This window comes from Leptodactylus fuscus, chromosome 1 (genome assembly GCF_031893055.1).
Source record: "Leptodactylus fuscus isolate aLepFus1 chromosome 1, aLepFus1.hap2, whole genome shotgun sequence".
In the NCBI taxonomy this organism is placed as follows: domain Eukaryota; kingdom Metazoa; phylum Chordata; class Amphibia; order Anura; family Leptodactylidae; genus Leptodactylus; species Leptodactylus fuscus.
The window spans coordinates 276,146,730-276,213,602 of NC_134265.1; the positions used below are offsets into that span (position 1 = coordinate 276,146,730).

The 66,873-nt window shown below is 41.5% G+C and overlaps 1 protein-coding gene across 1 annotated transcript; it reads right to left on the minus strand.

Annotated features, from left to right (window-relative positions):
* Positions 1 to 567: 567 nt before the first annotated feature.
* MGARP (mitochondria localized glutamic acid rich protein) lies at positions 568 to 34,112 on the minus strand. Its single transcript, XM_075257962.1, has 8 exons — positions 33,914 to 34,112; positions 30,488 to 30,588; positions 23,159 to 23,249; positions 21,375 to 21,383; positions 15,158 to 15,370; positions 6,781 to 6,978; positions 5,390 to 5,448; positions 568 to 1,858 (listed from the first exon to the last, which is right to left on the minus strand). The coding sequence occupies exons 1-7, from the start codon at positions 33,987 to 33,989 to the stop codon at positions 5,402 to 5,404; spliced, it is 735 nt and encodes a 244-aa protein (XP_075114063.1). The 5' UTR covers positions 33,990 to 34,112; the 3' UTR covers positions 568 to 1,858; positions 5,390 to 5,401.
* Positions 34,113 to 66,873: the final 32,761 nt, after the last annotated feature.

The following is a 66,873-nucleotide window of genomic DNA, read 5'->3' on the forward strand; positions in this document are numbered from 1 at the left end:
GTAAACGGACACAAGATAAAATTCCATTGAAATGAATGGAAACAGTTTTCTGACAGTTCAGCTAGTGTCCATTTGTAAAATCTTGCAACGGACAATAGCTACGAACACTGCTGACAGTCACCAACGGTAGTGTGAATGCCCCCTAAGGGTCCATTCACATGGAGGAAAATGGTGAGGAATTTGGTGTGGAATTTCAGCGTTGAAAAAAAAGCCTCCCATTGACTAGCAGAAAAAGGAACCCATTGAAGTCAATGGGAGGCTTTTTTTTTCAGAGCTGAAATTCCACACCAAATTCATCACCATTTTCCTCCGCGTGAATGGACCCTAAGGCCCCACATTACAGAAATGAAGCAGAAAAAAAAACACTTTGTTTTATTCTAGCAAAGTGAATGAGATTTAGTTTAATCTAATCCAGACAGTTTTTGAAAATGCAACATTTTAATTTTATCTTGTGAATCGCAAGTGTTTTTCCCTATATATTTAATACTGGAAGAAAAAAACATGGAAAAACACAGCAAAAATGTAACTTTAATTTTAACGCTGTAGAAAAAATGCAACGTGTTTTGCTGCATTTAACTCCGCGTTCTCTAGCTGCGTTCCTCTATCTGGGGGCCTTAGCCTACAAGTGTTTTCTACCTTCAGTTTTGTAAGCAGTTCTCGTTCCATAATTCCTTATTTTGTCAACCGATAATACTAGGAACTAAAATCAACCAGCGCATGAAATAAATACTGGTTAGATATAAATAACCAGTTACGTTGTAGAAAGAGAATAAATCTCTTAAAGATTATTCATATTTATGTGATAAAATCTCAGTAATCCTTGTAAACTTGTGTTTTTTCACCTTTATATTATTATATTACTTCATATGTACATAAATGTATCTATATCTTTTTATATATTGTTCCCAGAGCCTTAAGAGTTGCATATTATATTTAGCTTATTCTGATGGCTTACAGTCCTCAGTTGCTATAAAATAAAAGCTTACAGAATCTCCCACCATTATACAGTAGATTTGGCGGGTTTTCTTTTTATGTTTTTAAAGAGGAAAATAGCGCAGAATGGTCCAGGAAAAGAAGAAATCCAAGTGTGTACATGGGGATATTAAGAATATTTAGTCACAGGTATTTTTTTTTAGTAAGTATAATGTTATTTTATAAGGTGCATTACATTGGGACCTAGTGCACTATTTACCCTACAAATACCCAGTTAAGCTGAACAAACATAGGTATGAGCAAAGCTTTTCCTCTTTACAGATTGTCAAGCAATAGCAGCATATTTTAGAGCTGGTATGTTTCAGTACAATATTCCCTTGCATGAGCTTCGTCGCCATAAATAAACTACCTGGTATGTGATATATTAGATATTTGCAGACATAATACTTGTACTATACTGCAGAATCAATGATTTTCAGTAAAACTAGATAATAAATCAATCTAGGAAATTTGGAGTTGCTTCAATATATAACAAATCCCTAACTCTAAGTAAACAGCATGTGGAGGTCACAGTATTGTAGCTAATGATGGGGAGACATTTATGAAAACCCGTACAAAAATGTCCAGAGACATAAGACGTTCGATCTCATAAGTATCTCCCCAATATCCTATGTCCCAGCCTGTAGTGAACACCTTGCCACTGAAATATATAGATGAAAACGTACATCTCTTTCCACCTTCCAGTTATAAGGAGTGATATAGAACAGATATATTATCTATTACACACGGTATAAATGAGTTGTGATACTGTGCAGTTACAAGTGAGCACTGTTTGGTTGCATTAACAGGAGCGGGGTTTTCTGGGATCTGGGTATTGCTGAATGTCAGAAATTCTAATGCTTGTGTAGGAAGATTCCAAACACGTCTTTTATCTGTAAAAAAAGAAAAAAAAATTGGAATGAAATAAAGCATGAAGCATTTTTAATATGTGTCAGGCTGTGAGACCATTTCACTCATTCATGGACAACTTGAGATTGTAGACATATAGTAATTTATTAATCTTGTAATGACATACATATACTGCTAAATATACATATACTGCTTTATTAGCGGACATTCAAGAGACTTCTTCCTATGTGTCAACTTTCCAAGGCCTCGCTTCAGAAAAAGACTGTAGTGCTAAATAGACAGCAATCTTGAAGCCAAGCTGACAGCCTGAGCCATCGGGGCACTGACTGCAGATAAATAAATTTGGTCCCTCACTCTAATTATTTTTTTACCATGCTCACAAGTAACTAAAGCATCTAAATTTATTTATCTGCACTGCATCAGCATTCTGTCGCAGCTAGCCACATGGTATGTTCACACATGGAATCCATTTTCCGCTGTAATACCGCTGTATGGAAGACCAGTGGAGGGGCCACTGGAATACTGTTGTGATGTCATTTGCACCCGGTGCAGGGGCTTTCACTAACCACCCATACTATATGTAAGGCAGACCAGTATCCTGTGCGGGCATTAAAGTGTTGGGGAAATTAGGGGTATATTAAAGGAGTTGTCCCACTCAAAATTAAGTTTTGATACTGATGACCTGTCCACAGGATAAGTCATCAGTATGTGATCTGTTGGGGTAGGACACCTGGACCACACAAAGCTAAAAAAACCAAACCAAACAAAAAAAAGCATACTCACCTGTCTCCACCTTCACCACCAGTGTTCACTCAGACTTGTGCCAGAACATCATTGCTGGAAGTCCTGAGCCTAACCTGAGCACTGACATCAGTGGCTTCAAGGGTTGCTGGAGAGGGACTGTGACATCAGTCATATCACCATTGGTCGCTAATTGGTCTCAGTGGTTACATGAGGGACAAGACTTCCAGCAATGAGGACACTGGTGGTGAACAACGGAGTACTAGGGACATGTGAATATTTCTAGACAAACAATAGAAAGGGTTTATCCACTTTTCTAATATTGATGGCCTATTCTTAGGTTAGGCTATCAATATTACATCTACAGGGGTCCAGCAGGCAGGGTCCCTGCAGATCTGCTTTTTCAGGACAGCTCGGCTACTGGTAACATTAACAGTTGCGGGAGCCATGCTGCTAACTCGCCGTATAATGTACAGTGGTGGGTTTAGGTACTGCAGTGGTGCACATTGTATGAGGGGTGAGCAGCACAGTTACTGACATGTTTTTACCAGGAGCTGCGCTGTCCCGTCCAGCTGATCTGCTGGGATTCTGGCTGTCAGATCCTATATATGTAACATTGATGGCCTACCCTAACTTTATTAGAAAGGTGGATAAACCCTTTTAAGTATATTAGGCGGATATATACATGAAGGTGGATAACCAATCTAACATAATCCGTCTCTAATGCGCAGGCGTGTGAGCAGCTCCCACACCTGCACAGTACAGGTGGATTGTTGGCTGAAGAGCACAGAGCAGCGCTGGGACTACTGCGTGCGATGGCAGTCAGAAAAGAGGGAGGAGCCGTCCCGCAAGAGGAAGCCTGGAGGGAAGAGGGGTAAGTATAATGGGGTCGGGGGTGGATTCAGTTAGTCGATAAAGGCTAGTAGTGGGCGGGATAGCTAAAGAGACAGGGAGGAGGTGTTTACGAGGAAGGGAGAGCGGATGGGGGGGGGGATTGAGGTGAGAGGGACCTAGTGTGGTAATTACATAGCAGGAATCTGCACCATGTAAACAAATGCAGGAGATACTAGGAGCTCCCAGAGATGCCTAGAAATGGGTGCATTTATTAACCAATACCTAGCAATAACAGACCTTTTAAAAAAAAACAAAAAAACAACAACATTTTTTGCCCAGAAAACACCTTAAACATTAGAGGTAAAAGAGGCACTGGGGGGGGGGGGACTCCATAAGGCCAGGTTTACACGATGTATTTTGGCACGTAGACGGCGCGGGAGCTTTTGTGGGCCGTATATTTTCCCATTGTTTTCAATGGGAGCCGGTACCGTATACGTGGCGCTATTTTGCGGTATACGGTACCGGCTCCCATTCAAAACAATGGGAGCATATACGGCCCGCAAAAGCTCCCGCGCTGTCTACGTGCCACATTACGTGCCAAAATACATCATGTGAACCCGGCCTTTAAGGTGGCGTGGTTTCATGGTAAAGGGATGTGGCTTAAAGATTTTCATGGCCTTATGCCCTATAAAAAAATTGCAGGCTGTACTAAAAAAAATCCAACCCAGAGTGTGAAAAAACATGTTGTGGTAATTGAAATATTGTGACATAAAAGGCAATCTTTTCATACAATATGATGTATTATAGGAAATGTGCCACTATACCTTATAATACTCTGACATTTAATAATTTTCTAGGGACTTCTTTGTAGCAGTCATTAGCAGCATAATTTAGGATTATAATAGAAGACAATACAGGTAGGAGATAATATAGGTAACACCACTGACTAGAGATGAGCGAACACTATTCGAAATAGCCATTTTGAATAGCATGCTCCTATAGAAATGAATGGACGTAGCCGGCACGCGGGGGGTTAAGCGACTGGCCGCTGGCAAAGTCAGCGTGCCCGCCGCTTCCATTCATTTCTTATGGGAGCGTGCTATTCAAAACGGCTGTTCCGAATAGTGTTCACTCATCTCTACCACTGACCCATCACTGCATCCACTACTGACAACAGATGGTTATAATAAAACAAAAACACAGATATATTTCCAACTTATACTTACTGACACTGAACAGTGAAAAAAATAAAAGAAACACAATTACATTGACCGAAAAATAAAGAAAATAATATCTCTCGATTTGTGTCATTAAATAAAAACAAAAAAAAAATCCTTAGGGTAGGTTCAGACAGAGTTTTTTGGTGTGGATTTTGAGGCCGTATCCGCCTCCAAATCCTGACCAAAAAGATGGCTCCCATTGAAATGAATGGGAGCCATTCAGGTCTTTTTTCCGGGAGCTGTTTCTTCCGACTCCTGGAAAAAAAAAGTGAGGTGCTCATTCTTCAGGCTGTTTCACCTCACGATTCGGCCTGAAGAAACTCCCTCCTCTGGACTAGCCCATTCATTGGGTCTAATCTGGAGTGGAGTGCACGGCTGGATGCTGGTGCAGTGCACCAGCTTTCAGTTGCGGCTACCTCCGCCTCAGGTCCCGGACCAAAAAAACTCTGTGTGAACTTACCCTTAGTCTACAGCACAAGTAGTCTTAGGGCGGGTTCAGGCCTGCGCCCGGTCTCCACTTTGTGAGTTTCCATCTTCTGCCCGAGAAACTGGACAGGAGACGGAAACCCGTCAGTCAGTGTCTGCCTGTGAGCGTCTTGTGCCTGTAATAGTTCTGTATACACGCTATTCCATGGACACTGCTATCGCCTTTTCTTAATAACATAATGCTTAATGTTATTTCTGACAATATAATGAAGTAGTAAAAAATAAGGAGATTTGCTTTAAATAAGCCTCTAATCCAATCCTTACACAGATACGTACCTTTAGGAGCTTGCAGATGCTTGTTCAGTTTCCACAGACTCTTCACTCTCTAAAATAAAGGACAAACTCAAATTATTGCTTCCTTTAATAAATATAAAGTTTTCGGCCAGGGCCTCACGCGGCGTAAACACTGCAGCATTTTACAATCACAGTAAAGTGGATGGGATTCTAGCAAATCACATCCCCAATTTGCAGTAAAATATGTGCAGTTTTGGAAATCCCAGCATGTCAGTTATACCTACAATGCCGGTAAACTTTCTGTGCAGAGTGCAGCAGGAAGAACCACCATGCGTTACTGCCGTGGTTTTTTTTTTGCTTTTTTGCTGCAAAACACTACATGGAGCCTTAGCCTTATTCCGAATCACCTAAAAAGGGCCTGCGATATCTTCTGATATTTCTGCTTTAGTATTCCGAGTAAGATTACAACTGTAGAGCATCTTCTCTCATAACTGTGCATTGTGCTGTTCCTCTCTTGTTCCTACTGAAAATTCATGAATAAATTGACAAGTGGGTGTGCCACTGCACTTTATAAATGGATCTGTCCTGGCACCTTCTGACACTGACAGCAGTGACTGGAGAGTGTCAGATTGTATAGAAACATAACTCATATGACAAGGGGAACAATAACACCCAGTTGTCAATGTATTCATACATATTTCTGTGTTTGGATATTACTATTGTGCCCCCTGGTGTGCTCAGGCTTTCCTCTCAGAACATTGTAATGTATATGATGGCAGATGTCAGGAAGATGAGGATCAGGCAACTGGATTTCAATCACTGAATCTTTTTTTTTTTTCTGTAGAAGACATGCCACTACCAGATGAGTTTGGCAATGGCTTTCGGCCTGGCTGAGCAAGCACATGTATAGTGAAGGCAGGCAAGACAGCTATTGCCCAAATAAGCATTTCCCGACACCTATCTAATATTGTAAGGCTGGCTCTAAGGACTAGTTCACATGGGCAAAATGGTCAGGATTTTGACGTGGAATCCGCATCAAAATCCTGCCACCTCCTATTGAAATCAATGGGAGCCGGTTATTTCCTTTTTCCGCGAGCGGTTTGTTCCCACTCACAGAAAAAAGAAGTGAGCTGCCCTTTCTTCAGGCGGATTCCACGGCTGATTCAGCCTCGGCGTCCGCCTCGCGACACCACCCTCCAGACTAGGCCCATTCAGTTGGGCCTAATCCGGAGCGGAAATCCACGACAGGATGCCAGTGCACTGCACCGGTATCTTGTCGCAGCAGCTGCAACAGAATGTGTTCATGCAGAACCTCATGTGAACTAGCCCTAATGCTGATGAGGGAAAAGAAAAAATTCTGTGATCCACCAATGATTCATACATAGGGCACTCACAAGAGAACTGAGAGAATCCCAATACACACCTTCAGGTGCAGGTGCAGTCTCTTCCGCAGTCTCTTCCACAGTCTTCTCTGCAGTCTCCTCCGGTTTCCTAGCTGTAAGTTCAGACCAGTCTTCTGCAGCTGATGCCAGCTCTTCAGTGATATTCTCTGAACTGGCTTCGAGCACAGGAGATGTCTCTTCCAAAGTTTCTCCAACAGATTCAGATTGCTCTGGTTCTACTGGACAGACAAGAGAATATACATTGAATATGAATTACCCATGTTTCTAGTAAAAACTAACAGAATAATGCTGCCGTGGCAGAGGAACAGCTGGGTATTTCTGCTTTTATTTCCCTCTCTAGTGCATCTGAATACAAAAAATAAAAAATCTATGTACAGCTCCTCTTCAGATCTTACTCTTGTCTGCAGTCTGCACATATGGAGAAACAAATACAGTCATAAAAACTGTGGTGCAAAAAACAATAGAATAGAATATATACAGTATATATTTATTTTGTTTTTGGTTTTTTTTTTTTAAACATTTTTGTAATATGTATTATTAACCTATCTTATCTCCTTTGAGTAGAAAACAGGATACAAAGTTCTCCCTAACAACGTTCTAAGCATTGTCAGGGCGAGTCCAGCCCATAAACCAGTAGATATTGTCCAGAAATATTTGGAGAGTGACACAATCTTCATGATTTGGGCTATTCATTCACCACGTTGGATTTGAAGTGAAACAACTGAGATGCAATTGAAGTGTAGACTTTCAGGTTTAACGCAAGGAATTGAACAAAAATGTTAAGGAATTGCAACCATTTTTGTACAAAGTCTCCTCATTTCAAGGGCTCAAAAGTAATTAAATAAATTTACATTATCATAAATAAAATATATTTTTTTTTATAGTGTATGGAGAATCCTTTGCAAGCAATGAGTGCCTGAAGTATGGAACCAATGGATGTCACCAAATTTTGGATTTCCTCCTGTGAGAAGCTTTGCCAGGCCTTTACTGCAGCTGAAGCAGAAAATATATCCTTGTACACTTCTTCTGCTTCTGTCTTATTATCAATAAACAATAGTGACCCAGTGCCATTAGAAGCCATGCATGCCAATGCCATCATACTGTCTCCACTAACCATGTTTTACAGAGGATGCGGTGTGCTTTTTCCTATCATTTTGGTACAGGTTGGTCTTAGTTTCATCTGTCCAAGGACTGTTGTTCCAGAATTGGGCTGGCTTCTTTAGATGGTTTTCTTGGCAAAGTCTAATCTAGCCTAGTTTTGAAGCTCACTATGGCTTGTCCTCTGTACTTGCTCTTAGGGTAAGTTCACATGGGGTTTTTTGGTCAGGATTTTGAGGCCGTATCTGCCTCAAAATCCTGACCAAAAAGACGGCTCCCATTGAAATCAATGGGAGCCGGTCAGTTCTTTTTTCCAGGAGCTGTTCCAGCTCCCGGAAAAAGAAGCGAGACGCTCATTCTTTCAGGCGGATTCACATTGCAACATCCGCCTGAAGACTCTCCCTCCCAACTAGGCCCATTCATTTGGGCCTAATCCAGAGCGGAGTTCGCAACTGGATGCTGGTACACTGCACCGGCATCTAGTCGCAGCTACCTGCATTTTGGTCCGGAACCTGAGGCGAATGTACCAAACTGGTGGTTTTTCATCCTAATGCTGGGCTATTTCACTTCCATTGAGAGCTCTTTTGACAGCATGTTGTGGGTTTACCGCAATAGCTTCCCAATGAAAATGTTACACATGGAATAAACTCCAGAACTTTTACCTGCACAACTGATGATGGAGAATAGCTCATGTAGCCCAATGTATAGCCTTTGAGAAAATTGTCCAATTACTTTTGGTCTCTTGAGGCAGGTACATATTACAGAGCTGCAATTCCTAAACCCTTTCTCCACTTAGGGGGAGTTCTTTTCAGACCCCAGAGTATAATGATAAGAGGGCCAAAAAGGTGAGGGAACATTAAAAAAAACAGTGTTACTTACCTCTCCTGCGCTCCAGCAGTCTTCCGGTCTATTTGATGACATCCCAGACAGCACATGGGCCAGGCCAGCATCATTATGCATTGCAACGCCAGCCTGGCTCACATGACATCTGTATCAACATTGAAGAGGGCCAAAAGTAGCAGGGAGTGTGCCAGAGCCTGGGAGAGGTAAGATTGGTTTTTATGTTTGTATCCTCCCCAGAGTCTTTGATAATTACATTTTGGTATCTGAAAAGATAATAATTGTTCATGGATGGTCCACTATGGGGTATAATAGTGTGTGAAGGGGCCACGGTGAAACATTATACTGTGTGGAGAGACCACTATGGCATATTATATTGTCTGGAGGTCACTTTGGGACATTATAGTGGGTGTAAATGGGGTGTTATACTGTCTGAGGGCCAAGAAAGGGTTCGCTATGCCATCAGGGGCCCAGTCTTTGCTAGTTATGCCACTGGACGAAAAATTAGCTTGACAAAGGAGCAGGGCTTAGATGGGAATGTGAGTAGCTAAGTAAGAAGGGTTTAACTCAAAATGCAACTAATATGTGGTGTGAACTTAGAATATACAGTCTGAAGATGTTCTAGATTTATCATCTAGCATGAGCTACTGTGATAAATTTTATTTATTTGTGCATTTTAATACTGACAAGTCTAAGTTTACATTGTTTATATTATAGACAGAATTAGTAAATTTGCCCCAACGTACAAATGCTCTTAAGTTTAGCGATTATGATCCACTCCCAACTCCAATTCTGATATTTTATGGAAAACATCACAGCCACAATGAGGTGGTTTGAATGGAGAAATTGTGAAATGCGTCCTGCCACTCTATTCAGTATCTATAGGGCTAATGAAGGCAGCAAAGTGTAGGCAGGATAGAAGATAAATGTTTTTAACCATTTGTAATGCCACAGCATGAAAGATATAGAAAAACTGTTTACACATTTTTAGTTAAATAATAAGGGGGCGTTTTACATTTTCTTCCACTAGAGCTTCTTAGTTAAAGGGATTGTCCATGATATTTTAGTATTGTAGCGGGAGGCTGGGGAAGGTGGAAAAAATAAAAATAAATAATTACCTATATTTGCTGCTCTGGTGTCCCAGTCCATTGTCCGGTCCACATGGCTTTTCTGGCGTAAGTTCCTGCTGCACATGACCGCTGAGGCCAATCATCAGCCTAAGGAAAGGACATGGGACATCACTCGTAGACATCACAGGTGACGTCCTTGTTCCTTTCCTTAGGCCGCTAATTGACCTCAGCATTCACATACAGCGGTGGATCTTAGGCCATATTTCCAAAAGACTACAGTGCGATGGCCATGGCTTTCTGAGGTCCAGCTGATCATTTATACCAGATTCTGATAGATTTTTGTATAAATATAGATTTGACTTTAAACACATCTATAAATAAATTTATTAAGATGTTTGTGCATTTTAATAAACTGCTAAAATCATATTCCAATGCAATTTCAGTGGTTTGGGGGATGTTGCCTATGCACTACATGGAAAACCTTGTAAATCTGTACTGGTGCACCAAGCTTAGTCCATCAGTCTGCTGTTTGTTGGGCTACATCCTTACAAAATGGGAGGCACACGTCTATGCAAGAGCACAGAGGAGGTATGCTTTTTATAATCTTTCTACACAGGGCATTTACATCTATTGCAATTTCATAGGTACTGACTGTTTTTTTTTTATGGATGCACAGCAGCTGCTATTGTTATGGCAGGTACAAATTTAATATTGAAATATATGACTGCAATTTCACATCACTTACCCCAGCAGGTATTGCTGGTAGATGGATCTCAATAATCTGCACTAAACTATATCTTCATAAATCTGAAGTATATTTATATATTCTTTACTACATTCTTATAACGTTAAAATCAGGAACTGGAGAACGTACAAGAACAAATTCTGTAGACGTCATCTGTGAATGACTATGAAGAGTAATTAGTGGAATGGTACTGGAGGATTCATGCTAGAGATCATGGCACACACCAATTCCCAAAGACAATGGACTCGAAACTGTCGGGCTGCCAGGAGCAGAACTTTAACTAATGCATATTGTCATGTCCAAAAGCTGACACAGGAAAGCTAAATGAAGCGGACATAACGTAATATGTTCTGTAATTCCAGTGGAATTTTCCTGCACTGCATTTGTCAAGCTACATTCTGAAAACTGCCTCCAGTATATTGTATCAATGTCTACTAATATGGGTACAAGCCGCTTACACAAAAAGTTACCTTTGACACCAGTATCAAGCTAATTTATAAAGACTTTTTTTTCCCCACTAGGCAGTTTTCAGATAGAGAATGCAGCTATTCCAAACACGTGTAACCAATGGGTAGACCCTTAGTCTTAGGCCTGATTCACATCTGCGTTTGGTATTCTATTCGGAAGTCCACATGGGAACCCCCTAAACGGAATACCGAACGCATTGACAAGCAGTGAGCACTGAAAGCACACAGACCCCATAGACTATAATGGGGTCAGTGCATTTTCCGCATGGCCTCCACACGGATCATGTGGAGAGAAAAGTAGTTCATGAAGTTCTTTCTTCTCCGCATGACTCGTGTGGAGACCACGCGGAAAACACACAGACCCCATTATAGTCTATGGGGTCTGTGTGTTTTCATAAGCTCACCGCTTGTCAATGCATTCGGTATTCTGTTTAGGGGGTCCCCGGAACAGAATACTAAACGCAGATGTGAACCAGGCCTCACCTAAACACTTGGGCTTTGGGAACTGGTGAACTTAGTGTTCATCTCTGCATTTTTAACATAAAGCAGAAGCAGAGATTACAGAGAGCACATTGATAGTTGTAGGTTTTAGTGTCTTCACTTTTTATTTATTTTTTTTTCACCCCAGTTCCGGCTGCAAAAAGTAAAGTGTGAAACTAGACCTTGTAGTGTGAGCCCTTGTTTAAAGGTGAGACTGTACAGATTCAAAGCCCATTGCAGTCACTATTGATTCTGATCCCCACCCAGTCATACCTCAAACTACTTTGGATACTATATGTAAAGAACTAGATTTAGGCATGGTTGTAATATAAAGTTTTGTTTCAACTTCTATACATTCCCACCAATGATGTCAGAGGAAAGAGGGATCAAGTCCGCGCAATCCTTTTGTTTTCTGGAACAAAAAAAAAAAAAAAAAGCTATAGGAGCTGTTTGGCAGCAGCTTAATCCCTCTCCATATTCATAAGACATGCATACTCGGCCAAGCTGAGCATGTATGCATGTATTTGACAGATTAGGAGAAATAGTTCTGTGGATTGAAAGAGGACAGATGGTCTTGGTTGGATTTGCCTATATGTGATTCTCTCCCTTGGAGCGCACACTCAACCTGAATATTTTAGGGTTCCTGAACCTCTGAAAACTTTGACACTGAAATACTTCCATTTCCACTAACACGAGATTTGACTCAACTCCCTTAGGAGTTCGGTAATCTGTTCGGGGAGTCTACATGGGGACCCTCCAGACTACCAAACGCATTGTTAAAGGGATCCTATCATTCAGACACTTTTTTTTTCTAGCTACCACGTCGGAATAGCCTTTAGAAAGGTTATTCGTCTCCTACCTTTCCTTTTCCGTGCCACTGTTCACCTACAATCCCGTTTCTTGTCGGTATGTAAATGAGATCTACCGCAGCACTGGGAGCGTCCCCAATGCTGCCAGAGAGCTCTCCAGCGCCACCTCCATCTGCAACGTCCTCTTCACCGTGTCTTCTTCCGGCGGCGTCTTACTTCTAGGCCTCGGGCAAGCCGACTGCGCATGCCCGCCCGCCACGAGAAAATGGCCGCTTACAATACTATGGAAGTGGCCATTTTTCTTGTGGCCGTGGACATGCACAGTCGACAGGCTCATTTACATACCAACAAGAACAGAGATTGTAGGCGAACGGCAGCACGGATAAGAAAAGGAAAGGTAGGAGACGAATAGCCTTTCTAAAGGCTATTCCGATGTGGTAGCTAGAAAAAAAAATAGTGTCTGAATGATAGGATCCCTTTAAGCGGTGTGCAGTGAAAGCACACGGACCCCATAAATTATAATGGTGTCCGTAGATAACACGCAGACAAAAAAGTATTTCACGATCTACTTTCCTGTCTGCATGACTTGTGTGGACACTGCATGGAAAACACATAGACCCCATTATAGTCTATGGGTTCCATGTACTTTCACTGCACACTGCCTGCCAATGTTTTTGGTAATCTGTTCGGAGGATCCCCATGTGGACTCCCCGAACGGAATACCGAACGCAGATGTGAACCAGGCCTTAGACTTCAACAAATTAGCTGTTCATGACAATATAGGAGAAATAGCTGCCTTTGCCTCATTTATTTTTTCCTGATCGTTCAAGAGATTACAGTCTTGAATTTTATTTTATGTTATCACTGGGTGTTAATCCAGTTAACATGTATGTTTGTTTTGTTTTATGAAAAGATGTTACCTATTCCAAGTCAGTTTATGAATGAGCTTCTCTCTTGTACATTATATGTAAAAGTTGTAAAAAAAAAAAATAATAAAAAAAAAGATTTACAACCCCCCCCCCCAAAAAAAAAAAACAAAAAAAACATTGTGTAAAGAACCACATAAAAATCTATATTAGCATGTGGAAAAAAAAATAGCTGCCAGCTGAACAAGGTTTTTAAAGGGAGCCTGTGAGTAGGAAAATCAGTATCAAACTAATGACAGCACCTTGTAGGGTGTCCTCTAAACTTTACAAGGATGCCTTTCTTATTCTGCATTGCAGCTCTATCTTTATGTAAATCAGTGTGTTTAATCTTATTCCAATTAGCTGAAATGGTTAAGAATAAAATTCTGATTTTCATGAAAATGGAGAGGCACTTCAGAATTCTGAAATTTCTTTGAAAAGCATAGAAACAGCCCCAAACTGTCATTAGTGCTATACAGAATTTCCTGCTAACAGGATCCCTTTAAGCCAAAACATGAAAATATCCACAAATATCAGTAAATCTGAAGTTACAGTTTCAAGCATCTGACAGTTATGAATATTTTACTAACACATCTTCTGCTAATATATATATATATATATAAAAAAAAAAAGGAACCATATTGGTTCCCACTTTTAATTTAGCATTTTAGATCCTGCAGTTTTGTGATCAGCTGTTGAGAACACAAAATAGGTGGTGGTTAAATCGGAATTACCGAACTTTGGCTTTGACTTCTAATATGTGGAAATTTTCTTTTAAGTGGACCACTTACCTTTGCATGTGCTTCTAAGGTATGGCAAACCAGATATGTAAGCATTGAGCTGGAGTGACACCTAAAATCTGGAACAGTTATCGATGTAATGCTCAGGTTCCATGTGAAGTAGGATTATTCTAGTGTTGTAGGTTGTGGGACAGGTAATCATTGTAAAGTGAGAACTCTGTAATAACATATTTTGGCATAATTTCCACTTTTTCATTTGTTTATTACACAAGTCTCTTACTTTCTATGCACTTGCCATTTAAGGGGGTGTTCCAGTTTCTATTTTTAACCCCTGCATAGGGATTAAAACAACAAATACGGGATACTCACCTCTCCGCTCAGCCGGTGATTCAGCCGAGTTTCTGTTCCGAGTCCCCACTCTTTGTTGATATTCCGCTTACACTATTGTGTAAGCCTAGCATTGGCTGAGAAGTAATACTCTGCTCACTATTCAGCTAGAGACTGGCTGTATTGCTCAAGTGCATGTCAAAAGTCAGGAACCCAATCTGAAAAACCCCACTAGATTCCCAACAAAATGGACAGGTGAGGATACAGTTTGTGTTATTTTAAGCCTTGGCAGTGTTTAAAAATCATACAATATTCATTTGAGCAGCACTCTCCTTAGCTTGCATATGGGTGCATTTATTCCACCGGTGGCTGACCAGAACTCAATTTAAATAGAAACTTGTTTTAAAGTATGGACAGCACTCCAGGTACTTGAGCTTGCTTGTAGGTTTTATTTTATTCCATGTTAGACCAGTATATCATATACAGGGTGTAGATAGTGTAAGAGCAAAGAGCTGAGAGCAACGTTTCGGGCTGCGAGAGCCCTTCCTCAGGCATTTAGAATCTGAATAAGAAGGCGTAATGGCTACCGCATATCTAGCACAAATATATTTCTCATGGGGTCCAGGAGAATTGATCCTGGTAATGAACCCAGAGATGGAGGAGATATAAGTCTTCCCTTAGCAAGCTCTGGACAGCAGGGCTTAAAAATAGGACATGGAACAACCCTTTAGGCTATAAATCAAGTCGCTGGAAGATCAGATTTGGTCAGAAGCTTATACAATTTAGGTATAAATTATATTCATGAAAAGTGCAGACTATATTTAAAAAGTAATACACATCCAAACTACATAGTTGAAGCAGTTTTCATACATAAATGCAACTAATGTAACATTAGTATATGTAGGTTTGCTTTAACCTTGCTCTGAAGCAGCCTCTGTGCTTGGTGCTGGCTCCTGCTCTGTAGGTTCTGATACAACTTCATCTCCTGCCACAGTTTGCTCCTGCTCCAGAGTTGCGCTCGGCGCTGCCTCCTCCTGCTCAGTGACCTCTTCTGCTGCAGCTTCCTCGATGGTTGCTTCTACACTCTCTTCAATGGTCTCAGACACTGTGCTGGCTTCGGCGTTATTACCTTTTAAAGGAGGCGAGTAAAGATGATACGGCTCCAAGAGCAGACAACTTATATACTTTAGGAGCACTCAAGGGCACTTATGCAAAATGAAGAGATGATAAGCATACCATTGTTTGGATATGTATGAATGTATAGGGGCTTACAGATGGTTTACCCAGATTAGATCATGTTGTAGTTCCAAATATAATACAGAAACATCCTTCATAATGACGAACATCTATGTGCCACTTTTTGATATAAATTTTAACACTACAGATCCAATACTCACCGATCGAGGCTTCATTCACACAAGGACATTAAAATCTGATGAGAGCTGTACGAGTCTTAGCCCCCATTGTTATAATGGGGATAATCTTCTGTATCACCATCCAAAATAAGTAGCATGCCATTTTCATGGCACCAGCAAAAATCTGTCTGGAAAATTTCCATGGTCTGTGAATATTGTCGCAGAAACCTCATTCACATGCATGGAATACGGACAGATTTTTTTTTTTTTTTTTTTTATAGATTTTGGGACAGAATCTAGGAGGATTCTGTCCCAAAAGGAATTTCCATAATTTTGTTACCAAAACAATATTTTCACTGTATAGATTTTACTTAAACATCTCCATAAATACAGGTCAGAACCTTTTTTTTCTTTTACTATAACAAACACTTCTCAGTACCTTCATACTTAATGGTGTAACTTTTGACAGTGACTAACAGCAGGGGAGAGTACATTAAAAAAAAAAAAAAAAAAAATTATGTACAGTCCTATGAAAAAGTTTGGGCACCCCTATTAATCTTAATCATTTTTAGTTCTAAATATTTTGGTGTTTGCAACAGCCATTTCAGTTTGATATATCTAATAACTGATGGACACAGTAATATTTCAGGATTGAAATGAGGTTTATTGTACTAACAGAAAATGTGCAATATGCATTAAACCAAAATTTGACCGGTGCAAAAGTATGGGCACCTCAACAGAAAAGTGACATTAATATTTAGTAGATCCTCCTTTTACAAAGATAACAGCCTCTAGTCGCTTCCTGTAGCTTTTAATCAGTTCCTGGATCCTGGATGAAGGTATTTTGGACCATTCCTCTTTACAAAACAATTCAAGTTCAGTTAAGTTAGATGGTCGCCGAGCATGGACAGCCCACTTCAAATCATCCCACAGATGTTCAATGATATTCAGGTCTGGGGACTGGGATGGCCATTCCAGAACATTGTAATTGTTCCTCTGCATGAATGCCTGAGTCGATTTGGAGCGGTGTTTTGGATCATTGTCTTGCTGAAATATCCATCCCCGGCGTAACTTCAACTTCGTCACTGATTCTTGAACATTATTCTCAAGAATCTGCGGATGCTGAGTGGAATCCATGCGACCCTCAACTTTAACAAGATTCCCGGTGTCAGCATTGGCCACACAGCCCCAAAGCATGATGGAACCTCCACCAAATTTTACAGTGGGTAGCAAGTGTTTTTCTTGGAATGCTGTTTTTTTGGACGCCATGCATATCGCCTTTTTGTATGACCAAACAACTCAATCTTTGTTTCATCAGTCCACAGGACCTTCATCCAAAATGAAGCTGGCTTGTCCAAATGTGCTTTTTCATACCTCAGGCAACTCTATTTGTGGCGTACGTGCAGAAACGGCTTCTTTCTCATCACTCTCCCATACAGCTTCTATTTGTGCAAAGTGCGCTGTATTGTTGACCGATGCAGTGACACCATCTGCAGCAAGATGAGGCTGCAGCTCTTTGGAGGTGGTCTGTGGATTGTCCTTGACTCTTCTCACCATTCTTCTTCTCTGCCTTTCTGATATTTTTCTTGGCCTGCCACTTCTGGGCTTAACAAGAACTGTCCCTGTGATCTTCCATTTCCTTACTATGTTCCTCACAGTGGAAACTGACAGGTTAAATCTCTGAGACAACTTTTTGTATCCTTCCCTTGAACAACTATGTTGAACAATCTTTGTTTTCAGATCATTTGAGAGTTGTTTTGAGTAGCCCATGATGCCACTCTTCAGAGGAGATTCAAATAGGAGATCAACTTGCAATTGGCCACCTTAAATACCTTTTCTTATGATTGGATACATCTGGTTATGAAGTTCAAAGCTCACTGAGGTTAAAAAACCAATTTTGTGCTTCAGTAAGTCAGTAAAAAGTAGTTAGGGGAATTCAAATCAATAAAATGATAAGGGTGCCCATACTTTTGCACCGGTCAAATTTTGGTTTAATGCATATTGCACATTTTCTGTTAGTACAATAAACCTTATTTCAATCCTGAAATATTACTGTGTCCATCAGTTATTAGATATATCAAACTGAAATGGCTGTTGCAAACACCAAAATATTTAGAACAAAAAATTATTAAGATTAATAGGGGTGCCCAAACTTTTTCATAGGACTGTATATATATATATATATATATATATATATATATATATATATAAATAATAAAAATATATACTTCTCTCACTCCTTGCCTCCCATACTTGCACTCCGGTCACTGTTGCACTCTGTATATACAGAGAATGCACTGCAACAAGACATCAACAGTAGCGCTGCAGCCTACCAATGGCCTCAGCAGCGTTTGTCCAAGGCCAGTGACAAGCTACAGCTGTACGGTTGACGTGCCATTACTGCTCCACTCTGTATACTAACAGAAAGTAGAAGTTACTGGAGCGGAGATGCGAGATGACTGCAGGTACAGAAGCATCTGGAGAAGCTTGTCTCTCTTCCATTTTCCTTTGATCACTAACCAAATATAATCAGACATTCTTATACATAACATAAAAGAGTAAAGGGATATTCTGGTTATTTAATGTTACCCGATGATCTTAGCACAGGGAATAACTTGCTAATTGGTTGGGGTCCCACAACTGGGACCTCAGTCCCAAAAACGGGGTCGCTGTTGCCCAGTCTGAATGGAGCAGGTCAAGCAAGAGTACTGCTGCTCCATTCATTCACTATGGCCAAATTCTGTCAGTCAGTCACTCTTCTTTTGGGGTATAAAAGACCCTCGATCTTGCGGTAGTTTGTTATCCCAGCAGTCAAATACTCACCGATCAGCAAGTTATACCTTATAAAGTGAATAGGAAGCAACTAAATGACCAGAATACCCCTTTAAATGAATTACCACAACAAAAGTAGATTAGTTGAAAAAGTAAACTAGTATAATCATCATATTAAAGTATGCAGTTTTCAGATTTTACCAGACTCTTATGGTTAGACTGCCCTATCCATTGATGGATAGTAAGTGGTTTTAACATCTTCCAATCCCATTAATTCAATTCACCCATGTGATTCTATGGACTGATCTATCAGATGAAATAATTCACTCATATTCCTGGACTAGGACGAGCCAGAAGATTGCCCAGTGATGGGGCAAAAACTTCCTTTTTATTGAGATGTGATGTCTATAAAGTAATATAACTAAGCAGCAACAAGTGTTAGTTTTATTATCACAAATGGCTCTGATATACCTATATACGTCATTTTGCATAAGTGCATTAATATACTTGCAACAAACTGCAAAGGGTGAACAGAAGACGGGTGAGAAACAGGGTGCAGAACAGCAGGTAGTAAGACAGCATTCTGGTTGAGACCCTTGACAGTGCACGGTGTAAAACAGTATGACTCGTCTATACTGCACTATATAGGTAGTTAAACCTAGGCAGCCAACAGCGGTGATTATCAGCCTGGAAATCAATATCATGCGGTCAGTGGTGATTCAGGTAATATTCAGCATGCACAAGTGTTTAAGAACATGGTCTTGGAGACATCTGGTGAATGTCATCATGGGTTTGTCAGAAAGGCCAAACTGACAAATAATCCTGTTATGTAAGAAATGACCTCAAACACTCCTGACAGAACTTACTCTAATGTTATTGTGCTGGCAGACTGCAGTGGAAAACCACTGCAAAAAGCAGCTCTGGCTCTTAAAGATCTGTAGCATTACATAGATGCCCACTGATACACATGATCAGACAAAGAGCTGATCGCTAGTGCTCCCTGCAAATCGGCTAGTACTGCAAGTTCATAGTGGACATCCCACAACGGACCTACCAGTGGCAAAATCAGAAGAAATTAGCCGGCTTGTGCTGCGGGTTTCAACATTGGGATTGTCACAATAACTGACATGGTCAAAACCTGCAGCATAAGACACTGCGTTGTGATTTCTCCCCCTGCAGGGTGTGAATAGGATTTGTTTAAATTTCATCCACTATACTTGTACAGCAGGTTATACTTGTACTATAACTGTACTGTACTGTACAGAAGATTTACCACCAGCGATTCAACTACAACTAACCACCTTAGGCTAGTACTATACATGAATGCAGATGTCAAATTAAATTATGGCGTGTGGTCTGAATATTTGTAATTTTTGCTAGCAATGTTTGATCCTCAAATAGAAAAAAACTGGACTTCTAAAAATCAACTGTGCTGCCCAGTCTGAACTTATGTACCTCCAAACCAAGGGAAAAAGTAGGAAATGGGACATAAAACCAGAATGCGATGAAAGCATTCAGAATATAGGTTTTATTCTTCATAATAAAGAGCATCTTGTAGCAAAAATGTATGTATAAAAATTAGCAGGAGTGTGTCCCAGAGATGGGAGCTGCTTCTATCCTGCACATATACCACAAATATCAAAGATGGGAATACTACTTGAAATAATCGATGTGGCTATCCACCATACTATAGGCCATGAACTGAATAAATCTTGCATGATATAAGAAAACACAAGATCAGTAAAGCATAAACACTTCAATGATCTAGGAACGTGGAGGTGCTACAAAACGCTCTTATCCAAAATGCACAACTTGTGATTTGCTTTAAACTATACTAAATCTACAAAGATCAAGCCTTGTGCATTAAGGTAGGCAAGTGAAGCAAACACATTAGTGACATAAAACACGCAAACCCCACACTTTCCAAGTTAGTTTAATTTTAGGAAATGTTTAGTCACCTCAACGAAACTTAAGGAAAATACTACCCCAAAATCCCAGACATAGAAAAAAATAAAAGGACAGTCAGTCAAACGCGACATTCAGTATGGTCTTTTTATTGGACAGTCATTAACAGAAATTATCAGAGCAGATCAGCCATAACCTATTCAAATGGACGGGTCTCACAAGCAGATTTTGTACAGAATCATAACTGGTTCCAACCCCTCATTTACCAAAGGTGCTCTCTACATACAGTATTAAACATGAGATTTGATAAAAAATTAAACATTAAAGAGTTGGTGATTTTAAAGGGCCGGTGTGACACTACAATCATCACTAGTTAGGCTGCACGGCAAGATGGACTGTCCCTTTTTTTTTTGCTCCTATAGCTTCAAGTTTGGGCAGATATCCCCATGGACTTTATTCTGGAAATTGTAAGAAGCAAAAGTGACAATTAGAAAAAAAAAATAAAGTCACATGAGCCAAAAATAAATCTTATTATGCTCATGCAATTAAAAAAAATATATATATATTTATTTATTTATTTTTTTTTTTTACAGTGAAGCTTTATTTTCACAAACTATCCAGAATTTGCAGACGCCACAAAAACTTTCATACACGGTCACAGAAAAACAGGGACACACACCACATGCTCTATTGTGAACAAGGTTATACTGATCAATTTCTGAGCAAAGCTTCTGAATTTATATAGGAGATCATTTGCAGAGGTTTACTCTTATTATTGGTGAAAATATTCATTTATTGAATAAACGGTAAGGCTAGGGACATTTGACTACCACAAAAAGAAAAATATAAGTAAATCCTTGTTCATAAGAGAGACACTACTCATTGTCATATATACTGCGTGGCCTAGATTCCCACAATATACAAGTGGCTGAATAACAATAAACCCCTATAACCAGAGATTCCACCAAATTTGTGAGAAGCTGTACCGATGAATCAGTGAAACTTATCTGGCCAAGCAATATATTATGCAACAATCAGGAACAAATAATAGGGAAAGCACATATAAAGGGTAGACAGAATTGGGAATAAAGATCCACTTACTTTTGCTCTCTAGAAGAAGGGAAAAACAAACAAACAAAAAAAAACCAGTTAATACATTTATCACACTTCAATAGGAGAAAAATGAATGCAATAGAAACAGACAAAATAAAACATTTCAGTAGCGTGGGTCATACCAGTGTGGAGCAACGGAGACCCCCTCACTGCAACAGACTGCTCATTTGCATATTGCGAAATAAATTAAGTAATACATTTTCACTGGGAAAAAAGCAGTACAGTCAGGTGAGCCTGACCTTACTTTGTTTTACTGATTTCAGTTATCATGGTGACAGACTCCCTTTAAAAGAGACCACAAGTCCCAAGTCCCCTGTATCCATGGTGCAGTGGTGTGTATACACAACTACTACTTGTTAACTTCCACAGGACTAGAGCGCTGTACTGTGCCAGCACCGCCAATCCTATAAAGCTGGGGTTACAGAAATTTTGTACGAGTAGTTTGCCATGGTCAAAAGTGCAGTACAGACCCTGCCTAAAACTGAATGGTGTGCTGCTCATACATGTGCACGGCCAACTCCATTCACACTTCAAGCTGCCATTATGTTTTCATTTTGTTTTTTTGTTTTTTTTCTAATTGCTCGCATATTCTTGTAGGATCCTTAAGACTTTATTTTTTTTAAAAAAAGAGAAAAAAGCCCACCCCTGCTCGCTCCCACAGATGCAGCCACTCCACTACAGCACCTCCCCTTTAGCATAAAGGAGAGAAGAGGGCACAGTGCCATTGCCACACAAAGTGTTTAGCCAGAGTGTCAGTAAGTTTAAGACCCACTGACCCTGCAACATCAATTGTGAATGTAAGATCCCGTCTTATTTTTGGAGAAACACAGTACTTTCTATATCTAGTCCTCAGTTTTATTAATCTGTGCTTGTTGTCATTCATTGTTCATTTCCAACGGATAAAAATCGGCAGAGTCATGTGGCACAGAGTCATGTGGCACAGAGTCATGTGGCACAGAGTCATGTGGCACAGAGTCATGTGGCACAGAGTCATGTGGCACAGAGTCATGTGGCACAGAGTCATGTGGCAGACACACAGGTGCACAGCTCGTTACCAGGCAAATGTCCAATTACTGTACTGTGACTAGCTGTGTACCTGTGTGTCCATCACATGACCATAGACTGTCCATCACATGACCATGGACTCATTTGTATCCACTGGTAGTAAATAAAGAATGACAACAAGCAGAGCTCTAGAAGAGGGAGGAAACTATACAAAAAGTATATTGGAAAATTGTACAACTTTTCAGTAACTAAACATCTGTTTGCTGGAACTCGACAACATTTAAAATGCTCAACTCAATGTTATGGGCAGGGGGAGGGGCTGTTGCCAAGGTGCACTAGTGACCACATACATGATACTGGCATGGCATGATCACTTCACACGCTGTCTGCTTTGAACTCCGTGCACAGTGAATATCCAGCTAACACAGCAGCTAATTGGTGGGAGGTATTAGATGTTGGACAACCTCCTTTAAAAGGATTCTACCCCCTCCACCAAGCATCTTCTAATTCTACCACCCAGAAGTCTATAAAAATATGATATTTATGACTGTAATGTGCTCTGTAATACGGTGGTGACAATGGAGTATGCTTGACGGAAGAAATAGACTCCCTTTAAGTCATGTCATTTGTGTAAAAAGTAAAGCAGATACAGATGCCGCTTTTTCACAATCTATATTCAAATGAAAAGTTACATTTTGGCTAAAGTCATTCTTCTGCCAATGTCAAACAGGAAATTGTACCACTTTATAATGAATGAATAATCTTACCGTATTCCTCAAATGCAGGTTTCAGTTGGTTATTGATGTAGTCATGGCGTTCATGAAAACGCTTCTTATCCCTGTTCACTGTATGGTAAGCCTGCAACAACATGAGGAAATCAGAAAGTCTACGCATGGAATCAAAAACCACCATCATGTACCCAAGCAAAGCCTAAAGCAAGAAAACACAGGGAAGGGTTCATAGAATGGCATAAATTATGAGGTATAGTATGTCCTCATTGTGGCCACTCTTCGGAAAAGGTCAAAAGTGTCGTAAAAACACAAGTGTCAATTTCTGTTGCAAGTGGCATTTAAAAGAATAAATAAAATAAAAAAAACATAAAATAAAAAAAAGGTCACCAACCTTAGGTATGTGACTTATTCTATGCCAGTAAACCTCAAGGCTTCATAAATCTGCCCGACTTCCTCTATATTAAGATCTTATGCTGCATAAAATATTGGAAACCAAGGACAATTCTCTTGCCATTGCCTTCTCAGGAAATGAAATCTTCTGGCTGCAGGATATTTATCAGAGCACAAACTACAGACAGCACTCCATGTCCACAATAAACACAAGGATGGCCCAAAGCCAATGTTCCCTCTAAACCTTGGCAGCTGCTGAGCCAAGTGGTCAAGGAGCTGAGAGATCTAAGGCTGGGAACACACAAGACAATCTTACAACAGGTTAGCCGCCATGAACTCGCCAGTGACTAACCTGCGGAAACGAATAGTCACAGCATAGAGGAAGATTTATCCAAAGCTCAACCACCAGCAGCGACAAACATACAACCTAAACCAATCTGCACTGCATGTTTTATGGCTTCTAATCTTTGTTATGCAATGGGTCAAAGCTGCTGAAATCCTACAGACATTTCACAGCAAAAACTTGACAATTTTGGGTGTATTTTGCCACAGTGGCTTTCAAAGAAAAGTTCTTGTTTTTTTCTTTAAATAAACCAAGAACTTTATAGATTTGGTGTTGTCATGATTGCACTAACCGTCAGAACCACATGAACATGTCATATTTTTTTTGCAAAATGAATGTAGTAAAACCAAGATCCAAGAAATATTAACACAATAGTGTTTTTCCCCTATCACACCCAAAATAATGGTGTTCCTGAATACATTATGGGGCACAATAACTCTGCCTTTAAAAAGTTAGAACACAAAAATAAAAATATTGCTCCTGGAAAACAACCAATGTCTGACTGATAAACAGAAAACAAGAAATCTGTTCAACGCTAATGGTCTCCATAGACCACCATTGTTTGGAGGTGGATTTTGAGGCGAAATCCGCCTCCTTGCCCCCGTGTGAACTAGCCCCACCCCCAATACAACTCCTGGAGCACCTCAGGCTTTCAATTCTATACATCTTGGACCAGTATCTCTGCAATATCACTCGCTGTAGCACAGCAGAGCCTCATGAATTCTATAATAGAACTCCTACCTAAAGCATACCTCCAATTATAAATAACTTTCCATAAATGAATAGGATATGTGAAAATAAGAAACTTTGTAATACATCTTATAACAAATGCTTTCTTCTTCACTTTCAAAGCAGTTACTTTTTCCATATTAGTCTATGAAGAGAGGAGGGGGATTAGAAGAGAAACTAAATTGTTGCTGTTACACTCTGCTCATGATAGAGCCCCACATATGCATGCATAACCTTTAACCCCTTCCCGACCCATGTGGTACTATTACCACATGGATGTCTAGTGCTTCACGACCGATGTGGTAATAGTACGTCATGGATGTAAACAATCCCCGCAGCGCAGTGCGGGCGTTCTTGGAGCAGGTGTTAGTTGTATCTGACACCTAACAGCCTGCTCCATCCCCCTCCATCAGACATGAGTGCTGATTTTGGGTTTTAACCCGTTGATTGCCGTGATCAAACATGATCACGGCAAACAACGGGTTGCCCGATCTTGTAGGGATCCCCGGCACCCCCCGCTGCGAGATCGGGGGGTGCTGGTATCCCTACCATGTAGCCAGGGGTCTGATTAGTCACCCCTGGCAGTCCTGAGTCCCACTTACCTTTCTTATCCTGTGCGGGATCTCCTGAAGATAAGCTGTCCCATCCGTCTGCACAAGCCGAGCCTCACTTCCTGTTTACAGAGTGATAACGTGCAGGCTCTTACTGAAGCCTGTGACTCACTCTGTAAACAGGATCAGTGATGCAAGCTTCACTCATGCAAGTGTCCCATAGGGACACATGAAAAAGTTAAAAAAAAAAAAAGTGGAAAAAAAAAAAAAAAAAGTGTTTTGAAACAATTAATAAAGTTATCAAGCCCCAAAAACCCTTTTTTTCTATAGAAAATGAATTATATAAAAAAAAACTAAAAATTAATAAAAACAATACATATTTGGTATCGCTGTGTCCGTAACAATCTGTACAATAAAACTGAAACAATATTTAATGTACACGGTGAATGACGGAAAAAAAAAACGGAAAAAACCCGCCGGAAGTAGTGATTTTTCGCCATCTCACCTTACAGAATGTGCTCTAAAAAGTGATCAAAAAGTCAAATGCACCTCACAACAGTACCAATAAAAAGCACACATTGTCCCGCAAAAAATAAGCCCCCAACCAACACTGTCAACCAAAAAATAAAAATGTTACGCCTCTCAGAAGATGGCGATGCAAAAAACATTGATTTATGTCTCCAAATGTGTTTTTGTTCTGCAGAATTAGTTACGCATAAAAAAATAATATAAATGAGGTATCGCCGTAACCGTACCGACCCACAGAATAAAGATAATATGTTACTTATACTGTACGCTGCATGGCGAAAAATTTACAAGGTAAAACGCAATACCGGAATTGATTTTTTTTATTTAAATCCAGCAAAAAAAAGAGTTAATAAAATGTATTCAGTAAGTTGTAGGCACCCAAAAATGGTGTCATTACAAAATACATCTCATCCCGCAAACAACAAGCCCTTATATGGCTGCGTCACCAGAAAAGTAAAGAAAATATAGCATCTAGTAATGCAAGAATAAAAACCCGCAAAAATCGCCAAATCATTAGAATACAACTGGCGGCGTCAGGAAGGGAATATATAAGCTGTGCGAGCGAATATCAGGGGACACCCCAGATTTAGAGCTTACGAGGGAAAATATACCAGAAGTGACCCCAAAGTGACCCCCAGAGTGACTCCCCCAATTATAGGAGCTACTGGGACATAGTAGGAAATTCGGTGTTTGCAATGTCCTCCGCACAGCTTATATATTCACTCTTCGCCATCCGCTGTGCAGTCACGTCTGGGATACTAATACTCACTACACCCCCTGATAAATTCTTTGAGGGGTGCAGTTTTCAAACTGGGATCACACCTTTGGGGAATCCACTTTTCTGGTACCCTACAGGCTCTACAAACATGACATGGCGTCCAGATACCAAACATCTGAATCTGCGCTCCAAAAGCCGCATCGCGCTCCTTCCCTTCTGCGCCCTGCTATGCGCCCAAACTACAGTTTATGGCACATATATGACACATGTATGATACTGGTGTACCCCGGATAATGCACGTAATGTCATATGTGGGTATAAATTGATATTAGGGCACAGCCAGACACAGAAGGGAAGAAGGGTTATTGGGTTTTTGTAGCACAGACTTAGACGGTTTGTTTGTTTTTTTTTGGATGCCATGACACTTTTGCAGAGACCCTAAAATTGCCCTTACAGAATGGGGTCACTTCTTGGGGAATTCCAGTTCACTGGCACCTCCAGGGCTCTGCAAAAACATCATGGCACCCAGAAAGTCCCTCTAAATCTGTACCCCAAAAGCTAAAAAGCGCAGTGCTCCTTCCCTTCTGAGCCCTGCTATGTGCCCAAGCAGCAGTTTATACCTACATATATAATTTTTTGCCCCTCAGGATGGCCCACTTAATAGTTTTAGGAGTGCAGGTCTCTGACAACACGAAGTGGGTGCAACGTATTGGGCACCGAAATGGCAGATTTCTTTAAAAATTAAAATTTTCATTTTGTACATTAATTTTTGGGAAGCATTTTTAGGCTCAAAATGATAATACCCCTTTATTCATTCCTTGACAGGTGTAGTTTCTAAAATGGGGTCACTTTTGAGGGGTTTCCATTGTATTGGTACTTTAGGGGCTCAGCAAATGCGACATGGCACCAGAAAACTGCCCTCAAAAGCCAAATAGCCCTCTTTCCATTCTGAGCCCCGCCATGTTCCCATACAGCAGATTATGGCCACATATGGGGTATTGCCGTGTTCAGGAGACATTGTGTGACAAACTGGGGGGCTTTTAATTCTCTAACTACTTGCAAAAATTAAAAATATGGCGCTAAATGGACGATTTATTGGAAAAAAGTAATTTTTCATTTTCACATCTCAATGGTAAAAAAAAAATCTGTGAAACACCTGTAGGGTCCAAGTGCTCACTAAACCACTTGATAAATTCTTTGAGGGGTCTAGTTTTCAAAATGGGGTCATTTGGGGAGGGGGGTTTCCACTGTTCTAGCACTTCAGGGGCTCTCCAAATGCAACATGGTGCCTGAAACAGATTTCAGCTAAATTTGCCCTCTAAAATCCCAATAGCGATCCTTCAGCTCTGGACCTTACAGTGTGCCCATACATCACTTTACATCCACATAAGGGGCATTTCTGTAGTTGGGAGAAAATGCTTGACAATTTTTGGAGTGCATTTTCTTTTTTAACCACTTGTGGAAATGCAAAATTTGGGGTTAAAGCAACATTTTATAGCAAAAAATGTCACTTTTCCTTTTGTTGGGCCAATTCTGTTACACTCCTGTAGGGTCAAAGTGCTCACTATACCCCTTAGTAAATTCTTTGAGGGGTATAGTTTCCAAAATGGGGTCAGATGTGGGGGTTTCCACTGTTTTGGCACCTTGGGAGCTCTGCAAACGGGACATGGTGCCTGAAAAGTATTCTAGTAAAATCTGGCCTACAAAATCCAATTAGCGCTCCATCCGCTCTGAGAGCGACCGTGTGCCCGTACATTAGGGTACCAGCACATATTGGGTATTGTCGTGTTCGGGAGAAATTTTGTAACAAAATGTGGGGTGCAATTTTTCCTTAACCCCTTGTGAAGATGAAAAATTTGGGGCTACAGTGACATTTTATTATAAAAAAAAGTAATTTTTCATTTTCACATCTCAATGGTAAAAAAATCTGTGAAACACCTGTAGGGTCCAAGGGCTCACTATACCCCTTGATAAATTCCTTGAGGGGTCTAGTTTCCAAAATGGGGTGACATTTTGGGGTTTTCCACTGTTTTGGCACCTTGGGGGCTTTGCAAACGGGACATGGCGCCTGAAAAGTATTGTAGCAAAATCTGGCCTACAAAATCCAATTAGCGCTCCATCCGTTCTGAGAGCGATCGTGTGCCCGTACATTAGGGTACCAGCACATATGGGGTATTATCGTGTTCGGGAGAAATTGTGTAACAAAATGTGGGGTGCAGTTTCTCCTTTAACCCTTAGTAAATGTGTAAATTCTAGGGCTAAATGAATATATTAGTGACAGAAATTGAAAAATGTAAATTTGACCTCCATTTTGTTGTAATTGTTGTGAAATGCTGAAAGGGTTAAGAAACTTTCTAACTGCTGTTTTGGATTCTTTCAAGAGTGCAGTTTTTAGAATGGAGTGATTTTCGGGGGGTTTTATTAGAGAGGCCTTTCAAGTACCCTTCAGAACTGAACTGGTCCCTTGAAAAATGTGTTTTGGAAATTTTCTTGAAAATTTGGAAAATTACTGCTTGACTTGTAAGCCTTATAATATCTGAAAAAAATGAAAGGGTGATTAAAATTTGATTGCTACATAAATCAGAGACATGGTTAATTATATTTATGAAAAAATTTGGGTAGTATGGATTTCTATTTGAAAGGCTTGCAATTTCAAAGTTTGAAAACTGCATTTTTTTCAAAATTTTCACCAAATTTCCTATTTTTTCATAATGAAAGAAAACATATTGACAAAAATTTACTACTGACATGAAGTACAATGTGTTACGAAAAAACAATCTCAGAATCACTTGTGTAAGTTAAAGCGTCTCAAAGTTATTGCCATTTAAAGTGACACATGTCAGTTTTGAAAAAAGAGGCCTGGTCCTCAAGTCACTTTTGAGCTGTGTCTCTATAGGGTTAAAAAGGCTATTCAGGCACCGTAAAAGTTATATTAAACTACCCCCCCGTTTTAAAATAATAACCTAAAAAAGAATGTGATCTACTTACCGAACGTGCATGTTGGGCGGGCATTCAGGGTGTGTCTTCATCTTCCTCCACGCCTCTTCTTCCTCCGATGTCCTCGGGTCCCGTCCTCCTCCGGCACTCATGAACGGACGTTGATAAAAAAAAAAAAAATAGCCTGGGCGCATGCGCAGTAGCCGTAGTAAAAGCCGCATGCTACTGCGCATGCGCCCAGGCAATTTTTTTTATCAATGTCCGTTCGCGAACGCCGTAGGAGGACGGGACCCGAGGACATCGGAGGAAGAAGAGGCATGGAGGAAGATGAAGACACACCCTGAATGCCCACCCAACGTGCACGTTCGGTAAGTAGATCACATTCTTTTTTAGGTTATTATTTTAAAACGGGGGGTAGTTTAATATAACTTTTACGGTGCCTGAATAGCCTTTTTAAAGGCTATGCATGCATATGTGGGGCTCTATCATGAGCAGAGTGTAACAGCAACAATTTAGTTTCTCTTCTAATCCCCCTCCTCTCTTCATAGACTAATATGGAAAAAGTAACTGCTTTGAAAGTGGAGAAGAAAGCATTTGTTATAAGATGTATTACAAAGTTTCTTATTTTCACATAGCCTATTCATTTATGGAAAGTTATTTATAATTGGAGGTATGCTTTATGTTTAATATAACATTTACGGTGCCTGAATAGCCTTTTTAAAGGCTATGCACGCATATGTGGGGCTCTATCAGCATGATTTTGCTGATAGAGCCCCTTTAACACTGCTAAATTATAGATAATACACAGAATGAGGCAGCAGAAGAATCCTACCCCCTCCCTTCTCCATAGAGCTCTGTGTATGAGGCTGAATATGGGGAAAATAGAACGCAAACAAAGCAGTCAGACTGAATATAAGGAGCAGAAGAACATCTTCATTAGTGAAGAAGGAAACAGAAATCCTTCAGATATATTACATTTCCTATATTTAAAAGCAAGATCCATTTATGAAACGTTGTTTATAACTGGAGGTACACTTTAAGGATAACTAGAGATAAGAGAACCAAGTGCACATTCCCTTATCTCTATGCAGCCAGCTGTATATCTGTACTAGATAATATAATGTTAAAATTGCTTTGATATGGAAGATGAAAAGGAGTTCAATACTTACATAATATCCACCACCAGTCAAAGTGACAGCAACAAACACGTAATAAGGCAGAGCTTCTCCAGAAGAGCCTGGTACGCTGGATGACATCTGACGGACAGGAGCTACAAAGAGAAAGAACATATAATAACTATAAAGCCCTAGTTATCAAAAGCAGCACAATAGAAAACCAGCGGACATCGAACAGATCGTCACTTTCACACTGAAGTAGAAAACAACCAATGTCTGACTGATAAACAGAAAACAAGAAATCTGCTGAAGTAGCATTTAACAATTTCTAGTGGCTTATCTCCTTTGGGAAGAGAAGGATCGAGCATGCTGAAATTCAACAACGCAACCCTTTTTTCCCCTAAGACTACTGTCAGGAATCCTACATAATGTCAGATGGTTTTGCCAGTCCCACTGTGTTATGTGGGTATAGCTGACATACATCTGATAGGTTTCACATAATGTCACTAAGGGCTCATTCACTAGTGAAAATAGATTTTGCTGCACACACTGTTTTGTGATCAAAGGAATATAGAGATTTATTTTACAATATAGTTAACGCCTTTTGACACAATGCAAAATATTGGCATAGAAAGACAGGCTAGATCAATTGGATATGACGTTTCGGTCCTTAGACCTTCATCAGACGCGATCTAGTGTGGTAGCAGGATCAGTATAAGTGTCAAGGCATGCCTTGACACTTATACTGATCCTGCTACCACACTAGATCGCGTCTGATGAAGGTCTAAGGACCGAAACGTCATATCCAATTGATCTAGCCTGTCTTTCTATGCCAATATTTTGCATTGTGTCAAAAGGCGTTAACTATATTGTAAAATAAATCTCTATATTCCTTTGATCACAAAACAGTGTGTGCAGCAAAATCTATTTTCACTAGTATATTTGGGTCGAAGGACCTTTTTTCGCTAGCACCACATATAATTTTAGAGTGTGCGGTACCATTGACTTTTTTGCTAAGGGCTCATTCACATCTGCGCCCGATCTCCGTTCATACAGGTTTCCGTTTCCTGCACAAAACAGAGGCAGGAGACGGAAACCTGCAGGACTCTTTCATACCATTCATTTGAATGGGTTTGAAAGATGTCCGGCCGTGTGCGCCGGTGAGCGTTTTATGCTCTCCGCCGCGAAACAGTATTTTTAAAATCGGACACAGAGTCGGACATGCAGTACTCGGTGTCCAGTTTTACAAAAAAAAAAAAAAAAACGGTTTTGCGGCGGAGAGCATAAAACGCTCACCGGCGCACACGGCCGGACTCGGTCTGACAGCTTTCCTTCTTCTGCATGCAGAAGACAAAGCTCAGAATGGACTCCGGGCGCTAGTGTAAACCTAGTGTAAGGCTAGGTTCACACCTGTGCCTGCTCTCCACTGGGGGATTACATTCCTCATCCCGCCTTAAACGCAGAGAGAAAACCACAGCAAGCAGCACTTTTGTCTCCACATTTTCTGCTATATTTGGGTGGAAACCGGGCGGACCCCATTATAGTCTAAGGGGTCCGTCTGTTTCCGATAGTAACTGCTTTTTTAAGCGGATTAGGTTTCTGAATCTAAGTGGAGAACGGAGGGCAGGTATGAACCAAGCATCAATAGTCATGGATGTTTTTAGAATAAAAAAAACAATGAATAAATTGTGACACTAACACATGCCGTATTACTGAGGCACTCTACTCCAGAGGCAATGTCTCATTCAGACCTACAAACAGATGTTTTTTCTTTACTAAGATAGCGACATTATCACTATAAACACTTAGGAAATAACAAGTCTGCTGCTTGCGATGGAGATCAGAAGTCATCTCCTGTTTAGCTAGGGAGTAAACAAGCGCCACCACAGCGTATGAATGAATGGTCTTCATGACAGATGGCTGGCCTCCACCGTAAAGCAGATTTCCATGCAAACGTCTGTCAAATTACGCAAAAGGACAACAGGGTCACAGCTCACAATTGCCAAAATAAATCGATATACAGTCGGCAAATTTGATCCAATATTCAATCACTCATTCAGGAACCCAGGAAAGCTGGGTGCTCATTGGCTTGAGGGAAATCTGCAGCAATCAAACTGGAGCCATATTAAAGGGGTATTCTGTAACAAGAAGTTACCCCTAGTCAGAGGATAAAGGGTGAGAATCCCATCACTAGAACTCTCACCAAGAGAACCGGGGTGTTTTGCACCCAATCTGAATGGAGCATTTTCAGCTCGATACTCCTTTCAAGCTGGGGTTCAGATCCCCTTGTTCTTGTGACTGCTAAAGGTCACTGGTTGGGCCCCCTGCTGATCAGCAAGCTACCATTCAGATAGAGGAATAGTCCTTTAAGCCATATATTAAAGCTATTTCTGCTCTTTTATAGTGGTTTGTACGGTTGTCTTGGCGCACTGGAGTCCGCAGTTCTGATGAGACAAACAATATTTTCATGCTCTCCTTACAAGCCTGTACACACTCCAGAAATATACTAATAGGATAACATGACGTTTAGATTGTTAGCCCCAATGGAGAAGCGATTGATCAGCGTGAAGACAATCTAACCCCAGAGTTGTGAATTATACAAGTTCTACATGAAAAGAGTAAAATACAATATACATCTTTCCAAGCCCCAAGCAAGACATTAGCTACTAGCTCATGTGCACTGCGAATGATCTGAGATGACTGCACATAAGCGAGGCAGAAACATATTACATACATACAGTGCACACAATCTAGTTATACCATCCATACCAGAAAGGCGATGAGGTGTAAATTAAATCAGACTGGCGGGACCTACAATGTCAGCAGTCAGGAGACAGACCAGACGCAGTATGCTTGTACTGGAGATACATGCTTCAGCTACATGAGACAACATACACGTACAGAAAAGCGTAAATGGTGGACGCTAATAAGTAACCATGTAACAGACGCTACACCAGCGACTTCCTTAGTAGCCCGCACTGGACAGGACGGCTACATGACACATCTACAATCCCCACTTGAATCATGTGACCTTCAGCTCTCCTCTCTTAGGTCATAAACTACCTTCCTTAGTGTACAGTGACACAATGGTGTATCCGCCTGTATACAGTAACAAACACATGGTATATACTTTCATTCACTCGGCCACTAGAAACCTTCCATACAGACGTTGGGTCTATAAGATTGAAAGAAAACCTTGGTCAATGAGCCTCAGCATGGAGGATCCCTCCACATCCCCACTGCATGACCTCTAAACCAAGAGCACAAGGCCCAGAGGACAGCATGACTTATCAGCTCTCACTGCTCAAAATGGCAGGCACATGTACCACTGACCAAGTGAGTAAGAGCACCTCCCAGGCCTCAGTGATGGCAGCACACGTACTGGATTACCCTCATGTCCTTATAAGACACAATGGCGACTTGCACGAACAGGAAGGCAGCAGTAATGATACAGAGTAGGGGCATGTAGCTGAAGCTCACCATTGCGGAGAAGAGCGGCTGCTCCCCGGTGTGTCAGGGGGGCCAGCTTCTGCCACGCGTTCCGGCACAGATACATCGCAGCGACTACCGGAGAGAAGTACCCGGAGAGGACGACTGAGCGAAGAACGTCTGACAAGGTGGGAGGAGCCGAGTGCTTGCAAGGACAGGTGATGTCACGGGGCGTGTCCTACGTCATTCCTCCGCCCGAGGTTAACGCTCTGTGATATTCCATTGGCTAGTCGCCAGCACCAGGTGTGCGCATGCGTGTTCCGTTCTTTAAAGAATGGCGCTAACGTGTACGGCGGACGCTGCTACAAAATTAGCAAGTGCGACAACGTAACAAGGGGAATGGTTATTATAGGAACTCTTCAGTAGTATTGTAGTGTGGTGTATATCAATTATGAATATAAAGGAATAGTAGTTCATATATGGTTTCGGAGTTTCATTCTTTGGAAGAGTCGGCTTCACAGTAATGTACAAAAAGTATTAGCTTGTGCTATCTATTTAAAATGTCGTGCAACTCCCCCACCAAACTGGGCAAATAGCCATATATAGCCAGGGATGTTTCACCCTCTCTACCCCAGACCACCAGGGCTGTGATCATAGATTGACAGGGTGTATTATCATACCTGCTTCACTGTATGCTCCTTAGTACACACACACACTGGTCTAAACAATGAACAGGTTGTAGCTGATCAGCAGGGTACCAAGAGAGGGACTTCAACTGTTTTCATAATGATGATGACCTGTCCTAATGAAAGGCCATAACAATTGTGATCCCACCCAATACACCCTTTAGGCTGAAGCCCCATGTTGCCAAAATACAATTTATTTTTTTTTGTGGTTGCAGATTTTGCTGCAATTTTTTGAGCCTAGAATGGCTACAAAGGGAATGGGAAGTGCTTACACTTCTCTCTTCTGCTCAATCCACTACTGGTTTTGGCTTAAAAAAAAAAAAAAAACGCAGCAAAATCTGCAACAAAAAAAAGCTGCGTTTCTGCAAAGTGGGGCCTTAGCCTTAAAGGGATTCTATCATTAAAATTGTATTTGTTGTGCCTACCACATCGGATAACCTTATGAAAGGCTATTCTTCTCCTACCTTTAGATGTCTTCTCCGCGCTGCCGTTCAATAGAAATCCCAGTTTTCTTCGGTATGCAAATGGGGCGGGCCCCAGCGCTCAAACAGCACTGGGGCGTCCCCAATGCTGCGGGAACTCTCCAGTGCCACCTCCATCTGGAACGGTCTCTCTTTGCGTCTTCTTCCGGCGCTGGGTTCAAACTGCATATGCCAGCCGGCCACAAGAAAATGGCCGGAGGGCATGCCCAGCCCGCTTTGCCCGAGGCCTAGAAGTTTGAACCCAGCTCTGGAAGAAGACGCAAAGAGAGGCCGTTCAAGACGAAGATGGCGCTGGAGATTTCTCTCGCAGCTTTGGGGAAGCCCCCAGTGCTGCGAGAACTCATTTGCATACTGATGAAAACCGGGATTTCTACCGAACAGTGGCCCGGAATAGACATCTAAAGGTAGGAGAAGAATAGCCTTTCTTAAGGCTTTTCCGATGTGGTAGGCAGAAAAAATACAATTTTAATGATAGAATCCCTTTAAATAGGTTGTATAAAGTTTTAAAGTTGTTCTTATGGATATGATGGAGCCCCACCAATCTCAGGAATGGGGATCTAGTTCTCTTGTCCTAATGGAGCAGCAGGCCATGCATGCGCCCTGCCACTCAATTCATTCAGCAGTGGTAGCCAAGTTCTAAACTTCAGCACTTTCATTAATACATTTTGCAATACAATCTATTAATGAATTCTGACAACTTTCTATGAAAATCTGCACTATATTATTTTCCTTGTCTCTTTATTGAGAGTTGTACACTGCTTTGACTAGGAGTATGAGGGGTGGGTTCTTGTGTACTACAGTGAAGCTGAGACTGGGGAGGGGTCAATTCAAACAGTTATTTCTCTAGCATTTTAAAACTAGGTGCAGTTTTGGGTAACATAAGATTCTTCTCTTTCTAGCTTTAAAATTTCCAGAAAGTTGGGTTTGGAATAATTATATGAAGCTGCTCCCAGTCCTGACTGACTTCAAATTGTGAAATTTATGGAAATAATACAGGTAGAATTGTAATCTTGGTGTCATATGAAAGCTGAGAATTTGTAACAAAGGCAGTGTTTATCTATATGCCAGAGACAAAAGTGTTTGAAGCAACCTTACAGCCTCAGATTCTCTGCATTATACATGAGCCCATACTAGCAGAGAAACAACGGAAATAATAAAGTCCAGGATTTTATAGATGACATAAATGCTGCCAGAAAATCAAATTGTATTTGAAAGTTTGGTTCCACTAACACACGGGTAGGGAACGTACGGCTCTCCAGCTGTTGCAAAACTACAACTCCCAGCATGCATGCTAGTGCTGCTGTTCTTGGAACTCCCATGGAAGTGAATGGAGCATGATGGGAGTTGTAGTTTCACAGCAGCTGGAGAGCCGAAGGTTCCCTACCCCTGCACTAACACATTCCCACCTTACATAAGCCTAACACCCATCTTGTTAGCCCCCTCCATATGGCATTGTGTCTTCTATTTCAGAGCAAAATGTACATGTGCACCTTTCACTAAAGCAGATAGGCAATGACATAAGTAATAAACACAGTGAATGACTCCTGTGCTGGTAGCACCACCCAAGGTCACTGGAGTAGTAGGAGGCTGACATAACAGTGTGCGGAGCGAGCACGCACTCATTTACATTCCTGTTCAGTGTGGAGAAGGAACTAAACTGATGTTACTGCTGCACGTACGCAAGGCTGGGCTTTACCTAGGGGCATGACATGACAATGTCAGTAACTTTTTGAGCTGTTCCCATTTTGACTGTGTGTGTAGCATTGTTATATGGTTTATGATAACTCTTATACAGCGAAGTTTTGTTCACAATTTATGCTGAATTTCTAAAATTAACTTAGAGGTTGTCCAGGCTGAAATTATATTTTTATGCCCTTCCCACCGCAGGCACTTTTAGATTTTCATTTTTGACCCCCCCCCCCCCCCTTCCTTCCAAACCTCATAACTTTTTTTATTTTTCTGCTCTCAGAGCCATATGAGAGCTTAATGTTTGCGGGACAAATTTTTCTCCATTTTGCTACCATTAATTATTCTGTACAATGTACTGGGAATTCAGAATGGGGTGGATTTGAAGAAAATGTTCATTTGTGCGACTTTCTTACAGGTTTTGTTTTTACGGCGTTCACTGTGCAGCCAACATGACAAGTCATCTGTATTTTATGTTTCAGTACGATTCCGAGGATACCAAATTTATATAGTTTCATTTACATTTTAACCCCTTAATAAAAATCCAAAATTGTGCCAAATTTTTTTTTTCCTAAAAGTCACCATATTCTGACACCCGTCACTTTTTTATACTTCCATGTATAAGGATGCATAGGGTGTCTTTTTTTCTGGGGCCAGGTGTGCTCTTTAGTTTTACCATTTTGGGGAATTGCTATTGCTTTGATAACTTTTTATTCAAATTTTTATAAGATAAAATAATCCTTTAATAGTTCCACCATGGGGAAATTCAGTGTGTTACAGCACCATAGATAATACAGTAATAGTACAAGAGAAAACACATACAAAGCTCAGAGTAGACGATAAAAAAGACACTAAGAGTCATTACAAATAACAAAGACGAAAACTTCAGGATCATTTAGTTCTCTGTGCAGTTTGATCTTTGATTAGCCTGATGTTGATTATGTAGCCTGACCACGGTTGGGAGGAAGGATCTCTGATAGCGCTCCTTCTCACACTTGGGGTGAAGCAGTCAGGGTACTATTCCGTTATCGGGCCAGCAGAGCTTATCAGCTCCAGCATTGGGACAGCAGCAGTCAGCATTGGGAATAACATCTGAGGACTGACTGCAGGCCTGATGCTTGTGCCCAGCTCTCCTTCCATCTGCCCCGTACCCCTCTCTGGCCCAGCTCTCCTTCCATCTGCCCCGTACCCCTCTCTGGCCCGCCCCAAGGACTGACTGCTGGTGCCCTGTGTCTAGGAGCCAGTACATCGATGCCCCCATGCATCCTCCCAGTGCTGCCCCCCAGCTCTTCTTACATCTGCTCCGTACCCCTTCTCCCCGCCACATAACTAGGCCTCACCTCGGCGCTCTCAATCTGGCTGTTCGCGTTCAGGAGGAAAGAAAGACGCTCGCACTGGAAGCCATGGCCAGTACGGAGAACGGAAGAAAGAAAACAGCACACACCGGAGCTCAATAAAGGGTCCTGAAAGTGGCGGCGGAGATTCAGGGACGCGCCGACCATAGTAACGGCGGGGAGCTATGGTGACCCCGAGGGATAAACTTCCTGCAGCGTCCCGGCGACTAGTAATGTCGGTCAGGCCTAGTCATGTGGCGGTAGAGGGGTACGGGGCAGATGGAAGGAGAGCTGGGCCAGAGAGGGCTACGGGGCAGATGGAAGGAGAGCTGGGCCAGATAGAGTTACGGGGCAGATGGAAGGAGAGCTGGGCACAAGCATCGGGCCAGCAGTCAGTCCTCGGATGTCATTCCCGATGCTGACTGCTGCTGTCCCGATGCTGGTGCTGATAAGCTCTGCTGGCCCGATAACGGAATAGTACCGCAGTCAGTCACTGACAGTATTACCCAGTGCTATCACTGTCTCATACATGGGATGGGAGTTGTTCTCCAGCATGGAGCTCACCACACCAGTGAAAAAAATGGTGGTTTGGCAGTTTTGACTTTTTTTTTCCCACTTCGGTGTTTACCGTATGGGAAAAAACATTTTTAGAGATTTGTTTCACAGTAAGTACTTTTATATGTATTCTAGGGTAAGGGGGGGGGATTTGAACTTTTAATATTATATATATTTTTTTTTTTTACTTTAAAAAGAAAATAAATTTTTAATTTATTAGATCCCCTAGGGTCTTGAACCCCAGGGGGTCTGGTCACTAATGCAATGCATTACAATGATAATGCATTGCCAAAAAATGGCAGTTCTATAGCATGCTACATGGAATAGCCTGCAATAGAAACGATTAAATGATAGGTCTGGAATAGAGATGAGCGAGTAATGTTCGGATCTGAACAGCACACTCGCATAGAAATGAATGGACGTAGCCGGCACGCGGGGGGTTAAGCGGCCGGCCGGCCGCCGTCAAAGCGGAAGTACCAGGTGCATCCATTCATTTCTATGGAGCGTGCTGTTCGGATCGGCTGATCCGAACAGTACTCGCTCATCTCTAGTCTGGAAGCCTTCACAAAGCTCCCGGCTGTCATGGAAACAGGACGCCAGCCCCAGAGCTTGCTCCAGGTGTCAGCGATCCCCGGCAAAGATCCCCGGCAAAATGGTGGCGCCCAAGAGCCGCAGGTCAGCTTTGACTAAGGCGCCAGGTGGGTTATGGCATGCAATCACTCCGGGCACCGATCACGGGCATTAGCCCCGGGTGTCTGCTGTATAAAACAGCAGACACTCGGTGGCTATGGTGGCCGCCCAACTCCCAAGTGGCCGTCATCTTTAAACACCTGGCATCCGCTGTACTAGTATGGCAGATGTTGGGAAAGGGTTTATTAGGCTGGGGAAGGTAGGGAGAAAAAAAAAAACACCACATGCTCACCTGTCCCCTAATGCTCCGGTGTCCTTCCCGCATGGTACAGTCCTATTGCTCAGCTGTCTTCTTTTGCAGAAGTCCTCACGGGCTGTGACGTCCTGTGTTCCTTCTGCCAATCAGCGGCCTAAAGAATTGACCTGGGGATGGCTAATCAGTGGCCTAAGGAAGGGACCCGGAGACGGCGCAGGTAGTGACATTCCATGTCCTTCACTGGGGCCACTGATTGGTGTGGAATTCCCCTGGAAGAAAACAACGGGGCTACAGGACCAGATCTTGCTAGGAGACACAGGAGCACTGCGGACAGGCTAGTATGATTTTTTTGTTTTTTGCATCTCCCTGGCCTAATTAAATAATACAATTTTAGCATGGACAACCCCTTTAATTCTTAGCACACCCTAGTACTCAACTACTTTTAGTAAAGTTGCAGTAACTGGTGTTCATCATCAGGTGAAGGTCCAAACTGAACACGTCCAGTATTTACCATATTTTTTGGACTATAAGATGCATCTGACTATAAGAAATACATAACGTTTAAACGAGAAACATTAGGAAAAAAAAAATAACCAAAGTAGTTGGGTCAATTAATGAGGGGCCACTAACATGCCATTATACTGTATGGGGAGGCACTAATGTAGCATCATACTGTGGGGACACTAACGTGGTACTATGCAGTGAGAGGGGCACTAATGTGGCATTATACCATAGGGGGACTCTAATTTGCCATTATATTTTGTGCAGGGGCATTAATATGTCATACTGTACATGTAAGGCAATACCGTGACATTATGCGGTGTAGGAGAAACTAAGGAGCTTTATACTGTGCGTGGTTGGAGGTACCAATAGAACATTAGTTCCCTCCATACAGTATAATACCCCATTAATTTCTACCACATTATAATGACCTCTTGGTGCCCCATCACAGTACAATGCTCCACAGATACAGCATAATTGTCCACTATTGCTCCCCAACCAGTATAATGCTCGAGTGTCCCCCACAGACATGGACACTAGTGGTCGGGGGAACTCATCTCCTGAAAGCTGTCCCCTAAACCCAGATATGTTACAATATCAGCATTAGAGGCAATCGTACCTGCTGCCTGCATAGCTACAATTGCAGATCCCTACTGCCCTTATAGCAATCATAGCTTAGGGAACAGCGATTGGGAGACGTATCTTTTACCCCAACCCCTATCATAACAAAGGTCCAGGAGGCATGGGTCCACACAGCTGGTGGCTGTGATCCAAACCGTGGTCCGCCATTTGAATATCTGTGACCTAAAAGTATGAGAAACAGCCCAAACTTTCTTATATTTATCAGACCTGAAAATTCTGTTGTAATTACACAAATGGCTATTTCACACATGGTGCTTTTCACAGTTAGCTGGCAAGGCAATAAAACACCCATATGAAACACAATTTTTATGTTATTTTTTTTTTTAAGTCATCCAAAATACAATGCAAAAGGCATGTGAAAGAAGCGTTATTTACCCAACTGTTCTGTTTTTACATGCCATATGATTTATTGGTCTGTTTTATTACACAACACAATAGTGAAAAATGTCTTTCACAAGGCCATTTTTAAATCCACAAAACTCTATTCACGTGTCTATTTCTATGGCCAATTGCTTACGACTGTGTGCTTGCTGCTGGCCATGATTGAACAACATGGCTGGCGCAGTGGACAGCCAAAACCAGACTGGAATAGGACCTGTCCTGAGTTTTGCGGCCTGGACTGTTGACCCACACACTGACCCGTGTTATCTGTGAAATGAATGGACCAGTGTGCTATCTGGCAAAACCTAGATAACACACTGACCCATGGTCGTCTGCAAGGAGCCTTTAACTGTAAAAAAAAAAAAAAAAAAAGTAGGACTTGTCAATTTTATCCATTAAAAAGGTATATGTGAATACACCCATACACTTTCATGGGTTTTAAAACAGTTCTTTGATGGCCATTCCAAACCCCCAAAAAACACATGTGAAATGGACATTTTTCAGTATTGTGTGAATACGGCCTAAAAATATTTTCACACAGATAGAGTTTGATCCAAACGTAAAAATCCATGTGGAAAGACTCCTCAAAATCTACTTCCAATTCGTTTTAATGGGAGTCAGTGATGGACTCTTTCTTTTTTAGCAAGCTGCCCTATTTTGCTCTAGTTTCAGAGATCGAAACAGCAGTAAAACCCAAAAACTTATTATCCAATTGAATAAAGCTAATCAGCAGGTAGACTCATGCCAGAAACCCTGGGAGAAACTCAAGCCTCCGGATTGGATTTCAGCCACAGAATCCACAGTCAAGGGACCATGCACCTCTATAATAACGCTTTACTGATCAACAGTGATAAAATAATCTGTGTGAATGAACCCTTACACTTTATTGTGGTTGGCCAGTCTTCAAAGAGAGTCATTTTATATTAAGCCTTTAAAGCCAAGCACGCGACCGTGTTCAGTCCAGTTAACACGGTCTGTTATGGTGCAGTGATCTTCACAATGGCCCAATAACTACTGTACTAATCAGACATAAATCTGTCAGTTTAAGGCTACATTCACACAAATGTTATTAATGTCCATTGCTGTTATTCTATGACAGATACTCTGTTACAGTTAATAAACATAACAGATACTAGCGAAGCCCCTTCTGTCTGTGTCCGTTCCAGTTTACGATAATGTAAACAACATGACAGACACAGCCTTCTGTCATGTTTCTTTACCTTTGTAATACAGAAAAAAAGTCCTGCATGGAATACTTTCTTCTATCAAAAAAGTAAAAAAAACATGATGAAAGAAAGCTTCATTATTTTTTTTTATATTGATGGACACCCGACTGAGGGGGCTCCATCTGTACCTGTCTTTTATTATCCATTGCTTTCATTCTGTGACAGATAAGAACAATGGACATTAAATAGCGGTAGTGTGAACCTAGCCTAATATAGTACAATCAGAAACCATCCCACTTCTACATTACAGCTGGCACCCTATGTGTAAACAAATGAGTGTCTGCCCTCAATTGCACATGACACATACTAGTTTTTCAAATAAAACTTCAAAAATGAATGGAAAACACCTACATGACAGGACAATAAGCCAATATAAATGCAAAAAAGCTATTGTATTAATTTACAGTTTTAATAGTTTATTGAAGTTTCATTTTGAGCACAGAACAGTATAAATCCATCACGATAAGGTTTAATAATCCATCTGAAAGAAATAAAAATGATATATTACTATAAGCACAGATATTCAAGCTTCTTATGTTGTCCACATTCACATGTTGCATGTTTTTTGTACAAAAATCCATAGCAAAGCAGAGTAAAGGTACGTCAATGGAGATTAATGAAAGTTCATACAGTTAGGGCCAGAAATATTTGGACAGTGACACAATTTTCGCGAGTTGGGCTCTGCATGCCACCACATTGGTTTTGAAATGAAACCTCTACAACAGAATTCAAGTGCAGATTGTAACGTTTAATTTGAAGGGTTGAACAAAAATATCTGATAGAAAATGTAGGAATTGTACACATTTCTTTACAAACACTCCACATTTTAGGAGCTCAAAAGTAATTGGACAAATAAACATAACCCAAACAAAATATTTTTATTTTCAATATTTTGTGGCGAATCCTTTGGAGGCAATCACTGCCTTAAGTCTGGAACCCATGGACATCACCAAACGCTGGGTTTCCTCCTTCTTAATGCTTTGCCAGGCCTTTACAGCCGCAGCCTTCAGGTCTTGCTTGTTTGTGGGTCTTTCCGCCTTAAGTCTGGATTTGAGCAAGTGAAATGCATGCTCAATTGGGTTAAGATCTGGTGATTGACTTGGCCATTGCAGAATGTTCCACTTTTTTGCACTCATGAACTCCTGGGTAGCTTTGGCTGTATGCTTGGGGTCATTGTCCATCTGTACTATGAAGCGCCGTCCGATCAACTTGGCAGCATTTGGCTGAATCTGGGCTGAAAGTATATCCCGGTACACTTCAGAATTCATCCGGCTACTCTTGTCTGCTGTTATGTCATCAATAAACACAAGTGACCCAGTGCCATTGAAAGCCATGCATGCCCATGCCATCACGTTGCCTCCACCATGTTTTACAGAGGATGTGGTGTGCCTTGGATCATGTGCCGTTCCCTTTCTTCTCCAAACTTTTTTCTTCCCATCATTCTGGTACAGGTTGATCTTTGTCTCATCTGTCCATAGAATACTTTTCCAGAACTGAGCTGGCTTCTTGAGGTGTTTTTCAGCAAATTTAACTCTGGCCTGTCTATTTTTGGAATTGATGAATGGTTTGCATCTAGATGTGAACCCTTTGTATTTACTTTCATGGAGTCTTCTCTTTACTGTTGACTTAGAGACAGATACACCTACTTCACTGAGAGTTTTCTGGACTTCAGTTGATGTTGTGAACGGGTTCTTCTTGACCAAAGAAAGTATGCGGCGATCATCCACCACTGTTGTCATCCGTGGACGCCCAGGCCTTTTTGAGTTCCCAAGCTCACCAGTCAATTGCTTTTTTCTTAGAATGTACCCGACTGTTGATTTTGCTACTCCAAGCATGTCTGCTATCTCTCTGGTGGATTTTTTCTTTTTTTTCAGCCTCAGGATGTTCTGCTTCACCTCAATTGAGAGTTCCTTTGACCGCATGTTGCCTGGTCACAGCAACAGCTTCCAAATGCAAAACCACACACCTGGAATCAACCCCAGACCTTTTAACTACTTCATTGATTACAGGTTTACGAGGGAGACGCCTTCAGAGTTAATTGCAGCCCTTAGAGTCCATTGTCCAATTACTTTTGGTCCCTTGAAAAAGAGGAGGCTATGCATTACAGAGCTATGATTCCTAAACCCTTTCTCCGATTTGGATGTGGAAACTCTCATATTACAGCTGGGAGTGTGCACTTTCAGCCCATATTATATATATAATTGTATTTCTGAACATGTTTTAGTAAACAGCTAAACTAACAAAACTTGTGTCACTGTCCAAATATTTCTGGTCCTAACTCTATATGCATGCTAAAGATCTGAAAATCTGTAGTATAGCTGATCTATTATGGATTTCACACAGCAAAAATTGCCACATAACATCTGCATTTAGGCAGGGCAGAATTTTCATTAAAATCTTTCACCATGCACCAACCAATAACCCATAACAGGAACAAAAATACCAACATACAGACCAAAAAAAGACTGCCAACTGTAAAACAACTCTTCTTCTTACTTCTTTACTTATCAGTCTGAGTTATACTGTATTTTACAGGGAAGTTTATGGAGATGGCTGCTTCTTAGACTAAGGCCCCACGTTGTGGAAATGAAGTTTTTGCTTCAATTTTTTTGAGCCAAAGCTAGGAGTGAATTGAGCAGACAGAAGAAGTATAAGAACTTACTATACATTTCCCATTCTTTCTGTAGCCATTCTTGGCTTTGGCTTAAAAAAACACAGCAAAATCTGCAACAAAAAAGCTGCATTTCCGCAACGTGCGGCCTTAGCCTTAGGCAGGTATTGTGAGAAGGTGACAGGCAAAGTGCTGGACTCCAGATATATTAGCCCCAGGTTTCTGACATATGTGTGGTCCAAGGTGGATCTGGAGTAGGCTTCAGCCCAGGTGTAGGTCCTGGGCTTAATACTGACCCAGAAAAGGCTGCAGAGCCTGCAGTTCATGGCAGTTCCATGAGGTGTGTGAGTCTGTAACCGTGTCCTGTAACCCTGAGTCCGGTGAGACAATGTTGCGCTTGTTTTGTTCAAGTGGCTGGAAGTAAGCCACACATATAGTTAGGTTATCATTTCTGTTTAGCCAGTGGCTCAGATGATGCCAAGTACACACCTGCGTTCGGGTCTCTGTTCTGTGGTTTCCGTCTTCTGCATGCAAGAAGACGGAAACCACAGACCAGGTCCAGCCGTGAGCGGCGGTGAGCGTTTTATCCTCTCCGCCGCGAAACCGGTCTTTTTAAACCGAACACAGAGTACTGCATGTCCGACTCTGTGTCCGGATTTAAAAAAACGGTTTCGCGGTGGAGAGCATAAAACGCTCATCACTGCTCACAGCCGGACAGCTTTCTCACCCATTCAAATGAATGGGTGAGAGAGTCCTGCAGGTTTCCGTATCCTGCCTCTGTTTTGTGCAGGAAACGGAAACCTGCAGAACGGACACCTGGCGCAGATGTGAACGAGCCCTGAGCAGGTATTTATTTTGTTTTTGCCGAAGTTAAGGCTGTATTTTGTTCTTATTTATTTTATGCCTGAAGTCAAGGTTTATTTATTTTCCTGTTTTTTCCTAAATAAACCAGTTCACTGCACGTTTTGTGTCCCTGTCTTGACTGTTTGGGTCCGCACCACTGTTTCTACCGAGCTAACTTCCCCACAGTATATAAACTTCACAACATTACATCTCTACATTTCAGAGGGCATCTGGAATTAGACTCTGCTTTATTATACACACACAGACCTTAGTAGTTGTGCTACAGTTTCTTCATCAATTGTAAGTGTAGCCCCAGACTAAAAAAATTTACGTTAAGCTAGGTTAACACTAGGATTTGTCTCTCCATTGTTTGTGTTTGCAAGGGAAACCGTGTGACAGAGAGCCCACCTGGTACAAAAAGTGGTTGTCCATGCACACACAACAGACTATTTGGAATTTGCAAATAAAAAAACAAGTACAATGTAATTGAATAATGCTATAGTAAACTGCTTGGATTCAATGGCATGGAGCCAATTCTCAAATCTTCAGTGAAGGGGCAACACAGTGGCTCAGTGGTTAGCATTGCAGCCTTGCATCACTGGAGTCCTGGGTTCGAATCCTGCCAGGAACAACATCTGCAAGAAGTTCGTATATTCTCCCCATGTTTGTGTGGATTTCCTCCCATTCTACAAAAGACATACTGATAGGAAAAAAAAAAAAAAGTATGTTGTGAACCCTATATGGGGCTCACACTCTACATTTAAAAAAAAAAAAAAAAGTCTTCAGTGTGTCCATCTATCTGTGGTTATCTGTCAGTTCAGGTATAGAAAAAAAAAAACAATAAACCTGTAAATGAAAATATTGTTTCTAATGCTACATGCACACTTGGGGGAACACTGATAATACATGGATGAGATCAGAGGTAACACTAAGGACAAGATCTATTCCTGTCCTTTTTCTTCTCTGGGCTTCACTGAAACGTATAGGTGTGTGGAGGGCACAGTCTGCACAAGGTTATCATTCATGTCCCCTCTGGGTAGACCTATACAAGCCTTAGGTCTCATGTACACAGCTGTGTCCAAGTCTGGAAACACAGTCTGTATTTCCTGACTGGCCATGACCATATGTACAGAACTCCCTGCATCATAAAGAATTATGATGCAATGAGCTCCTAAGTGGCCAGGTCACTGGCTCGTACTGAACTCATATTTATGTCAGCTCAGCGTTATAGCGATCCAGCTATTCGGAGGGTCAATAAGGCTAGCTTTACCTTTGTACTGGAGTCTCTGTGGGAGACTCCACTGCAGATTCCACCTAAAATCGGAGAGAAAAGTCCTGAAAGATCAACCTAACGGCCCCCCATTATAGTCTGAGGGGTCCACGGGTACCCGCTTTTTAGGCAAATGGCTCTTTGTCTTTTGGGTCCCCACACGGACCCGATAATGGAGAGCCAAACGCTAGTATGAACCTAACAAACATCATAACGCACTTTGATGCAGTGACTTCCATTTACACAGCTATGTTCAGTATGGGAAATATGGCCCATGCACGGACTGTGTATATAGCCTTAGTCATATCCATTTCTGGAAAAGCAACGTAACAACCACTTCACCTAACATAACAGCTCCAAACCTTTCCTAGCAAGCTGTCTCACTGCATACCAACATAGATATGCTGTTATTACTCTGTTATGATCGCATTGGTGGCTATTTACTGGTGCACCAAGAATCAACTGAATGCAATTTTAATAATGCTCCAAAAAAGGGCAGTGGGGAATATTTTAATCATATTGTCTCTGTTAGGGTATCCAGGCAATAGTGTATATTTATAAAGCATCTGTTACTTACAGCATTATAACAGAACATCTGGTTCATTCCAAGCCATTTCTCTTTTTATACTCTGCAACATCATCGTTGTGTTGTTTAATAAGCTGTAAAAAAACAAACAGAAAAATATATAGCAACATGAATGCATTGAAAAACGATAGGTGCCAAAATACGATTGAAGTTTGCTGTACCAAGGTTAGCGACTTGCAGAACAAATAATGCAGAGAATAATAAGTATACTGCTAAAAGGATATTGAATGTTTTATCCAAATGACCACTGACAACTGAGCATTCAATTCATGGTCTGAATTATAACAAAAAAAAACCCCCAAACACCACATGTTAAAAGTAGTACAACTAGAGGTAATAAGATCCATGACCTATAAGGCTCTACTTAGATATAATATAAACATCAAGACAGATTCGCCTTGTGTTACTATCACAATTAAAGATGCTGTAGTATAAATAAAATAGAAAAAAGCGCTTCCTGTGCGGAACCAATTAGGATTTACAACTTGGCCCAGATTTCCTACTTTCCCAGGTAGTTTGGGGCTCTCCTCATAAGGTTGTCTTCCACAACCCCTTAATACATATATAAAGTTAGAACAGTGAAGGCTGCTTGTCAGGTCTCTTCTTGGTGTCCCTCGGATCCCAAGTATTCGAAATAGTAAAAGAAAAAATTCTTATCCACAGCAACCAAAGTTTCATGGGAAAAAAAACTTTGAAAGCAAGACCAATAGTAGGCGCTCTTCACCTCTACTCTTCTAGGGTACGTGGGGTGGCAGGTGAATAAATGGCAGAACCATCCAATGAAATATAATAAATTTTATTGAGAAGGAGAAAAAAACGGTATAAAGATACTGATGCCTAGATTAGAAGCCTCTGAGAGACAGAAGGTACGGTTGATTTAAAAAAGGGGTTTTCACCTTGAAACGCGTTATCTTTGTACCGTTTTTTCTCCTTCCCAATAAATTTATTATATTTCATTGGATGGTTCTGATATTTATCTTGCACCCCACGTACCCTAGGAGAATAGAAGTGAAGAGCACCTACTATTGGTCTCTGCTTTCAAAGTTTTTTTTCGCCTGCAACTTCGGTTGCTGTGGATAAGAATTCTTTTTTTCTTACAATGAATATTAAAGAGGACTTTTCACCACATCCAACAAGTCCAGCTCTTTACATCAGTTAACAAGCAACTGCTCCACTGATTACAGCACAATTGGAATGTTTTCTCTAGCCCCCACCATTCCTGAGCAACCAATTCGGTTAGTTTTGGTTAGATGTGCTATATAGTCTCTCTACTGTCAGAAGGGCAGTGTCAGGAAGAAGCAGGCAAGGGGTGCGATTCTGAATTCTGACACACACTGGCTGCCTCTGATTGAAGCTCTGAATCCACACACACACACCTCCTCGGGAATGGTAAAGGCTAAAGAAAAAAATTCCACATGTACTGGAATCAGTGAAACAGCACTTATTAACAGATGATAAGAACTTAAAAGGGCGGAGGTGGTAAAAGGTCCTCTTTAAAGGAAGATTTATAATCATTGTAATCTGCTTCAGTTTAATGTTTTGGGGGTTTTTTTTGTACAAAGTTGTTATCACCTTAAAATCCTGTCCATATAACCTACTAAATAAAATACTCACCAAACCCCAGAGACCAGCAGAAACTCCAAAGGCTAGGGTGACAGCAAACCAATTCGGCTGTGAATAATCACGAGGCCTTGCGGTAAACATCGACCGTGAGAGAACTAAAATGGCAAAAGCAATAATATTATCATATATATGCATTTTCTCATGACTAAACCAGCTCAGCAAACATTTATTTTTTGTACATTTCTTTACAGAGGCATATATTAAGAAATGTATACATGTATTTTTCAGAGGAGAAAAAAGAAGTGTGAACAGTCAGACGAGGACCCATGTTACAGAAACGCAGCTTTTTTTTGTTGCAGATTTTGTTGCATTTTTTTGCGCCAAAGCCAATTATGGCTACAAAAGGAATGGGAAATATATAAGAAGTTCTGCTTAATCCACTCCTGGTTTACCTTTCTTTCTTTTTACGCAGGTTACCTGGGCTATGGGAGCTGCCTTTACTATAGTCAGACAATCCCCATTGCACAGGTAAAAAAAAGGGAGAGGAGGGATTGAGCAAATGATGGTAATCTATGATGCTGTAAATCAGTGACACAACATGGGAATCACATCTCGGTATTAGTCCTGTGGTGACGCATGATACCAATTTTTTGCACCAGAAAAACCTGAAGATTAAGGCTGACCTTAATATTCAGCTGCCATGAAGTTCTGTGTAGCATCAGGTCCAGACACAGATGTTCCTAACATGTCACATACTGGTGTCTGATCATTAGCCTATGCCATGAACTGCACTCTCTATGGCAGCATACAGCAGTACACAATTTGCACTATACATATGGCTATAACTAGTGTACAGACAAGGGGGGCAGTGTACAATGTCATCTGGGACATCTCTATTCACACAGAACTCTGCAAAGGCAATACACAAATTTCTTGTACTAAAGTCACAGTGCAAGCTACTCCATTCAGTCTTCTAAGCTGAGGGTGAGTGATCACTTCATGGTGACATGACAAGGGCAAACACACTGTGCAGCCATACTGAGTGCGTGTAGTGCAGCAATACAGAAGCAGCACACACTGGCTAACCTATAGAATAAACCTCCCAATGTCAACATCTCATGCCCACACACTTACTCCTTGAGGTCGGGCTCCTCAACATTCTGGTTACCGGGGACACCAACATGGCGAAAAGAAGAGAAGTGCTCGATCCACTCACTCGGCAATCTCTTCTCCAGTGACTAGTCTAGACCAGAGTAAAAGAGCGCCGATCTGTACAGACGATCGATGAGTGTGGCTGGAGGGAGAGGAGCCATGCCGGCTTGTGGTTCACGTCATTCAGGATTACTGGGGATTCAGAGCTGAGGAGCACAATGAAGAATGTCGGATAGAAATGATGAGAACTAGTGCAAACATCACCTTGTACAACTAACAAAATGCCCCCACTTCCTGAGTCCTCAATACAAACAGTACTGGGCCAAGTGACCCCATAATAGTGCTAGCTGCAAACACACTGATACACACCAGACAATGGCACAGGGGTCACTACTGTACTTACAAAGCATTGTGTCATTATTTTTCGGCGTTTTACTTCATTTTCGGGCCTAATCCAGAGCATTGTATTCACTGCACCAGCAAACAGTCGTGGCTAGCGGTTTTTTGGACTGGATTCTGAGGTGGCCTGAATGAATTTGCAGCAGACTTAAGAGACAGACCTAAAATTCATGGCTTATCATTTTTTATTGATTACCAAGCCTAAAGGATGGTCATCAATAGCATGTATCTGGATCAACCCTTTAACACTTTCATTGCCGGGATTTCAGATATTTTCTGAATGTAGATACCTGCAGCAGTATCAAAATGCCAATTGGTACCGTATACAAATAGTCACCTTCATGCAATTTTGATCTAAAGTGTATGTTTTATAAAAAAAAAATAAAAAAAAAATGAAAGAATTTAATAAACACAAATTTACACTAGTTGCTAACTAGTGGAATCCAAACAAGAAGTTATATGAACCAAACCACATAAAAATAAGAGTTCAAAATGTGTAAAGTTCATTCATAACACTGAGGCATACACCAGGGGCATAACTAGCAAAGACAGAGTCACATAGCAAACCCCCTCCTCCTCACAGTATAGTTCTCCCTTTCCTGGCTCCCATATGGTATAACACTCCATTTACACACACTATTATGTCCCATAGCAGCTCCTCCTCACAGTATAATGCCCAATAGTGGGCCTTTGTACACAATATACTGTCCCATAGCGGCCCCTGCACACAGTATAATGTCACATGTTGACATCTCCACACAGTATAATGCTATATAGCGGCTCCTCCACACAATAATATGTCCCATAGAGTCCACTCCACATAGTATAAAGTCCCATAGCGGCTACTTCACACAGTATAATGTCCTATAATAATAATAATAATACATTTTATTTATATAGCGCCAACATATTCCGCAGCGCTGTACAATTTATAGGGTTCAGATACAGACATACATAACAAAGAACGTCATTTCACACAATGGGACTGAGGGCCCTGCTCAAAAGAGCTTACAATCTATGAGGTAGAGGGGGTGACACAAGAGGTAGCAGGGGCGGCATTGCTTATACAGTGTTCAGACAATTTTGTGCATTAGGAATTGTGATAGGCTTGTCTGAAAAGATGCGTCTTTAGTTTGCGTTTGAAACTGTAGAAGTTGGGAGTTAATCTTATTGTCCGGGGTAGAGCATTCCAGAGAAGTGGTGCAGCTCGGGAGAAGTCTTGTATACGAGCATGGGAGGTTCTGATAATAGAGGATGTAAGTGTTAGGTCATTGAGTGAGCGGAGAGCACGGGTTGGGCGGTAGACAGAGATGAGGGAAGAAATGTAGGGAGGTGCGGCATTATGGAGAGCCTTGTGGATGAGAGTAATAACTTTATATTTTATTCTATAATGAATAGGCAGCCAATGTAGTGACTGGCACAGACCGGAGGCATCGCTGTAGCGTCTAGCCTGATAGATGAGCCTGGCTGCTGCATTCAGAATAGATTGTAGAGGAGAGAGTTTAGTGAGGGGAAGACCAATTAGTAAGGAGTTACAGTAGTCAAGGCGAGAATGAATCAGAGAGACAATAAGTGTCTTTAGTGTATCTCTGGTAAGGAAAGGGCGTATTCTGGAGATGTTTTTGAGGTGGAGGTGACATGAACGTGCGAGTGATTCAATATGAGGGGTGAAGGAAAGGTCTGCGTCAAATATGACCCCAAGGCAGCGGGCATGCTGCCTAGGAGTTATAGTAAGGCCTGAGACTGCAATGGATATATCAGGGACAGATCTGTTAGATGGTGGAAACAGTAGTAGTTCAGTCTTAGAGAGATTTAGTTTCAGATAGAGCGAGGACATGATATTAGAGACAGCAGAGAGACAGTCACTGGTGTTCTGTATGAGTGCAGGGGTGATGTCACGGGAAGATGTGTATAATTGGGTGTCATCAGCATAAAGATGGTACCTGAAGCCAAATCTGGCGATGGTTTGTCCAATGGGGGCTGTGTAGAGAGAAAAGAGCAGGGGGCCGAGGACCGAGCCCTGAGGAACCCCAACAGCAAGGGAAAGAGGGGAAGAAACAGAGCCCGCAAATGATACACTGAAAGTGCGGTCCTATAGTGGTCTCTACACACAGTATAATGTTTCAATGCAGGCTCCATACAGTATTATGTCCCACAGTGGCCCCTTCACACAGTATTATGTCCTACTGTGGCTAAAGGTATTCGTTGCAAATATTCCAAAAATTTTGAGCTCAGCAGAACCCCAGGGAAGGTGAAAATCATAAAAAACTGTGGTATTTACCTGTCTCGGGCTCTGCCGCAATTCCCTGCTGTTTTTGCCTGCTGTTTTCGGTCCTCTTCAATGACGCCCTCGATGTTAGTTACACTGGCGTTATTATGCATTGTGATGCCAGCCTGACCCTCGTGACGTCTGTGACGTCATTACAGATACCGAAGATGGTATGGAGTTGCCCTGGAGAGGATTTTCTGGTTTCTATGTTGACTCACCTACCATGGACCTCCGATCATTATAGTCTCGGGTCTGAAGAGACCCCTGAGTATAATAATAGCAGTATTTGTTGGGGTTCGCTCAACAAATACTCTTGCCGTGGGTCCACAGCCTTACTTACCAATACCACACTCCTGCTCATGGCTGCCTTCTTCCCTCCAGGGGGCTCCAGCAACATGAAATGAGGGGACTCCCTGGAGGACAGAAGGGGATAATAAATAAAGCACGTTATCTGCTGGGGTTACTGCTGGCATTGCCCTGTAAGGTCACGAGCCCTGTGACAGCCGCTACGTGTGCTACAGTGGCCTACACCTGAGTCGACATATCTTCACCAGAACTGGAAGGTTCAAAAATCTGCTTTCAAGCTGGAAATGTTATAAAAGTATCATCCTAAAAAATGTAGGGGTTACACATGGTGAAAAACAAGTGCACCCCTAAACTCTATATATTTCTATAAAGTGAGGATTACATGTTCTCAATGGGTTATCAATAGTCATATCCACCTTCATGGAACTGTGTAACAAACACAGATTTTTTATTTTTTTAAATGCACTGAAACACAGATTTGCACCCAAAACTCATATTCAGTCGTACTTTCACACACAATTTATATATACCGAAAACATCAACTACAACAAGAGCTCAAAAACACAGATTCAGAAAACAAGCAATATTTTGCTGTCATGAACTAATATGTTAAAAATCTATACTGCACATAGCAAACTGTGACTGTGATACTATAATCTAACTTTTTTGAGACTGCACATTGTATGTGCAGAGCGGCTGCCATCACCTTTAAAGCCCTGGCATCCGCCTTGATAGTACGGCGACTGCCAGAATAGGGTTAGCACCACTAAAACACCTTCGGTAGTCTATTTGGGGGTCCCCATGCAGACTCCCCGAACGGATTACCGAACACAGGTGTGAACCAGGCCTAAAAATAAAAAGTAGAAAACTATATCACACAATTAAAAAAATTTCAAACAACCTGGTGCATGGCCTGAGGAGGCGAAGCAGGATAGAGGGATTCTCACTTTGAATCTTTTTGAATCCCTTTGTTATACTCGGCCCCTCACACCTTGCACTAGATATTTAGCTTTATCTGGAAGATTATTGTAAACTCTCTGGTCCATATTGAAACTAAAACATTGAAGTTAACAGTCGCAAACCCTATCAGGTAAAAATGGTGATAAATGTAGTATTACAGTACTGTCATGGCCCTGGAGTATTGGCGTAAGGGCCCCATGGTGTTACAGGCCTGACACAATTAATTTAACCCTTTCATTGCCAGGCATGTAGCTATACGTGCTCCCAAGGTGGCACTTCAGTAGCGGAGGACGTAGTTACTACCTCCTCCCTACTAATGCCGATATCTCTGGACTGCATCAACATATCTTGATGCTTTAAAATGCATTTTACAGAAGAGACTCTCATCTTTAAAATGATACCAGGAACTTGATGATTTTACTTACAGTTTTGGAGTGATTCACTGTTGAAAACACTATTTGGCATTGAGATCCAACTGCAGATCTCAATTTCCGACAGCGTTTCAACAGTGAATCGCTCCAAAACTTTACATCCAATCATTGAGTTCTTGATATCATTTTAAAGATGAGATTCTCCTCTTTAAAATGCAATTGAAAGCATCAAGATATGTTGATGCATTCCAAAGATATAGAGCTCCAAAGTGCCCCCCCTCCCTGTTTAAGCAAGCAATTTGCGATCTTTAAAGAGGACCTATCACCATTTTTCCCAAAGGCAGTTCTATATACTGCCGGAAAGCTGACAGTGCGCTGAGTTCAGCGCACTGTCGGCTTTCCCAATCTGTGCCTGGTGTGAAGAGCTTACGGTCCGGTACCGTAGCTCTTCTATGGTCAGAAGCGCGTTTCTGACTGTTAGCCAGGAACGTCCTTCTGCCTCGCGGCACCTATCGCGCTGTGCTGTGGAGCGGGGAGGAACGCCCCCTCCCTCTGCTCACACAGCTCGTCCATAGACGAACATTATCAGGAGAGGGAGGGGGGCGTTCCGCCCCGCTCCACAGCACAGCGCGATAGGCACCGCGAGGCAGAAGGACGTTCCTGGCTAACAGTCAGAAACGCCCTTCTGACCATAGAAGAGCTACGGTACCGGACCGTAAGCTCTTCACACCGGGCACAGATCGGGAAAGCCGACAGTGCGCTGAACTCAGCGCACTGTCAGCTTTCCGGCAGTATATAGAACTGCCTTTGGGAAAAATGGTGAAAGGTCCTCTTTAACAAGAAAGGAAGAGGGACACGAGCAGTTCAGCAGAGAGAGAGAGAGACAGAGAAACAATCTGACTCTCTGCATAACTTGTATGTGACAGCAGGAGGGGGGTGGCAGGGACTCTATTGTCCCTATTAACCCTTCTCCTGCAAATCAGAGAGTATACTATACATTTGTCTCTGATTGTCACATACAGTTATAATGTAATTCCCCCATGAGCTTTACTAGTGGGGTATTCTTATGTTATACCTCCTGAACATAACCAGGAAGTTTATTGGCGCTGTGACCCAGACGTTTACCATTGACATTTTTATGTAAAGTCCTATTTAATTTGCATGCACAAAATGGGATGGCGCATTTCTGCGATTTTGGCGATTCTTTAACACCCGCCCCTGTAAATATATACATGTGTGGTATGTATGAACTCCTCACATATTGCAGTTTTATGTACAGTACATTATGTTTGCAGAAAGGGATTTCTTGAGCCGCACTTTAGTGGCAAATTTGAATTTTTGCGCAATTTTTGCTAGCAATCTCTGTTTGCCGCAAAGTTGAATGAAGGTGCTTGTATATATAAACTATTAAATTGTGTTTTTATATACGGTATGCTGTATAAAAAGTTAGATTTTGGTATCACAGTCACAGTTTGGTAGGTGCAGTATAGCTTTTTAACATATTAGTGAACAACAGCAAAATCCTGCTCGTCTTCTGTATTTGTGTTTTTGGGAGTCCGAGCTCTTGTTGTAGTTGATGTTTGCGGTACATATAGTATATTTACACATTGTATACACCATAAGCTATTATTTTAAAAGAATTTTGTATATGAATCTGAGATTGAACATGAGTTTTAGGTGCAAATATGTGTTTTAGCGTATTTTTTCAAAAAATTATTTGTGTTGGTCGCAGAGTTGCATGAAGGTGGATGTGGCTATCGATGACCCATTAAGACATGTGTAATCTTCAGGTTGTCTACTTTCAAAAAATATATAGGGTTTAGGGGTTCACTTACTTTTCATGGTGTGTAATCCCTACATTTTATAGGATGATACTTTTTTTAACATTTCCAGCTTCAAAGCAGATTTTTGTTCCTTCCAGTTCTAGTGATTTTCTGAAGACATGTGCATGCGGGTGCAGGCCATAGTGATATGTATGAACTCTGCACATGTTGAACTCTTATTTTTAGGAGGTTTGGTGCATTTAATTTTTTGTTTGGTTTCCGCTTTTAACAACTAATACACATTTATTTGCTTTTTTTCCATAAAACATTCACTTTAAATCAAAATTGCATGAAGGTGCCTGTTCGTATAAAGTACCAAGTGGCATTCTGACTATGCTGCAGGTGTGTACTTTAAGAAAATATATAGGTATGGATGCTTTTTTAATGTTGCAATTTAGCTTTGATTTATCCATCTCAAAACTGTGAAAATTGCTCTGGCTACTGGAGGTGCAAAATTTCCAGAGACCCTTGGCAGCGAAAAGGTTAATAAAGTCTAATTAAGTTGTTTTTTCTGGTGATTATAATGTTGATTCTGTGTTGAGGTCTTTCCTGGGTCATGCTATGTCACTGGCAGGAGCAGGCTCTGGAAGAGTTTTGTAGTCTGCCCAGCAGCAAGGTTAACAGCTGATTGGTCAGCTGTGGCGGGAAATTCAAGTGTCAGCTGTACAGATGTGTACGAGTTACGCTGGGTTCACACCTGCGTCTGGGGTCTCCGTTCTGTGGTTTCCGTCTTCTGCATGCCAGAAGACGGAAACCACAGACCGGGTCCGGCCGTGCGCGGAGGTGAGCGTTTTGCGCTCTCCGCCGCGAAACCGGATTTTTTTATACGGACACAGAGTAGTGCATGTCCGACTCTGTGTCCGGATTATAAAACCCGGTTTCGCGGCGGAGAGCGCAAAACGCTCACTGCCGCGCACGGCCGGACAGCTTTCTCACCCATTCAAATGAATGGGTGAGAAAGTCTCCTGCAGGCTTCCGTCTCCTGCATCTGTTTTATGCAGGAAACGGAAACCTGCAATAAGGACCGACGACGCAGATGTGAACGAGCCCTTAGGTTCTGAGGTAATCTGCCTAGCAACTGTTTCATCAGCTGATTGGTCTGTGGCCGCAGTGGCGGAAAATTTAGTGTTTAAAAGAAGCCCTCCGGGAGGTGCTCGTGGTCAGAGTTGTCTGGAGCCTCATGGGGAAGCAGCAGCAGCGCAGCATGGAGGGACTACTCCGGCAGCTCATACAGTGAGCTGGAGCTGCCGGAGGAGAAGATTGGCTCCGGCGGTGTTTACAGCAGTCTGAAGAGGTCGGTGGCCAGGTGGAGAGAGATGCCCGGCAGGAAGCAGAAGGCGGATCCTGGAGGTCGAAGGAAGAGGCGGGCTGGCAGCATGATGGACTGCTGGCGAAGCATATCCTGAAGAGACGGACTGTCTACACGCCGCCCCCCCCCCCTTCTAATCAGTGGCAGCGGGGCGGCGCAGCAAAGGAGCAGGAGGAAGCAGGGAGAAGAGATCCCATCCTGGCCAGCAGTGAGCGGAGGCAACCCCGGTCACCAGGGAGGAAGTGGTCGCCGGCAGGAGACGCCCAGCTGCTGGAGGGGCTTGGGAGCAGTCGGGCTTCAGCTCCAGGCCCCATTCAAGAAGAAGACATCATAGGGAGAAGAGCGCACACATCGGGAGACATTAACCCTTCCTTTCAATGCTGACGAAGGCGCCATTTTCCCGGCGGCCCGTGGGCGCTGCCATTTACCTTGTGATCACCGGCATCCAGAGTAAGCTCCGGCGTCACGTTGCTATGACAGCTGGGAGCCTTGTGAAGGCTCCCCGGCCTGTCATTCTTTTGCTTCTATTGCAGACTATGCTAGATAGCTTGCAATAGAAGCGCCGGTATTTTTCAATGCATTGCAATGCATTAGCATTGTAATGCATTACATTAGTGATAAGACCCCCTGGGGTTCAAGACCCCTAGGGGGTCTAACAAATGCAAAATATAACTTTAAAAAAAAGTAAAAAATATTAAAAATAATAAAAAAAATAAAAAATTCAAATCACCCCCCTTTCCCTAGAACACATATAAAAGTAGTTAAATTCTGTGAAACACATACACATTGGGTATCCCTGTGTCTGAAAACGTCCGCTCTACAAATCTTCTACTTACTTCTAGTGGATAAAAGCCTGACCATGGTCATGTGATTTACGGTCCATGGTCATGTGATGAGCACCCAGGTGCACAGCTGATTACCAGGCAGATGTCTGATTACTGTGCTGTGACTAACGAGCAGCACCTGTGCTCATCACATGACCATGGATTATAAATCACATGACCATGGTCAGAGTTTTATCCTCTAGAAGTAACAGAATGATTGACAGCAAGCCGAGATCAAGAAAACTGTGAGGAATTGATACAGAAAGTATATTGGAAAATTATATATCTTTTTATTGTACATTTGTTTGTCAATATTGGTCTGAAAGTGGCCAACCCCTTTAATGATGGTTTCGCAGTACCCGAATTTGAGGGTAAAGGTTGTTGTTGGAAAGAGAATTTGAAGTCGGTAAATTTGCATTAAAATATTGTTGCAGAAAGAATTGGACAATGGAAGAATTGCAGGCCCCTTTAAACAACCGCCTTTTAAATATTTTAGGTTGGCCACCTTGGGGATAGATCCTAAAAAAGAGTCAGGTGACTTTAGGTTGATGCACCATTTGTCTCATCCTGAACATTTCTCTTTAAACAACACGGTGTGTCAATCAGAAGCCACGGTTTCTTATGCGTCATTTGATGATGCTTTGATTTTGTTGAGAGCGGTTGGTAAAGGGGAGCTGTTAGCAAAAGCAGATATCAAGTCAGCTTTTAGATTATTGCTTGTGAATCCAAAAGGGTTTAGTTCATTAGGTTTCCAGTTTAATAATGAGTATTATTTTGATAGATGTTTACTGATGGGTTTTTCTTTGTCGTGTCGTTATTTTGAGGCGTTCTCCAGTTTTGTTCATTGGGTGGTTGAGTTTGAGGAAAATAGTGGTAAGATGTTACATTATTTAGACGATTTCTTGTTTTTAGGTAGTTTGGTTTCTTTCTCTGTGTTAAATAGGTTTTTTGAGATTGCTAGTTTCTTTGGTTTGCCTATTGCACATGAGAAGACTGTTTACCCTTGTACAGTGTTGGAGTTCTTAGGAATAGTCATAGATTCAGATAAGATGGAGTTTAGACTTTCTCAGGAAAAATTTGATAAGATTAGATGTTTATTGATACTTTTGTTAGCTAAAGAGAGAGTTGCAATCGTTATTAGGTATGCTCAATTTTGCTTGTAAGGTAGTACTAATGGGCAGAGTTTTTTCTAAGAGGTTATACTTTTCAACTTAAGTCCCCTGGGTCACATACAGTATTAGATTAACCAAGGATCTCAAAGAGGATTTATGCATATAGCTTGAGTTTTTAACCAAATTTAATGGTTGCGCTTGTTGACAGTCAGAGTTTATATCTGCAAATGACTTAAACATATTTACTGACGCAGCCAGAGGTAAGGGTTATGGTGCTTTCTTTGAAGGTGAGTGGTCTGCTGAAGCATGGCCTAGTTCTTGGGTACGCAATGGTGTGTCTAAAAACATTGTGGCTTTGGAATTATTTCTGGAGTAGTAATTTTGCTGGTATTATGCTACATTCGGAGAACAAGGGTGTTAATTTCGCTTTGAATAGTCTTTCATCAAAATCTGACATTGTGGTTAAATTGCTCCGCCACTTGGTACTACGTTGCTTGAATTTAAATATTTGGATAAAGGCTAGAAAGAAGAATTTAATAGTGGATGCTTTATCTCGATTTCGGCAGGAGAAGTTTCGGGAATTGGTTCCAGATGCAGCTTTGAACGGGATTGCTTGCCCACGTCACCTGTGGGGCTTGATCTGGGATTGATTTCTCAGTATGTTAAGAATTCATTGGCTCCAAATCCATGGGCTGCATATACAGCTGCATGGCGGAGCTGGATGTTTTTCTGTTCAGCTAATGATTCTGACTGTTTAGATATTAATTTAGGTATTGCATTGCTGTATTTATGTGAATAAATTAACAGAAATCTTTCTCCAGCTTCTATTTCAAGGAATCTGGCAGGTATTTCTTTCTTTCTCCGCTTAGGTGGTGCTAAAGAAATTAACTCTTTTTGTCCTGTTCAGTTGACTTTAAAGGGTTACAAGAGGAGTTCCTCAAGAAGGGACGATAGACGTCCTATTTCGGCTGACCTTTTGAGGCAGCTGTGGGTAAAATTGGAACATGTATGTAATGACGCATTTGAAATGCAATTGTTTAGAACTGCGTTTGTCATAGCTTTTTTCAGTGCCCTACGGGTAAGTGAGCTGGTCAGCAGAAACAAACTAACTCTGGGATTCAGGTAAACCATGTTCAGCTGTCTGAGAATGAGCTGAGCATCCTGTTAAGAAAAACTAAGACGGACCAATTAGGTAAGGGTTCTGTCATTTTGCTGTTTTTATGTCCCCTCTACAATTTGAATGAATGGTTCAAAGTCAGGCCGAGGATGGATGGCTCTCTATTCATTCATAGGAATGGCAGTCCTTTAACTATATTTCAGTTCAATGCTGTACTTTGTAAATGTATGAAATTTCTGGGTTTGGGTGATTAGAAAGTTACTGCCCACTCATTTAGAATAGGTGCGGCAACGGAAGCAGCAAGATTAGGCCTGGATGAGGCCTTAATAAAGCAATTGGGCAGATGGAAATCTAACAGGTATAAATTGTATGTTAGACCTATGGCCGGTTTCACCAACGCATGTTAACTCTAACAGGTTGTTAAATCAGAAGTTAACTAAGCGAGCTGTTTCACCATCGGCAGTTAGTGTCTAACTTCCGGTTAGTGGCACTGTTATCGCTAACTGGAGAAATTTCTCCAGTTAACTCTTGGTAACATGGCCGCCATCGATTACTGTGATGACGAAGATGAAGACTTATTTGATATTTTCTGTTTTAATTACCCAATATTGTCATCCTTTCTTATTACACCTCTATGGAAATTCTAAGATAGCATGCCTTGACTTCATTCTTGCACATAAATGCCTGGGCATGTGTTACAGCAAATGTTCATAAGTTCACCTGCTCCCAGCTCACTGCACACAGTTGTCGGCCTGCTGCCTGCACGTGTCCTATATTATGCAGAGCGAGGCCCGACTGTCATAGCAACCTGAGGTCACTACTAAGAGGTCACTGCTTCTGCCAATTACGGCGCTTGTTACAAACACGACATTCAGTTAACTAACTGGCTGTTAGGTACCTGTACACGACTTTGGTGAAACGGATACCTGCTAACAGAAGTTAGTTAGTTTTAACTTCAGTTAGCGAACTGGAGATTTAACATGTGTTGCTGAAACCGGCCACTAATCTTTATTTTTTTTTTTCTTCTTGTGTTGCAGTGTATGCAACATAATGTTAGACCTAATCTGTTGTTATAAAAAATATTTATTATTCTTCTCTTGTAGGTTTAGTTATTTGGATGGTGGGCCATTCCTTTCTATATTAGGCACAGAGGCGAGCTCAGAGCAGGAGTTATACGGGCAACCTATCATTTTGTCCTTCAAGAGTTAAAGTTTATTGGCAAGAGCAGTGGTTCTTAACCTTGCTTGAGGTACCGAACCCACCAGTTTCATATGCACATTCACCGAACCCTTCTTTAGTGATAAATCAAATATGATTTTTTTTCCAAATTCAAGACATAGGTATATGTTTTTTTACTGGTACACAAAATGAACCGTGCATAGGGCCTAGGGTTCGATCGAACCCCGGTTAAGAACCCCTGCTCTAGAGGACTTAAGTGGCAAGGCTTAATGGAATTGATTCATATGTTAATGCATGAATGGCCTACTCCTCATGTGGTAATTGTTCATTTAGGAGGTAATGACATAGGTAAAATAAAGACTTTAACTATGATCTGGCAGATGAAGAGAGATTTCGCTCTGATCATATGTTTGTTTCCTAATGCTATACTAATATTTTCAGAAATTGTTCCCAGATTAATGGTTCATGGTTCAGGGCTATGAGTAAATTTCTGCCCTGTCTTGGTGGGGTAAGTTACAGACATGTTGACCTTGAAGGATTCATTAGCGGTCTGCACTATATGATGGGGTTCATCTAACTGAGGTGGGATTAGACATCTTTAATGTTGGCCTTCAATCTGCGATTGAGGCTGGCCTGCGGTGCTATGGGGGGGGGGTGGCTTCTTAAGGCCTGGCTTGTGGGGATTTGTCCACCAGCTAATGCTGGGGGGACTGGTGTGTATATATATATATATATATTAGTTTTAAGATGGTGATTATTTAATTAATTAATTAATTAATTATCTATTTACAAATACCATTACTATTTACTAATACTATTTCCAGTTACAGTGCCCAGTTTCGGGCAGGAAATGGAAACCTGCAGGCATTTTTCAAACCCATTCATTTGAATGGGTTTGAAAAGTATCCGGCCGTGAGCGATTTATGCTCTCCGTGGCGAAACCGTTTTTTTAACTGAACACATAGTCGGACATGCAGGAGTTTGTGTTTGGTTTTAAAAAAACCCCAAAACGGTTTAATCGCGGAGAGCATAAAACGCTCACCGGCGCTCACAGCCGGACCCGGTCTGACAGACTCCGAATGCTAGTGTGAACCCAGTGTCAGCTGTACAGATGTGTACGAGTTAGGTTCTGAGGTAATCTGCCTAGCAGCTGTTTCATCAGCTGATTGGTCTGTGGCTGCAGTGGCGAGAAATTGAGTGTTTAAAAGAAGCCCTCTGGGAAGTGCTCGTGGTCTATGATAATACTTGTCTATGGACAAGCACTGTGAGCAGAGGGAGGGGGCGTTCCTCCCCGCTCACATAGTACAGTGCGATAGGCACTGCTGTGGAGAAGGACGTTCCTGACAAACTGTCAGAAACGCCATTCAGACTGTAAAGAGCTACGGTACCGGGACCAAAAGCTATTTACCCGGGGCACAGATCGGGAAAGCCGACAGTGCGCTGAATTCAGAGCACTGTCGGCTTTCCAACAGTATATAGAACCACCTGTGCCCCAAACCATGAAAGGTCCTCTTTAACTATAGCATTTGGGAAAACAAAAGGAAAGCTTGGGGTCAGCTGTACTTACTAATTCCCAGGTTTTTGGTCATTTGGGTCATATTCCCAATATTTTTCCATCCTTTTGCAAACATTCCTAACAAAAATCAGAAATATTATCCCAAACTTGTCATTGACCTTAGCAGTCAGTTTTTCCATGTCAATAAAATGTCATTTCAAAGTTCTTGATTTTCTCCAACACCAGACAACATCACAATGTGGTGCCATGATGAATTTGAGGAAGTCTACTTACCAGTGAATTACACATTGTGATTAGAAATGAGTGTTCTTCCTGCCTACCAAGTGGTTTTACTTCCCACGCCTTTCGAGAAGCTATGCCATGCAGGTACATCTACCAGGGGCCTTATTTCTTCAATCAGCTTCTCTCCTCCCCGGCATCTGGTTCCCCTTTTAGTCATTGTTATATGTCTAGATGGGAGGAGACAGTGGGAAAACTAATTTCCCTGAGATAGTGGCAGAATGTGTGGTCTCGTGCTCAGAAGTCATCTCAGTGTGTGACCTTCCAGGAGGCCCAGTATAAACTGATGATGTACTGGCACCACACCCCCACTCTTCTTCATACTTTGAACCCAGCGATTGCCTCGGCATGTTGGCACTGCAGTACTGCAGAGAGCACTCAGTACCATATTTTCTGGCCTTGTCCCCTTATCCTGGGTTCCTCGAGGTAGGTCAAGTCCCTGACGGATACTCTCTTTTTGCAGGGGTCCCCCTAGATCCCCTTGTCTATCCCCTGAACCTCTCTTTTAGACACCTAGGCAGTAAGATGTCCAGGCTTTTCCTGTACCTTTGCACCGCAGCAAAGACCCTCATTGCCAGACTTTGGAAGAGTGTCCACCCTCCTTCTGGTCTTGAGCTCTTGGCTCAAATGAAGGATGTGAGGAGCCAAGAATTTTTGACGGCTAGCAACTCTGGATGCCTTCTGTTTGATGTGGACCCCTTGGGACACATATTATACTCTGCGAGGTCTCTGATTCTTGACTCCCTCCCTTTTTCCTGTTCTTTCCCCTTTGTTTTTTTCCCTTGTCTCTTGTGATGATCCCCCCCCCCTTTTTTTGTTCTGGATTTTTGTTACTGACTTTTGTTCATTTGAGGTCAGGGCAGTTAGCCTCCCCCCTCTTTGTTGTTTCTGTTCTGTTCTCTATGTGCCTTATTGTCTTAGAAATGTTTATTTTTTTTTATATTTTCAAAAATGTTTAACTTTTAATTATCTACAGATATAAAAATGGTTATGTTTGTGGGAATACCACTCTAACGTCAGGCAAAATAACGTCAAACAAAACCCTGCTCGTCTGAGCGCTATGTAAACAGAAAATACTAACTGTACGTGTGGCTTACTACCAGCCACACAAATCAACCAAAAAACATCGTACCATATCACAAGATCTCTTAGTGTTAGGACAGACCCAGTCATATCCTCTCCTCCTAGGATCTTCCCTGAAGTGCAGGATCTGCAACCTTTTATGGACCAGTAACGAGCCTCAGGACCCACACCTGGGGCTGAAACCTATCCCAGACCTGCACTGGACCACACGTAAGTCAGGAATCTGGGGCTGATATAGTGGGACTTCAATACTTTGCCTTTCACCTTCTCAGAATTGCTATAAGAGAAAAAATAAACAGGTAAATATGAATTAAAGCTCACAAGGCCTAAATGTGTCATCCTAAAAAGGTTGCAAAATACAAATTTCTGCCTCTTGTGATAAAACATCATGATAACTTCTATAGACTTTCCAGATGAGGAGAATATTTCCAATCAAAAGTTGATGAAAGCCAAATTAGAGCAATGTACTATGGCAATAAAATTGGATGCTTATAACCTGCTACATTTCATTATTAAACTATGGAAAAAAAAATAATCATTTTTTCCATTTACTGGCGAAAGCATCTGAAAGTGCCACGTGTAAAGAGCCCTAACAGAACATATATACGGTATATAAACTGTATCTAGAGCAGGGTAAATTCCTGTCCATTTACTTACTATAGGGATGTTTGGTGGGGCATCCAAAGGGCTTGTACAGAGACCCAGTCTCTGACTCAGGACACAAAGCTTCAGTGTAATGAAGACTGGCATTACAGACACCAGTCTTCAAAGCTCCTGAGCCGGAAGAGGATGCGCCTCATATATCAGTTGGATCAAATAGTGTAGTATGGTACATACACTCAGTGGTAATCATTCTATTCATTGTGACACCAAATGAATACCAGTCGACTCCAACAACCATACTCCTTGCCAGCCAGCATCTGCCATAAAGGAGAGAACAGTTGCTAGTTACTATATTAACACAAAAACTTGTTCTCTCTCTATATTTGTTATATATCTTTGGTGTTAATTCTCACATTAAAACCCATATTTCAACAAATTGGGTGGCTGTTCGGTCTCCAAACGTTGTCAAGAGTGAGACAGAAATCTGTGATTTTAATATGGTCCATATCAGCCACCTGGTTGTTCTTGGGCTTGAGGTTTCTGTGTATGAAGTCCTTAGAATGGAGGAATTGGATGCCACACACGAGTTTAGTGCCATAGAATCTGGAATAAAAGAAATTAACCAGTGGACCATACGAACTAAAACACAAAAATCAGATACCCAAAATATTCACAGACATCTCAGAGTATTATTTCTTATTATTGTGGATTGAAAGGTTAACACAGATACATTTGTCTTTATGAAAATGAGATATGTGCACAGCCTCATTGTAATGAATATGTCTGTAACTGTCCACGCCTGTGAATCCACAATTGTGGATATTTACGGATCCACAAAGTACAATCGTGTGAATGCAGTGTTACAGAGCTTTCAATGATACAAACATCTTTGTACTGAAAGGTAAAAGTTTATATTTGGCATACTTTGGAACAATTAATGTGATTTTTGCTGTTGTATGTTTTCTGATAATTTGTCTATTCTTGCAGGCTCATACTTTTTAAGTTTGAGAGCGACACATGCAACACTCAGCTCATCTATTAGTCTGTTTGTTGTGTCAGATTTGATATAATTCAAAGCTGCTCACAAGCATTAGATGATCCAAAGAAAGTAAGGAAAACAATCCCAAGTGATTTCATCGACTTAAAATTATTTGGCAGAGAATTCCACACTTTAAGGATTTCATTTTCAGTACTAACTGTGCTGTCCATTGTCATCTTTTTTTGTCTTCTCAAGTGTTTCACGAAGATCATAGAATTTATTTCTCCAGATAGAGCTATTCTATGCAGGGTTTTTCTGTCCGCTTGAGAAGTCGGACATCTTCACTTGCGGACAGGGAAGGAAGGGCACGGAGTGCAAAAGAACGCACCCGATGCCCATTGAAATGAATGACAGGTGTCACGGACACAGCTAGTGTCCGCTCCTAATGTCCGTGACAGATTTTGAGCGGACACTAGGA

Bases quoted from the DNA above. Each gene is read 5' to 3' on its own strand.
- MGARP (XM_075257962.1), bottom strand. From the start codon at position 33,989: ATGTATCTGTGCCGGAACGCGTGGCAGAAGCTGGCCCCCCTGACACAC. The intron at 30,589-33,913 runs GTGAGCTTCAGC...TTCTCTTTGTAG, and splicing joins AGCCGCTCTTCTCCGCAATG to CTCCTGTCCGTCAGATGTCA. The intron at 6,979-15,157 runs GTTAAAGCAAAC...TTGTCTGTCCAG, and splicing joins AGAGGCTGCTTCAGAGCAAG to TAGAACCAGAGCAATCTGAA.